Source organism: Capricornis sumatraensis, chromosome 18 (genome assembly GCF_032405125.1).
Source record: "Capricornis sumatraensis isolate serow.1 chromosome 18, serow.2, whole genome shotgun sequence".
Taxonomy (NCBI): Eukaryota; Metazoa; Chordata; class Mammalia; order Artiodactyla; family Bovidae; genus Capricornis; species Capricornis sumatraensis.
In genome coordinates, this window is record NC_091086.1 from 44,674,531 (window position 1) to 44,735,478 (window position 60,948).

The 60,948-nt window shown below is 40.0% G+C and overlaps 2 protein-coding genes across 6 annotated transcripts in view; one reads left to right on the forward strand and one right to left on the reverse strand.

Moving 5' to 3' along the window:
- The window catches only part of NADK2 (NAD kinase 2, mitochondrial), a 46,018-nt gene extending 26,783 nt beyond the window's left edge, over positions 1 to 19,235 (forward strand). For 3 of the 4 annotated variants that reach the window (XM_068990404.1, XM_068990405.1, XM_068990407.1), the window contains 7 exons: positions 1,762 to 1,840; positions 4,812 to 4,877; positions 6,175 to 6,270; positions 11,806 to 11,861; positions 11,998 to 12,051; positions 14,042 to 14,165; positions 17,155 to 19,235. In XM_068990404.1, coding sequence (XP_068846505.1) covers positions 1,762 to 1,840; positions 4,812 to 4,877; positions 6,175 to 6,270; positions 11,806 to 11,861; positions 11,998 to 12,051; positions 14,042 to 14,165; positions 17,155 to 17,293 — 614 coding nt within the window. In that variant the 3' untranslated portion in view covers positions 17,294 to 19,235. The remainder of the gene's footprint in view (positions 1 to 1,761; positions 1,841 to 4,811; positions 4,878 to 6,174; positions 6,271 to 11,805; positions 11,862 to 11,997; positions 12,052 to 14,041; positions 14,166 to 17,154) is intronic. The other variant, XM_068990406.1, reaches the window with a different exon arrangement.
- A 6,592-nt stretch (positions 19,236 to 25,827) lies between these two features.
- Positions 25,828 to 60,478, reverse strand: SKP2 (S-phase kinase associated protein 2). 2 transcript variants are annotated; one of them, XM_068990661.1, is made up of 10 exons: positions 60,471 to 60,478; positions 59,702 to 59,973; positions 47,419 to 47,530; positions 44,836 to 44,979; positions 42,529 to 42,663; positions 40,914 to 41,012; positions 39,574 to 39,704; positions 33,089 to 33,140; positions 32,808 to 32,915; positions 25,828 to 26,157 (listed from the first exon to the last, which is right to left on the reverse strand). In XM_068990661.1, exons 1-10 carry the CDS (start codon positions 60,476 to 60,478, stop codon positions 25,944 to 25,946), a joined length of 1,275 nt encoding a protein of 424 aa, XP_068846762.1. In that variant the 3' UTR covers positions 25,828 to 25,943. The 2 variants fall into 2 exon arrangements, with proteins under 2 accessions (XP_068846762.1, XP_068846763.1); XM_068990662.1 differs by lacking the exons at positions 42,529 to 42,663; positions 47,419 to 47,530; positions 59,702 to 59,973; positions 60,471 to 60,478 and having other exon boundaries at positions 44,836 to 44,864.
- Between the last annotated feature and the right edge of the window lie 470 nt (positions 60,479 to 60,948).

Below are 60,948 nucleotides of genomic sequence, written 5' to 3' on the forward strand. Positions count from 1 at the left end.
TGTTAGTTGTAAAAATGTGAATATATTTAGTACCAAATTAAGACAATAACAAAAGTTAAGTATGCAGTCTTAAGTACAATCAAATTTGATCAAACACATCATTCTTATATACCTTTTTGTATCAGGTTCCTTCTGTATTACAAGATCTAGCTGATAATGTTAGCCCATTATATAATTTAGTCAAATAGATTTTTAAAGATTCCATGGTAGTGTAATAGCAACTTGTGGTAATTGAAAGAATAGTTGGGTCACTTTAGACAGTTAAAATCCAAAAGAAATTATACATGTAATTAACATTCAATAAGCATATAAACAAATAGGCTACAAGTCAGAGGAGAATATTAAATTGGCGGTTGTGTTGGTGACAGTGGTGGAAAGTTTTATAGAGTATTAAGTGTCTAATGTGTCTAATACACATTAACCTGAAACAGAATCTTAAAACATAGCAAATTACCCCAAAGTTTATCATCTTAATAGAAAATACCTGTGATTTCACAGAGATTATGAAAGTCAAGAATCCAAGAGAGGCTTAGCTTGTTAGTTCAGGTTTAGGGTCTCTGAGGAGGTGACAGTCAAGCTGTTGGCCGGAACACATAACTGGGCTGGAAGGTCTGCACCACAGCTCGTCACGTGGCTGCTAGCAGGCGGCTTCAGGTCCTCACTATGTTGGCCTCTCCATTGGACTGCTTATGAAATATCTTCCCCCAGAACAAGTGATCTGGGAGAGAGAGTGACCAAGGTAGAAGCCAGGGTGTCTTTTTAAGCCAAATCTCAGAAGTGACATACCATCATTTCTGCCTTATGTTGGTCACAGAGACTAATTCTGGTGTGATGTGAAAGGACGAGTTATACGAGAATGTGAATACCAGGAGGCAGGAATCATGGGGGACCATCTTAGAGGCTAGCTGCTGCCTCAGTTGAAGTTAACATTTAGCTTTGACTAAGAAAAAACAGTGGAGGAGACAGAAAAGGTAACTTGTTCCGCAGTGCATGCCCAGCAGGAGACACCTGGGTGCCACAAACCTGCTATTGATGATGCTGGGAAGAAAGGGCTGGCATCTCAGGCTGGGGGCTGGTTAAAGACAAGAACGTAAAAGCGACCATCCGAAGGTGAAAATCACACTTTGATCCAGAAAGCAGTGGGATTCTTTGGAGGATTTTGCGTGATAAAGTGCTGTTTAAGTAATCATCACGGAAGGTTACATAAGCTGTACATAGAACCGTAAAGGGTAAAATAAAGTTGACATTTTTTTAGGAGTCATATAAGGAGATGTGGCACTGTTCCTCCAGAACTGCCATTGCTGAAAAACATTCTCTATTTTCTGTTTGAAAAATAATCTGACTTTTAACATAACTGATTTGGCTTCGTACATGAGCCATCCATGTAGTTTGCTGCTTGAATCCAGAATGGCTCTGCCTTGGAAGTACTCGATCATCTCTATTTCTGAAGCAGGTTGTAGTTGGAGCAAAACTTAGCCAAGTGTGACAACTTGAATCTTATGCTGTGAATAAATATCAATATATTTCATCAGTCTTGAAAAATTGTTTCAAAGAAGAACTAAGGTTTATTTACTCATTGTAGCTATAATGTTTAGATGATTTTGTGGTTCTATATTATGAATACTTTAAGATTTAATTCATATGTTAATGTTAAGCTATAGATGCTATTAAGACAAATATTTTAATATTTTATAAAATTTATATGGTAATATTTCTGAAGTTTTAAGGCGCTCTCTTGGATTTTTCTTTCATTCTCTGCAGAGTTTGAGGCTTCTGGACCCCAGCTTTTGCCAGTGAGAGCACTAAATGAAGTCTTCATTGGGGAGAGTTTATCATCCAGGTACTTTTAAACTTGTCATCTTGAGGTTAATATTTTAGTAATTTTAAACTATTTATTAAATTTCTACCACCTAAGATTTGTGAATAATTAATACTATATAAGTAAGAAAAATGAATTATTAAATGAAATATTTCCACACCTTTGTACACATTAATACATGTTAAGAAGAAAGAAAGTTTCATTACCAAAAATGTTTTTGAAGCCCTACATTAAACAAAGTTACTCAGATTTCTTTACTGCAGTATTTCCCTGAGCCTTTCATCTGTTATATAGGTACTTTATAAATGTTTAAGAGAATGCTATATAGACATATATTTGCAGTTGATATAAAACTTTGATCTTATAGATTGTTCATATTAAAATGTCCCTACTGATTGTCTTAATGTTTCATAAAGCTGATTTATTTATTTGCTTGTTTTGATCCAGGGTCCAGTTAAGGAGAACACAGAAATATTACTTTTGAATAAATCTTGTTTATTTGGCTATCATAGCCCTTTAGATTGAATTAAGAATAGTTTTTAGTCCCATCCCTGTTTTGTCATTTATGACTTTTACATTTTTGAATGGTCTAAGCCAATTGCAGAATATTGGCAGAATATTCCTTATTTTAGATTTGTATGATTTTTTTTCTCTGCATGATAAAATTCAGACTAAGCATTTTTGACAAGAATACTGCAGAAGTAATGTTGATCCTTTTCAGTGCAACATCATAAGGCAAGAGTATTGACAGCTTAAGATTTGTAACCATTATTACCGAAAATTAAGGTTAGTGAAGTTCTTCAGTAGGAATATAAAAGCATAGTGTATGTTTTATTACTGATAAAATCTATTTTGTGAGTGTTGAATATAACTTAGATTTAAATTGTCAGCAGAATTTTTTGCAGAAAATTTATTGTGTGACACTAGTTACTAGTTGTAAAATGACTGCCATAATGTAAAGTTAATTTAACTCTTGGTGGTACATTTAGAACTTTCTTTCTCATTTTTGTTGTTGTAAGGGAGTTAGGGATAGACGATTAGAGATAAATCTATATTCTACTCTCCTGCTACCAGAACCAGGTGACCTTTTGAAGGTCATGTAATTGATTCCCGGAGAGTTTCAAATTTTCCGAAATTCTCTCCATTATAAGTCATATTCTTTTATAGTAAGTTTAATTATGATGAGAAAAATTTGTCTTAAAAAAACCACATTTTAGCCATTAACTTACTACTGGAGGTAGTATTGAAGAGAACAAAGTTTGATTCAACAGAATGATTTGAATTATCTTTTTGAGTTGTAATTATTTTGATTAATATAATTTTAAATTTATGCAATAATATATATTGCACACCTGCTGTATGAACTAGAAATATAAAAACGAATAAGATAAAAGTAGTTGTGTCTTAATGTTTAGGAAGCTTGTAAAATATACAGTTAAAAAATTATTAAAAGTAAAGTGTATTCTTCAAGAAATCAAATAAAAATATATACTTTAAAGAACTTAAAAATATGGTAAAGTGTAAAGATGGACTTATTTTAATATAGTAAGACTTATGCAGTAACAGAAAAAACTATAGCATATCAAGTTTGAAGCAATATGGAAATAAGTAATGGACACATTTATGTCATAAGAGAGAAGGAAGAGAATATAACAGTGATATAATCTCATCACTATTGCTAAAGACAGGCAGAAGAGAACAGCCTTAAAATGAGATTGGAGAAAGTCTCCATTAAAATAAATAGATGACAAAGGTAAAGATGTTTTGTGAGTTTATGCTTATTCGAGGGAAGCCATTTAAGGGCTTATTACATTATTCTGTGTGTATATTTTGAAGGTCATAACTTCTGAGAGCTTCTACTAGCGTTGCTTTATGATTTGTACTTACTAAAAATAACTTACAAAAGGAGGAAAATTGGGATCAATGATTGACTTATGGAAATTCAGTGAAGGCCCATTAGGAGGTGTTAGATCGAATGCTTCTGTTTTCTGTGGTGGCAGTGCTTTGGTTGGTTTACCCCTGATGTCTGATGCTGGTTCTTTTTGTGGTCTTTGATGCCTCCCCTGATATCTTTACTAAGATTAAGGATAGCAGTGGGTGGGCTTCTGATGCTATTGAGAAAGCCTTAACTACGGGAGATATTAGAGATTACTCTGAAAGATTCTATGACACAGACCCTTAGGCAGAAAGGAAAGGAACACGTACTGAAGGCCTGCTGCGTGTCAGGCGCTGTGCATGTTGTATGTTGCCACGTGTATGCTCATAGCGACTCTGTGAGAAAAGTGGTTGTATTTCTCAGTGAAAAAACTGAGATTTGGAGAATTCAAATCACTTGGCCAAGCTCATATATTTTAATTTAGCATCAGAACCATCATGTAAACCCAGCATTTCTAATTCCAGATCCAGTATTGAGTTGTCATGAGAACTTATTACTTATTTTTTAAACTGCCCTGCCTGTACACGCCTTCCTCCTGGCAGTGCTGTTCCAAGGCTATCTTGTATTATTTCTTATATAGTGTCTTGTTTGTTGCTTAAAGCAGTAAACAGCACTCTAAATAGTTGGTAATTATTACTGTAAAATTTCTGACCTGCATACTAGAATATAAACTTCTAGAAGATTGTGTCTATTACATTTACTATTAAATCCCTAGTACCTTGCACAGTGCTTATTAAAACATTAGGCACGTAATAAATATTTGTAGATGGAATAAAATACTGATGCTATCATTATCCCCATTTTATAGGGCAGTCTATGACTCAGAGAGGTGAAGTAAATTGCCCCGAGTCACACAATTAATAAATAACAGAGCCGGGCTAAGCCTGTGCTTTTCTTTAGTGTGTGTGATAGAATTGTCTTCCTGAAAACTGAAGTGCTTTGCTTGGAAAATGTGAAGTGCGGCAATATTATTCCTGCCTCATTTATAATGTTCTTAAACTTAAGAACATTTTAAAAGCCCAATTTTTTTCTTTTCTCCTATTTGTTCTAACCTAGAATGTCTTATTCTTGGGCTGTAGCAGTGGACAATTTAAGAAGAAGTATACCCACTCTAAAGGGACTGTGAGTTTTATTGCTGCCTTAAAAAAATAATTTCCCTGAAACCAAAATTCTATGAGTTGACTAATCTTGATAAACTTGCATGTGAGAATGACACTAAATTTGCTCTTTGTTTTGGACTCAGCGTCTCTCTCCTGACTTCTCTTTCTCTTCACTTCTGCTTCTTTTCTGTCCCCACTTACCTCTAATCTCTGGTTTCTACATGATTCTGGCATAATAGATAGCAGCCATTCCAATGGATTTGGCTGACTTGTCTGTATTGTATATAATAGACTAATGTACCTAAAATTCTTAATTTTCTAGGAAGACATAACAAAGCTATGAAATAGATTAAATGTGAATATTAGACTTGCTGTCTTTTATTTTTAAAGAGAATGCTGACTTCAGAGAAAAAGACGACTTGGAGTTATATCATATGAAGCGTTCACAAACCACGAGCTTGGCAGGAGAAAATGAAAGGGTTAGAATAAGAGATAAATTATCCGATGAGTGTTAATATTTGCAGGCATGTCTAATAATTGTCATTGTTTAGAAAAGCTATATTTTGTTAAGGGTTTATTTTAGCTTTTTTATTTGCTGGATAAAAGTAACTCATTGTTGACTGTTGACACCACTGTATGTTTCAAAAGCTCTTTGAATAGTTACAAATCACTTAAACATTGATGTAGTTAAAAAGTGGTGTCATTTTTTTTTGGGGGGGCTAGTGTCAGAAAACCCAGTTGATTTCATGTTTATTAAATAATCTTAGAACTATCAATCTTTAAAAAAATTACAGTTCTTATTTTATCCCTAGTTTTGTTCACTGGTTCAGGACTGATTGAGATTTTTCTTCAGAACCTCATCTCTGCTAGCTTACTATCAATTCAAAAGGCACATTAGTACATAACTTGAGAAACAAGAGTTAAGTAGAAACGGTTGGTAACTTGAAGGGTTAGATGCAGACTTAGATGTGTCGAGGACTAGCTCCCGAGAATAAAACTCCCTTAGGAATGGCATTTTCTTTTTGAATTCTGAAATCATCTTCTGTATGTTTCCATAGCAGTGCTAGGTAAAAATTTATAAGAAGCTCTTGTTTGAAATCTTAAAGGAAGGAGGCACATATAGGTCAGAGAAGGATGTAGACACACAGATATTTTTGAATTTTTTTCACTTAATCAGTATTGGAATTAGCATCATGATATGTGTCCCTACTAAGTCAGGATGACTTGCTTAGATTTCATCAGCTCTGAAAAAGATACTTTATCTCATTTACCATGAGACATAAGTTCTGCAAATCCAGTTTTATATTCTCAATTCATAGGGCTTCCTACTACGAGATTTCAGTTGATGATGGTCCATGGGAAAAGCAGAAGAGCTCTGGGCTCAATTTGTGTACTGGAACAGGATCAAAGGCCTGGTGAGTAACTTGGAATGTTGCTTATCAACTTTTGTGAAATACTTTAAGTCATATAACTTGTGTGCTGTCTCACACTGGTGTATCTGAGGCCTCTGATACGCAGGAAAGAGCCTGGTGTTGACTTATCGGTTGGCTCAGTTTCTGTTGCACTCATCGATTGGGTCCAAGAGTCCAGCTTTGACTAATAGCCCGGCCTGGATCTGGTCATTCTTTATCTTCCTGCACTAGGTTTGTAAAGAGAAAAAAGAAAATGAGTGTTTTTAGAGAGTGTATATTTTAAAAAATGAATATTTTAAGTTATAAAGAAATGAAAACAAAGTACAGTACCAAAAAATATGCCAGAAGTTTGTGCATTCAAGGCCTAATTGGAGATAACCTGGGACATCCTGAAACCTGCCTACCCTATGGCTCCTCTCTGGGAAGCCTCTTCCACTTCTTAGCACACACGTGCCTGTGCCTCCCTGACTTTTAACTGTAGCCGTCATCTCTCTTGCGTACAGGCTCATATTGAAAAATTACCTACCAACTACATAAGGATGTTAGTAGCACTTCAGATTCAACACATTCAAAACTGAATTTATTGTCTTCTGTTGTTCTCCTGTGTTGCCTGTCTTGCTGAATAGTATCACTGTTAGCCTTGACTTCATAGTCTCAGGAAAACACATTATCCCCTAAAGGCTGGCTCATAACTCTGGGTCCCCCTGTTCTCCCTCTGTACTTAGCAGTCTCTGAATCCTGTCAGATGTACTTCAGAAATTCTGGCCCCTGCTTTTCAGTTTCTATGGCTGTTTCTTGGTGTCAACCCCCATCTCTTTAGTGAATATTCTTTGTGCCTCATCTTGCTTCTTCAGGCTGTTATTCATAACTCCTACCACAGAGTAATATTTCCGTAATGTAGATAGATCTCACTATTTCCCTTCTGTGCTTTAAAACTTTCTTAACTCCTGACTGTTCATGTTAGTCTGTCATATGAAGCCCTTTAAACGTGAGCTAAGGTTCCTTGCCAGCCTACTCCTGCCTGACCCTAACCCATTACGCTGGAGGCTCTGCAGGCTACTTGCAATTCTTAGCACAAGCCATGTTCTCTCTGGGCTTTTTGTTTTTGCTCAATGTACCTTCTTCCTGCATTGACTGCCTGAACATTTTCCACTTTCCATCTACTGGCTAAAAATTCCAGTCTTCAAATGTCACTTAAATGTCAAAATCTTTGCTTAAGACCTTGTTCTTTTCATAAGCCTAATTAATCAATCCCTTTTTTTTTTGCCCTTACCCAGCGCTTTTTCCTCATAGCACTGTCATAGCTGCTGCTGCTGCTAAGTCACTTCAGTCGTGTCTGACTCTGTGCGACCCCATAGATGGCAGCCCACCAGGCTCCCCCATCCCTGGGATTCTCCAGGCAAGAACACTGGAGTGGGTTGCCATTTTCTTCTCCAACGCATGAAAGTGAAAAGTGAAAGTGAAGTCGCTCAGTCGTGTCTGACTCTTCACGACCCCATGGACTGCAGCCTACCAGGCTCCTCTGTCCATGGGATTTTCCAGGCAAGAGTGCTGGAGTGGGGTGTCATCGCCTTCTCCGATGTTATAGCACTTAGCACATAATTGGTTTCTAGTAAGTTCATACCCAGTTAGTTTGAGCAACTTGAGGCTCATGGGGTGGTGACTAGTGACTTTTTTTCTGCTTAATTTTTTCTTTGCTAAGCACAGTACTTCACACTTATTCACTTAAAATGCTTTTTTAAATAAATGACTACACACTCACAAATACAGCTAAAGCAGTGCGTATCAAACTGACTTAAGTTTGAGTTCTTTAAAATTGAGTTTTATTTCCCCTACCACTCACCGTATGCTTGAGTCCTGTGTTGATATTGCATTTAAGTATGGCTTAGATTAGAAGTTCTGTCTTTTCTGTGTGGCTTATTAAAGTGCTTTGTGCTCAGTGCTCTAGTACAGAGCCTGGTCTCTGGTATAGGGACCAGGATATGGTCTCTAACCGTATCCTGTCCCTGCCACCTTGGTTACTTAGTCCCTTTTCTTTCCTACTCAGCCTTATGCAGCTTGCTTGCTTCTGACATGATCTGCTCTCCTGTTATCACCGATAATTATTTCATTATGATTGGATTTCCCATTTATCATTTGATCCTTGAGAAAAGAGAAGCATTGGGGGAGAAGAGAGAAGGCTAGGGATCAGAGATACTGAGGGAAAGTTTATACGTTCTATATATTACATTAATAATTTCAACTTACTGCAGTACCATCTTTGAGCACTTTGTTTGTCCCAAGTAAGTATATTATCTTACTTAAATTCTTAAGAATACTCTGAGATCAGTTAATTTTATTTTCACTGATAGACTATAACAAGTCTCAGAAGTTAACTGACTTGCCCAAAGCCATGTGGCTGATAAATGGAGGAGGTAGGATTTAATTTCGGGGCTTAACTCTAAACCATAGACTTCCTGTGCTACAGAAGGAGGAAAAGCTTGGAGGGTCCCCTGTGGGAGGTTATGGGAAGTGTTGCCCATGATAGTCACTCTTATTCCTTTAGGGGAACATAGTTACATGCTGTGTGGCTAGAGGGGTGGGAAATACAGCCTAATCATGTGTCTGGGAGGGTGGGGGGAAGAGCTCAGGGATTAGCTGTCCCATCTTTGCATTTCCAGAAATTCTTGCACAAGATGTAGGATGTGGTGGTTATGTTGCATAACAAGCATCTGTGCATCATCGCGGTGTCACTCACCTCAGTCCTTTTCCCGGGTGGATTGCGTTTGCAGCACACAGTAGAGAAGTACCACAGAGCAGGATCGTTTGTTTCCATGAGTTCTTAAGCCTCTTCCCAGTCCTCCTCCTTTGTACATTCTGTCCCAGCAGACCTAATTAACGATGAGGAGGTGTTCTTAAGTAAAGAGAAAGTTTTCCTAGCTGATGAAGATACGAGACTCTTTGCCTTTCAATTCGGTTGTCTTTAGTAGAAGTTATGTCCGATTTCACATCAGAACTCTTACAGTGGTGAAGGTTGTAGATCTAAGGAAAAAGCTGTTGTTTGCTAGCTCACACCTGCTTTGGCATATAGTTTGTTTTTGATGTAGAATGTAAACCACTCCTAAGGGTAGATTGAATTGGCTGAGATTTAGATTACACCCGCAGGAAATTAGTTTTAATTTAACCCTAACTCAGAGAACTTAGTTTGTATTGACTTGTGGTATTCCTAATAAGTCATAGTTCTAGGAATGTTAGAACATGTCTTGTAAGACTTCTGCTCTCTTAAACTAAGTCTTAATTATAGTAAAGATACATGAGTCACTATTATCTTTTGCCCTTTACATATTTTATTTCAGTGGAACCCTATTAACAGCTTATTTTTATGTGACTTTAAAATAGAATTCTAAAGCAGTAACGAGGAATTAAGAGTGTAACTCATACAGATTTCCTTGCACTTGACATTTTCGTTGAGTTCTTGCCAAGAGCCAGAAACTGCCCTCAGTGCCTTATGGCTTGTAGTGTGTGACAGTAGTAATGCTAACGAGATAGGTTTTATGAACCTCATACTAAACAAGAAGAAAGTCACAACACTTGAAGTATTTTGGTTTCTCCACGTAGTAAGTGTGAGCAAGAGGCGAGAATGGAGCTTGGGATGTTTGGAATGTGAAGTTAGAGGGTGAGTAGTGGTGAAAAATAGGCTAGGCAAGGGCATTTTAGATTTTTTTTTTTTTTTTTAGCATAAGGATATGGTCTGTGAATGACTTCAGTTTTTTAATGTAAAAATTTGTATATCTGTATTTTTCTTAAGAGAATGTCCAAAATGTTTTCACGTTTCTCAAAATATAGAGTATAGGATTAGAGTGGGTATATGGAGCATCTCTTATTCTTCTTCCCTCAAAATGTTAAGAGCCCCTGAATTAGGTTTAGAGTTGTGTGACTATGAAGTGCTGTTCCTTTTCTAAGGAGCATCTACTGCGAAGAGGTAGAGGCAGGAGGAGAATTCTAAATTAGCTGGAAGAATTGTGTTTTTTTTTAAAAAAAAACACCTTTTCCTAACCACCTTTTTAGTCCTTAGGTGGTTAAGGGTGTAACCATCTTTTAAAAGTTGCTGCTTTTAAAAGTTACTCCTGTTTGTGGTAATGTTTGTTCTTAAGTGGTTACGTGTGGCATCTTGCTAAAGGTTTCTCCCCTTCAGAAATGATCTTATAATTTAGAGAAATACCTGTTTAAAACTGTGGTAGGACTTCCCTGGCAGTCCAGTGGTTAAGAATCCGCCTGCCAGTACAGGGGACGCAGGTTTGATCGCTCACCTGGGAGGATTACACATGCTGTGGAGCAGCACGCCCGGGTGCCACAGCTACTGAGCCTGTCCTCCAGAGCCCCGGGTGCTGCAACTACCGAAGCCCACATGCCCCAGAAACCCGTGCCCTGCAACGGGAGAAGTCACCGCAGTGAGAAGCCCACGCACCACAACAGAGTGGTCCCCGCTTGGCGTAAAGAGAGAAAAGCCCCCAAGCAGCAATGAAGACTCAGCGCAGCCAAGAAGTAAAAAATAAATAAAACTTAAAAAAAATAAAAAGTATGTTAAATAATACAAAGGGGATACAACGAAAAGCTGGTTTCTTTCATTTTATATTCTAGTACTAATCTCCAGATATAACCACTCTATATATTTTTTAATATAAGTAACACAAGGAAATTCTATATAAATATCTAGAATAGCTGACTCATTGGAAAAGTCCCTGATGCTGGGAAAGATTGAGGGCAGAAGGAGAAAAGGGTGTCAGAGGATGAGATGCCTGGACAGCATCACCGATGCAATGGACGTGGACTTGGGCGAACCTCGAGAGATGGTGAGGGACAGAGAGACTTGGTGTGCTGCAGTCCATGGGGTTGCAAAGAGTCGAACACAACTGAGTGACTGAACACACATATACACATACGTACACTGTTTAATGCTTTTGGTTTTTTAACTTAACATGTTGATATCTTTCCACATTGGTATACATATGGTTGTAGTATAGTCTTTTTAATATTTATGTAGTATTCTACTGAGTAGCTATATTTACCCAGCTTTCTGCGGTTTTGCTATTATAAACAATGCTTCTGTAAATATCCTTATACTTGTCTTTGTGTATTAGATGTGTAAGTATATTTTAGGATAAACTACTAGATTGAAGAATATGTTCATTTTAAATCTTAACAGAATTGTCTAATCGCAGTTTTTATAATTCCATTAGTATATGGGCATACTTCTCTTCCCATACCCATGTCAATACATTATCATTTTTTAATCTTTAAAATCTGAGAAGAATCTTGTTTTAATATCTCCTCAGGTATGAATGAGATTGAACATATTTTCATATGACCCCTGGACTGTTAACCCATGTACTTTGCCTACTTTTAAAAACTATATGAGATGGCTATTGTTTTTTGGGTATTTTTTTTGCCTGATAATTTCTAAGAGTTCTTTGTATATTAAGTAGATTATTCCTTTTTCATTTTTAGTGTGTTTTTAGAACCAAAATAAGAAAAAATGTTTGTGGTATTTATTTCTAGGTCATTCAATATTAACAGAGTGGCACCTCAGGCTGTGGAAGATGTTCTAAATATTGGTGAGTACTAAATAGCTCTTATGTTACAATTATAATATGCTATAGAATGTGTAGATTTTATTGTATGTTAGCTATACAGTATGTTACAAAATATTTTATTTAATCAAGATATTTTCCCCCTTTCTTTTTCCAATAGCAAACCGACAAGGAAATTTAAGTCTTCCGTTGAACAGAGAATTGGTAGAGAAAGGTCAGTGACAAATGATCATAATCACTGACATTTTCAGTTAAGTTCTGTGTATATTTTGAGGATGTTATCATGAAATGTACTTGTCTAATTAAGCTAAGCATAGTACTTTTTTTACTCCAACAATATAATACTCCTTAAAATATATTGAATCAGTAGGAAGTTTAAGTTGAAATTTTATGATTTTTGTCAACCATGGAAATCTAACTTCTGTGTCAAAACAGTGTGATTGCAGACTTTTCCTGGGGAATGGGAAAATGTAGAAAATACACATCTGGCAAATAGGAGACGCATAACCTAAATTTGGTATGCCGTTAGTATCCTCTGAATGAGAAGGAATTCATTGAGCTGTGAATGTTTACCGTCACATTCACTAAAATGTTATCTTATCCTTTTCCTACATACTCCTGCCCAGTTATTTCAGTGTTCCTTTAAGAGAACCAGCACTGGTGGAGAAAGGATACTTATCAGGGAATTTGAAGACCTGAGTTCCAACCCCAGACCAACCAGTCACTGAAACAATGGGCAAGACTGTTTTCTTTGCTCCTCTGCTTCCTCAACAGTGGAATGAGGGAGTGGACATAGATTGCTGGGGAAGTCTTCAAATTCGTTAAAAAAAATTATTTTAAAAAATATTTAAATTCATAAACTGAAAACCACATTCATTTGATTTGCATATGAAATTTTAACACACTAAAGTCTATTTATCGACCAGGATCATTTTTGAAAGTACAGACGCTCAAACTAAAGCTAAATAGTGTTGTCTTTGTTTAGTTGAAGAGTATCCTAAGATTTAAAAGTATATTATTTTTAGAAAAAAAAGCAAAAATCCAAATGTTTTATAGTTGCCTTTACTTACCTATGCTGCAGTTGCCATCCGTAAACATTTGAATTTGAGAGTTATCATAACAGATTCACATTGGTTGCCTTTAAAGTGATATAGCAATACATGGTAAAGTATATTAACAGAGTCAATTCATTTTATTTGTGTGTTTTGGATTCCCGAAAGACTTTCTTTGTTGAAATGGTTTGCCTTTAAAATGGTTTGTAAACAGAACTAAATCTCTGTGGTTCCTTTCAGTTCTCTAAAATGGATTGTTTTCTCCCTCTGATTTTGAGACCTAAAATATTATTTTAATCATGGCTTTGAGTTGGAATTAGTGTTAAATCTGTACTGAAGGAAGGAAAGTGAGGCATTTATAGTAATTGATTCTTCATTAGATAATTTAACTTAAAACAGTATATATAAAACAACTGAAATTTATATCACTTATGTAATTTAAGGGTATATATAAAATACAGTGATTTTTCTTTTAATAAACATACTGCTTTACTGAATGAATATTATTCCTTTGAAGATTTGACTTATCTTCAGAAGCAATAGTGAATGCCAATGGTGCAGTCACTGTTAACAGACGCTTCCTTTAATTCAAATGAAATATTGGTATATAAGGTAGATTATCTGATAGTCTTGTGATGTCTTTTAGTGTGCTTTTCAACTAAATGCTTTTTTCAAGCCCAGTTTCTTTGTACAGTTGTCTTTAACCAGTTTGTGCTCTGCATGCCAACTCTGTGTGCCTCTTGGTTAGGGAGAAAGTAGATCCCAAAGGCTTGTGGAAATACCTCATGAACCTTTTGGCATGATGTTTTGGAAAGGAACTTACTAGCAAGGGATTATATCAACTCAAGTTCCATTTTTGAGTGCTTCAAACTAGTTTCTCTTTGTTTACTGACTTTACAGTCCTCCCTTCCCCCACCAAAGGTACCTATTTCTGCTATCCTGTGGGTGATGTAGGCTTCTGTGGGCTAATCTGGGAACATACTCCTTGTTTATAACCATTTTTTTAAAATGGAGTTTGTCATGAGTTCAAAGAAACTTGCTGCCAAACAGACTTTTGGAATAGAACTGCCTTTAAATTGGGGATAGCATCCATTCTCATTTTGCACTTCTCAGAAGTGACTGTGCTAATATTTGGCTTTTTTTCCTTTATAGTAACAAACGAATATAATGAATCACTGCTCTACAGTCCAGAAGAACCAAAAATACTTTTCAGTATTCGAGAACCAATAGCAAACAGAATTTTCTCAAGCAGTCGTCAGCGTTGTTTCACCTCAAAGTAAGCTTCCACAGTCTTCTTGTAGCTGTTTTCCTCCCTTGTAATTAATTACAAAGCACATTTGGCTGTGAAAGTATTGTTTCATTAAATCACTCCTTCAGACTTAATCATGCAGGAAAAGTAGACGCTGTGGAGCTAAAGTGGTATCACGCTAATAACCTGGCTAAAGTGATATTTTCTCTAAAACGTTCTGTTTCATTTTAGAGAAACTAAAATTTAACTGAATGGAAAGGACATGGTTATTTAATTGGGTAATGCGTACTTGTTTGTTTTTACTTTATTAAGTAAGACACAGTAAGATCAGATTGTCAACTTCAAAAGAAACTGACTGGAAAGCAACTTTTTTTTCATATGCTATGGAATAAAAGTAGGACATACATTCATATAAAGTCTAAATTGTGTAGCAACATAAAGGACTCATTTCTTTCAGCTTTTTCCTACAAGTGAATCTCCCACCCATGCCCACATCTGTTAAATTTGCCACAGATTTTTTGTTTTGAGTGGAAGATACACAAAAATGTTTATAATTTTTATAAAGGTTGCCCAGTCTTCCAGACTAATAAGAAATCTTAACTATAGTTAGGGCTTCCCTGATACTTCAGCTGGTAGAGAATCCTTCTGCAATGCAGGAGACCCTGCTTTGATTCTTGGATCAGGAAGATTCCATGGAGAAGGGGTAGTCTACCCATTCCAGTATTCTTGGGCTTCCCTGGTGGCTCAGACGAAAAAGGATCCACCTGTAATGTGGGAGACCTGGGTTCAATCCCTGGGTTGGGAAGATCCCCTTGGAGAAGGGAATGGCTACCTACTCCAGCGTTCTTGCCTGGATAATTCCATGGACAAAGGAGCCTGGCAGGCTACAGTCCCTGGGGTCACAAAGAGTCAGACACAACTAAGCGACTTTCACTTTCACTTTTTATCTCATGGCAAGCACAGAATAGTTGTTACCAATTGCTTCTTAATAGTGTGCATATACTTTTTTGAAAATGCATAATTGATTTTTTCCAGGAAAGACACTAAAAAGGATAGTGATCATATTTAAAAATCACTTAATCATTTGAGAATTAATTTTGATTAATCAACAAATCTGTACTCAGATTGGGTAGGACTGAAAGATTCATTTAAATGTTTGCTCATGTAAGTAGGAGAACAGCTTTATGACTTTGGCTGGAAAATATTTCTTAGCAACAGAGTGACAAGTTGAACTAAATTAGAGTTACTGACTTTTGTTAATCAAGACACCATCAAGAAAATAAAGAGGCGAGCCACAGAGTGAAATAGTATCTATGTCCAGCAATGGACTCATATCCAGAATATATTATAAAAATTCTTACCAGTCAGTAAGAAAGAAGGCAGGCAACCCCTTAGAAAAATGGCCGAAAGTCTTGGACAGACATTTTGCAAAAGAGAATATCCAAATGGCTGATAAGTGTATGGAGAAACATCCTTGACCCTATTCATCTGAGAAATGTAAATTAAAACTATATCATATAAACTATAGTCATGTAAGGATGTGAGAGTTGGACCTTAAAAATGGCTGAGTGCCGAAAAATTGATGCTTTTGAATTGTGGTGCTGGAGAAGACTCTTGAGAGTCCCTTGGACTGCAAGGAGATCAAACCAGTCAATCCTAAAGGAGATCAGTCCTGACTATTCATTGGAGGGACTGAAGCTGAAGTTGAAGCTCCAATACTTTGGCCACCTGATGTGAAGAGCTGACTCATTGGAAAACACTTTGATGTTGGGAAAGATTGAGGGCAGGAGGAGAAGGGGGTGACAGAGAATGAGATGGTTGAATGGCATCATAGACTCAATGTCATGAGTTTGGGCAAACTCCAGGAGATAGTGAAGGACAGAGGAACCTGGCATGCTGCAGTTCATGGGGTTGCTTAGAGTCAGATATGATGGAGCGATTGAACAAATACAATACTACACACACTCACCAGCCTAGCTAAAATACCAGTTGTTGATAAGGTGGAGCAACTAAAACTTTTATATAAAAGTGGAGCAACTAGAAATTTTATATAAAACTTTTATACTGTTAGGAATAATATGGAAAATTGTTTGGCAGTTACCTACCAAAGCTGAATACAGGACATGCAGTGACTCAGTGATTCTGCTCCAAGATATATATCCAGCAGAAGAGTATACACTTGACAGATATGTATGTACCTAAAGACATACTCAAGAATATTCATAGTAGCAATGTTCCCAATAGATCAAAACCCTAATGTCCATGAGTAGTATAAGAGATACTTAAATTTTGGTATTTTCGTACTGTGCAGGTGTTTTCAGACAGCAATGAAAATGAACCCAGTGCTGCTACATGTGATAATATGGATGATTTCACAAGCATACTGTTGAGCAAAAGAAGCCAGATATAGGCATATCCATTGTATTCTTCCATTTATATAGAACTTCAAGAATAGACAAAGCTAGTATTACTGTGTGATTGAAATTAGGATAGTGGATATGCTTGGGAAGGAGGGGCTGGGAGTAGAGACTCGGAGATGGGATAAGAGCAGTGAGGGAACTTCCCGGGAACTGAGTGTAACATTCAGTTACTAATTTGGGTGATGATTACACAAGTGTGCTCATTGAGCTGTACCCTGATAATCTGTGCCTTTTCTGTATGTTGTATATAAGTAAAAATTTTACATGACAGTAGTTACATTCTTGATCAATACTTAAAATACTTGTAATAATGTTCAAAAAGCTCCTATGAGTTCCATCAAGTCTGAACTTGTTCACTTTTAAGTGTTTGGGTAAATGGAGCTATCCTGAACATTTCAGTTTTGAGATTTTTGGGGGGTAATGTACTCATATTGACATAGTCACTAATTCTCTCATAACTAAGGGCAGGGCAACTTGATTTTTAAAATCAAGGCCAAATGATCTACCTGCCAGTTTAGATTAAAAACTCAGTGTTTTAAAGAAACTGCAGTTTAAGAAAAGTGTTGATATTTAACAAGATGTCTCTCTCTGCCTAGGGTGTGTGTGCGTTCTCGGTGTTGGGATGCATGCATGGTTGTGGATGGAGGAACTTCCTTTGAGTTTAATGACGGAGCCATTGCTTCAATGTTGATCGAGAAAGAAGACGAGCTTCGAACTGTGCTTCTAGAGCAGTGAAGGATTGCCTCAGATGACAATTTTGATTGCCAGAGAAATAGTTTTACTGCAGAAAACAGCCTACCAGTCACAAAGCTAGTTTTTGGTTGTTGTTGAGACTGATTGGCCTTGGGCCGAAAGGTGACCAAGAAAGTGAGATTTGCATTATTCTTCTGATGGATTCTGATGGAAAAGATGTTCACTATGTAAGAAAATGGAGGACTAAACTGATTAGAATTCAAAACAGTGAAATTTTGATACTGCTTACAATTGGTTTCCAAGAGTGTTGGTATCTTTATAAATTTAGAGAGGTAGGCTCAAATAAAAGATTTAATGTTTAGGATTTGAAATTTAACTGTACAAGTTTTTTTTTTTTTTTTCCCTTTTCCTCCTCACTTTGTGGAATTGGTCAGACCAAACACATCTCATTTGATTAGTATTTTTTTATAGTACGTAAAGATCAAGATTTTTTTAAAAACTTTGGAGAATTTTGATAAATCCTGATATTGACCTAATTGAAATAGGTAAATGTGTTTTTATATATCTGCCAAGAGTTTTCTATTTCAGAACACAATAATATTGTTATAACTATTGATTTAAAAAGTTCAATCATTTTTGAAATTATTTATAGATGTTTTCATTTAATTGACTATCAGGTTAATTTTGACAATGCTGGGTGAAATATACATGAACAAAATCATGGCACTATTACAAATGTATTAATTAGACAATAATTATTTTAGGTCTTTGGTAATTTCTTTTTAATGATTTGAGGCTGATAAAGTTCTTCCATATTTAAAACTCTCTAACATGGATTTAAAGACTAAAAGGATGAACTGATGAGGCACATTCTATTATGAGTTTGGTAAAACCTATACAGATTTTCATCTAGTGTTAGGAGTATTGTCAGAAAGAAAATGGATTGTTTAATAAATATGCAAAACATTTTAGTTTTGTAATTGCCTTACTTATTATCATGGTAGTTTTCACCTAGCTTATATTCCAAGTTTTACACATTAGGTTTGGAGGATAAAATGTTGTGGCTTTTCTTTTTTTCCCATTATGATAGTTTCTTTACCTAATGCCCAATTTACTTATAAATAATCCTAGAATTATCACAAAAAGTTCCTCTTGCTGCATCATGAGACAATTGGTATTCTTATTCCAATTATTCAAAGTTGTATTTTTTTTCCACTTGCTGTTAAAAATTTGTCTTCAATCACTGAAGTATTTACTGAACACCGACTCTGCCATGTACTGTGTCAGGCGCTGGATGTACACTGGTGATCTGAACAGCCGCTATCCTGATAGAACTGAATCTGGTGAGCTCAGTAGATTCTGGGAAAACTAGGATATGTAATCAAACCCAGTGCTCTTAGGTTTGGCAACATTTATCATGTTCTTGTCAGATTTTTAAAGTAATATTATTATACAAAGATAACCTTAGGTTTTGATGTATATCCAGAACAAGAATTTGTTTTTCTTAGTTGAGAGTAACTGCATAGATACTACTCGCAAGGAGTTTACATGATGCATACAATAAAAATTGGTGTTTTCCCAGAGATGGATGTAGTTTCTGATTTGATTTAATAATGATATACTTAAGATACCACTTTATAAAGAAGTGAAATTCCACACTATAGAAACTCCCTAACAGATTTAAAATACCTTTTTGATAAAAATACCAACGCCATCTTTAATATCAAGGAAATCTGATTGTCCAAAATGGTACACAGATCTGTTTAATATGTAACATATTAATAGGTAACCTGCTATGTAAAATTGTTTATAAGCCATATTTTAGAGGTTTAAAAACTACTTAATGTGTTCCATTGGTGATATAACCTCTAACATTTCTGACCTGTTGTGGGATTTATTTCTAAGAGATGATGAGAGGCAAAGGTTGTTAGAATAGCAAAAATGTTTTTATGAATGAGTTCCTTTTAATGGCAACTACATGTGAATAAAAGTAAACCATTATCTTTTCTTTTTTAGTTCATTTATTTCTTCAGCTCTTATGGGTCATTGTTTGAAAACCTGATTGCCCCAGAATATTATATTTCATGTCTTTTTTCTACACTATCTATTACTCTTTTCCCTGCTGACTTTATTCACTGCTAACATGTGACACAGTGCTTCCTGGTAAATGTAGATTCTTCAGATATTTTTGAGTTAATGTTTTTGATGTTCCATATGTATTTATATTCATGGACCCAGTAAATCAAAATCATATTACATGAACTGCTGAACTAGAAAGAATTATTTTAAATGAAGCTTATTCCTTAACATTAAAGAAACCTTGAGGGATTAGGGTGTAAATCAATAAGAAGGCTTATATATGTTTTCTACATGAAGAAATGTATAAAAAATATTTTTTAAGTGTCACAGGCTTTATTTTATGATAGGTTTTTTAGAAAGTTACTGGCTAAATGAGCTAAAAGGAAAAAATGGAAAAGGATCGGAAAATGGAATGGAACTAATTTTGTTCTCCCATTTTTAATAATCATCAGTGGTTAAAAAAAATTCAAAACTTGGGATCCTGAAAAGACTTTGAAGAGCTCTATCTGAACAATACACACCTTTTTATACCAGAAGATTGTGAGTTCACTGGGAGTAGGGATTATGTGTTCTGATTTGTACAATGAATACTTGAAAACTTGCATAGCTAGAGAAGAAATCCATTATAATAAATGATGGTTTTACATACTGAAACACTGTTAGGGAGTCTGTGTATGTCGGGGGGTGATGTATTGACAGTTGCAGTAAGTAGGACAGTATTTGAAGAAATTTTTCTTTTTTAACCATTCTTTTAAAAATGTTTTCCCCAACTGCAACTTTTATTTTTCTCCCTACACCTGTTCTCTTTAAATGACTGAAGAGAACTTGAATGATTTGTTATGTTGTCATCATACTAGACTGGTTCTTTGCTTTCACAAGTGGCTCCCTGGTGCTCAGATGGTAAAGAATCCACCTGCAATGTGGGAGACCTGGGTTCAATCCCTGGGTTGGGAAGATCCCCTGGAGAAGGGAATGGCTACCCACTCCAATATTCTGGCCTGGAGAGTTCCATGGACTGTATAGTCCACAGGATCACAAGCAGTCAGATACGACTGAGTGACTTTCACAAGAAAATCTATTTAAAATACCTTTGGTAACTAAGCTTTGTTACACAGTTGTTTCCTCTTGCTTCAGAGCTTTCCTTCAAAGGATCATTTCATGATAAATGATTTTTCACAAACTCATTCTATTCATCTTTGAAGTATTTCCATTAGTCTTTAAAATGGGTTGTTGTGGATTATCCACTTACCATGCAGTTTTGGATTAAAATATCACCAAAGTCTTTCGGAAGGAATGATGCTGAAGCTGAAACTCCAGTACTTTGGCCACCTCATGCGACAAGTTGACTCATTGAAAAAGACTCTGATGCTGGGAGGGATTGGGGGCAGGAGGAGAAGGGGATGACAGAGGATGAGATGGCTGGATGGCATCATCGACTCAATGGATGTGAGTCTGAGTGAACTTCGGGAGATGTTGGAACTTCTTGGTGATGGACCCGGAGGCTTGGAGTGCTACAATTCATGGGGTCGCAAAGAGTCAGACATGACTGAGCGACTGAACTGAAAGTCTTAACCCCTCTATTTTCTGGTTCTTGCTGTAGTACCACTGCAAGTTAGCTTACAGTTACTATCCTGAGTAGTAAATTAATAGTTTTGAGTAAAAAGACATTTTAAAAGCCAATATAAATGACCAGGTTTTGTTTAAAACACAACATGAAATCATGGTAATGGTTGGGATATGATCAATTCCAGTGTGCCTGTTAATTTTAAAATGTGTCTATGGAAAAAAGTCTGCCTTCTAGTCTCTCATCAGTCACAGCCCCTGCCATCTGAAGACCTTAAATATAGTGATTTTACTGCTCAAATGTACAAGGTAGATACTTTGATATTTGGTTTAAGGAATACCAAAATATCAGTATCTTGATATTTAGATTCACTAAAAAGTAACTCAAACACTAGAGTAAAACAAATCCATAAAATGAGTTTAGGTTTTAGGGTTTCAACCTGTGTAAGGAGTTAGCGTCTTGGTGGAGAGAGCTTTTTGACTTTCTGGGACCTTTGGCCAGGTAGGGATGGGGAGAGGAGAGGTAACGAGAGAGAAGGTTGCCTTCTGTTTGTTCCAAGGTTAGGTTATCCAGTGGAAAGGTGTTTCCTGTTTTCCTAGATCACTTAGTGCCTTTCCTCATGTTCTAGACCTTGCCCTGTCCTCTACATTGTAGGTCATTAGTCAATGTTGGATTGTAGTTAAGTTCACCATTATAGAAGGGACACAGTCACTTTATCCAGAAATAAATATTTTGCGTTTGGCTAGAGTTTCCTAATAATCTTGGGAACTTGCAGCTAGGGTACAGAAGAGGAATCAAGAGCCACACGCAGACTGTTAACGTTGTTGTTCAGTCTCTTAGGTCGTGTCTGACTCCTTGCGACCCCATGGACTACAACACACCAGACTTCCCTGTCCTTCACTGTCTCCCGGAGCTTGCTCAAACTCATGTCCATTGAGTCAGTGATGCTATCTAGCCATCTCATCCTCTGCTTCCCTCTTCTTTTGCCTTCAGTCTTTCCCAGCATCAGGTCTTTTACAGTGAGTCAGCTCTTTGCATTAGATGGCCAAAGTATTGGAGCTTCAGCATCAGTCCGTCCAATGAATATTCAGGGCTTATTTCCTTTAGGATTGACTGGTTTGATCTCCTTGCTGTCCAAAGGGACTCTCGAGTCTTCTCCAACACCACAGTTTGAAAGCATCAGTTCTTCAATGCTCAGCCTTCTTTATAGTCCAACTCTCAAGTCCATAATGACTACTGGAAAATCCATAGCTTTGACTATATAGACCTTTGTTAGCAAAGTGATGTCTTCTTTTGAATATGCTGTCTAGGTTTGTCATAGTTTTCCTTCCAAAGAGGAAGCATCTTTTAATTTCATGGCTGCAGTCACCATCTGCAGTCATTCTGAAGCCCAAGAAAATAAAATCTGTCACTGCTTCTTTTTCCCCTTCTATTTGCCATGAAGTGATGGGAACAGATGCCATGATCTTAAGTTTGCTGAATGTTGAGTTTTAAGTCAGCCTTTTCACTCTCTTCTTTCATACTCAAGATGTTCTTTAGTTCTTCATTTTCTGCCATTAGTGATACTATCTGCATAACTGAGGTTACAGATATTTCTTCTGGCAATCTTGATTCGTAAAAAGAATGAAAGGCATATGGTGTGTGCCTCTTGAAGGAAGATAGTAATACCGCCTATCCTATCTCCTGGCTATGATGTTCAAAAAAACCTTGACAAACTAAGCCTATAGATGAGGGTCTCTCAACACTGGCACTGAGGTTTTGGATCAGATGATTCTTTATTGTGGGGAGCTGTCCTAGCTATTGTGGGATGGTTAGCGGCATCCTTGGTATGTCCCTGCTGGAGGCCAGTAGCTCCTCTCCACTTGTGACAACCAAAGCAGTTTTCAGATGTTACCAGTGTCTCTTGGGTGGCAAACTCCCTCTTGGTTAGGAGCTTTTCACTGCTAGATCTAACTACCAGTTTATGGAAACAGGGGACACATAAACCTGTTAAACATTATTCCAGGGATGGATCACATCAGTAAAATCCAGAATGGGGAACACTGGACAAGCAACCTAGTTTCTTCCATACGTAAATTGTAAGGATAATAAAGAAGAGGAACACTAAGATTAAGAGACTAAAGAAAATGTCAATGTCAACCAAATGCAAAGTATAATCCGTGTTTGGAGCCTGAGCAAAACAAATCTATGTAAGAAAACAGTTTTTAGATAGCTAGGGAACTTTCAACATCATCTTGATATTTAATGTTTTAGAATTAAATCAGAAGGAGATCTTCCAGAGGTAGATACCGAACTATTCATGAAGTCATGGGTCTCGGTTTTGCCTCAAAAATGATCTTGTGAGCATGTGATGTCCATGGGATGGGAGATAGGTGAAATGAGATTGGTCATGAGTTAATGACCTTTGAAAGCAGAAAATGAAATTCATCATCTTTACCTTTTGCATTTGGCATTTTTGATAACAAAAATGGAAGCATGGTATTGATAGTAAAAAGGAAGCAAAAAACTGGGTAATATTCAGGAAAAATCACCATTCTACTATTTGAATGTGTTCAAAAGGAGTTAATTCCTAGATCTCTGGATATAGGGTAAACTATTCAAATAATCTGCTAATGAGAATAAAATGCACAGTATAAGCTGATCAAGTCTGTATTTAAAAAGTGCTACGAGCTGATTTTTATTGATAGTACTTGATACTTTATTGATGGTACTTATCACGTAATCTCAAATGTCTTCTAAAGTACGTTAATACTTTAAGAAGCACTTTAACCATACAAAGAATTATAAACATTTTAATTTGACAACACATGAAGTAGATGGGACAAAAGGGACCATGTTACGGCTTGTTTTAAAGTGCCTTGTTAGAGGGTTGGGGCTTCCCTGGTGGCTCTGTGATAAAGAATCTGCCTGCAATACAGGAGATACAGGTTTGATCCCTGGGTCAGGAAGATCTCCTGCAGAAGGAAATGGCAGCCCTCTCCAATATTTTTACCTGGGAAATCCCAAGGACAGAGGAACCTGGTGGGCTACAGTCCATGGGGTTGCAAGAGTAGGACATGACTTAGCACACACATTCAGGGGGCTGAGAGAAATCTCACACCATACCTGATGCTTGTTTTAACCAGAGTGCTTAAGAAAAAGAGAAAGAAAAAAGGAATACAACTTAGCTGAAGTATTCATTTTTATAAAAATGTGTTTTATTTTAAAACAAATCTATAAAAGTAGAAATCACATACAAAAATACAGATTACTCTGACGTGTTAGCAAAATAGCTTATGGCTGGACTTGAGTTTGGAAGTACTGTGTGTGTGAGGGCATCCGGAAATCAGAGGCCAACCGGATCCTCCCTCCAGCCTGTGTCACTAATCTGTAAACAATAATTTCAAGTAGTATGTAGCACTTTTAAACTACTACAAAATTGAAACCTAATCATTTCCCGTGTAACACTACTTAATAAAAATGTTCTTCCTTAGGTTTGAGCAGATAAGGGCACTTCATACATTGTTTCTAACATTTCAGAGATCTGATTTTTAAAAAAGGCAATGTTAATAGAAATGATGAGTTTGGGATTTTTGCTCCATTTTGAATATACGGGAAGGTCATCGATTTAAACAAGAAGTTAATGTTTTGTGTTTTTTTTAAAGTAGAATTTAGTCCTTTTGCTTCTATGTATCATTTAAAAAAAAACAAAACACTATTCTATCAAAAGATTCAGCACCCAAGTCTTAACTTTTATGCATGTGCCAGCTGTGCTTATTGCTCTGAAACTGCACAGAACATTCACCTTCTTCTAGGGTATATTCCTAATTGAAAGGAACATGCAGTTCTTGGGGAACTCCAGGTCCAGAACTTTATAAAACAAGTTGCTAGAAACAATCATTGTGGGAGGCCATTAAAATAATAAAATAAAAAAAAGACAATTTAAAATACTTGATTCCAGAGTAAAAGTAACTTTGAGAACCTTAGCGAAAAGGAAAATGCAGGCATCTGTGGTTCAGGATTCCATCCAACATTTCAGGAATCAAAGAATGACTGGTTCCTACCTCTCTAAAACAAAGTGAGTCATTTTAAAAGCTAAAGAACCCACATCAACATAATTTGATCATAAAGTCAGAAGTCCACAATTCAATTTCCTCAGCTAATTCAGAACGCTGCAAACACAGTACATAAAGGAGATAAAATATTAGTCGCTCAGTCGTGTCTGACTTTTTGCGACCCCGTGGACTGTAGCCCGCCAGGCTCCTCTGTCCATGGGATTCTCTAGGCAAAAATACTGGAGTGGGTTGCCATTTCCTCCTCCAGGGGACCTTCCCAACTGTACATAAAGGAGACTTCATTAATGTGCATTAGAGGATACCCCAGGTTAACTGTCATAGAAAACTGTCTCTTGAGCCTTTAAATTCTATACCAGTTCTACATCTCTGGTTGGCCGACTGTTTCTTTACTTAGGTTTCAAGGTGAATGACCTGGGGCAATTTGTTTCCATCAACTTGATTGTGAATCTAAAGGTGCAGTTGAAATGTCTAATTTTTCTTGCCATCCTCAGAAGATTGCTGCAGATCTACTCTATGATTCTCATTCTTTTCAGCTTACAATACAAATAGCTTATTATTTTTTGCAACCTATGTCTTATAATAAAGCAGTGCTGAAAAATTAAATAGAATGTTCAGTTGACATATAGGCTACAAAAATGATTTGCTGGTGGTGATTTTTAAGCTTGATTCTAAATAGATTTATGAAGAATGGCACTTGGAAGACGTGGTTCAAATTTTGCTATTTAAGGTATCTTGAAATTATAGGCTCACTCTCCCTAAAATTTCAAAAAGCGTAGAGCTGAGGCTCTTAAAGGTATAGCAGTGATAAAAGCTTTCATAGTCATTTCTGAAAAGCAACACTTCGTAGTTTTCTGTCTTCAATGGTTCTCGAATATACTTGTAGAAGGAAGGCAACAGAAAACCAAGAATAAAAATAGCTGAGCTCTCCACAACTGGGCTTCCTGCTTACTTTCCCTGTTCAAAGAAAAGAGGAGACACCACCTTGCAAGAGGCTTCATAGACAACTGGGCTTCTCCAGTGACAGCCGGCATTTGATGCCCCATATCTCTTGGTTCTTCTTGTTGCCAATGGTCGGCCTGGCGATGGTGGTGAAATGGGAGCAATTAATCTGCAGATGAGGGAGGGCTTCCTTTAACAGCTGAAGGGTACCGTCCGGTACGATTCCAAAGACCTGTAGTGTTTTTAATGTGGGAATTTCTCCAAGTTCACTGGAAAGGAAGAGAGAGACTTTCAGAGTAGCAGTATCTATGGTAACTGTGCCACTAGAGTTACACGATCCAATTTTTACACACTGTATTTTATACAATACAAACTGAAGACATAATTTGCAATCAGTGATTTGAGGGAATAGCAAAGGTGAATCGAACCACAAAGCAGAGGCCACAGCTTGGGCAATATGGCCTCAGGAAACACACAAGTGCATTTCATTGAATTTCTAATAACCAAAAAACTCCTAGGTTTATTTAAAATCCAAACATATCTTCTTCCTTTCTCTATTCCTGGTTTATATTCCACCCCCTGCCCCCACCAACTCTTGGTTTATACTGAAAAATGTCACTGTGTTGGGAGGGGAAGCCAGCAAGCTAGTGATGGGAAAAGTAAATGTTTTACTATGGCATAAGCCGGAGTCACAAAAGGTTACCTGCAACTTAAGGATATGACTTGATCTTTATTTGAACGAGGCTTGCCCTCTTGCAAGGAGATGTGAGCAGAGTCAGTAACTTCCAAGTAATGGTTAATAGTCAACAAGTCCATTACATATGATGAAGCCTAACGGTGACTTCATGATACTATTTTAAGGTCGTGTGTCAGGTGCAGATAGACACAATAAACATTTTACTTCTCTACATATTACCTTTTTTTCTTTCTGTCACATGGAAGCCAGTCATTTTCCTAGGTATTTCACATTAAGTGAAACCTAACTATGTCAACAGTGAAATTCTGGTCCACAAAAAAGCCTGTTTTCCCAAAGCAAATATGCTTTGGTAATGATTCTTTTTTCTTAACCTAGGTCTACAGGGTTAGAAATTCGTCTCTCTGATCTATATTTACTCCAGGTTGGGACATATAGTCCAAAGTCTCAGGAAAGGGAATATTTAGTTTGGAGTTTCAACAAAATCCCATGGCAGATCAATGAGAAAATCAATTCCCTAAAATAAGAAGCATCCTTTATATTTTCATACTGCCAATAATTACTTAAACCTTCCTTATAGTAATTGTCAGCTTGCCTCTAATCTTTCCTCCTTTCAGCTTAGTGTATATACCAATGACCAAGGACATCCTCATAAAGCCTAGCTCAGATTAAGTCCTTCCCCTGTTTGAAATCGTTGATGCCTCCCTCATGTTTACAGAACTCAAACCATCTTTTGGCCTTAAGACTTTCCATGCTAATCCTGCTCCCACTTTTCCCACTCCCCATCAAAGTGTATTTATTCTACATTTAGGAGAGTTTAAACACCACAGATGTTAACATATACTGGTTGAATACAAGATGAAGGGTAATTTAGATAATGAAAGTACTAACCAAATGAAATAAACATGCTTGGTGTTCCTAAGGGGGCAGTCAGATCTGGATGTAAAAGAAAATCAGCAAGAACAAATTGCTATTGTTCATAAAGTAAGCTAATCTCTGAAATGGAAACAAGAGTATAAGGAGAAGTCAGCATACACAGATGTTTATACTTACCATCACTGAAGATGATAGCAATCTGGCCCAATCTTAAATTTCTCTTATATAAAATCTGAGCAATGGCACCCCACTCTACTCTTGCCTGGAAAATCCCATGGATGGAGGAGACTGGTAGGCTGCAGTCCATGGGGTCGCTACTAGTTGGACACGACTGAGTGACTTCACTTTCACTTTTCACTTTCATGCATTGGAGAGGGCAATGGCAACCCATTCCAGTGTTCTTGCCTGGAGAATCTCAGGGACGGGGGAGCCTGGTGGGCTGCCGTCTATGGGGTCGCACAGAGTCGGACACGACTGAAGCGACTTAGCAGCAATTAGCAGCAGCAGCATATGAGAACTTTGTAATATCCATGAGAATCCAGATTCTGGGATCTCTAGATTAGCCTAGTTGTAAGACATTCCGCAGTGGAGAGTATTTAAAAGAAACTAGAGCGGGGAGTGCGGAGAAGGCAATGGCACCCCACTCCAGTACTCTTGCCTGGAAAATCCCATGGGTGGAGGAGCCTGGTAGGCTGCAGTCCATGGGGTCGCGAAGAGTCGGACTCGACTGAGCGACCTCACTTTCGTTTCTCACTTTCATACACTGGAGAAGGAAATGGCAACCCACTCCAGTGTTCTTGCCTGGAGAATCCCAGGGTTGGGCGAGCCTGGTGGGCTTCCGTCTATGGGGTCACACAGAGTCGGACACGACTGAAGTGACTTAGCAGCAGCAGAGGTGGGAGTGGAGAGGGATGGCAGACAACAGAAGAGGAAATGTTCTTGCAACAGCACTTTGTAAGAGCCTTGGTGAGGAAGGAAATTATACTAGATACGTGGAAGACACTCAGGGGTTACACGTGAGAAAGGAGTGACCAGAGTATGATGAGATGGTGGATGAATGATCATTCCCAAGCCAATAAAACCAGGAAGTCTTTAAGATTTTAAAGAGACCCCCCACACCCCCCAAAACAAGCCTCTTGTATGTGTATCACCTACAACACAGCAGAGATAGTCCCCAAGTATCTCTGAAAACTTCAATGGAGGAGACTGAAAAGCAAACGAAAGGAGAGTAAATAGAAATGAATAGTCTGAGAGCTATTACCTCTAACTTCAGTATAAAATGACTCTGATGTCTTGAGTGTCTCTATTTAGCTTTAGTAAACAAAAGGTATCTATAAACTGTGTCACCAGGTTCACTCCTTTGTTGTCCACTGTTCAGTCGCTAAGCCATGTTCCACTCTTTGAGACCCCATGAGCCTGGAAGCATGCCAGGCTTCCCTTCCTTCACCGTCTCCCAGAGTCTACTCAAACTCATGTCCACTGAGTCAGGGGATACCATCCAACCATCTCGTTCTCTGTCACCCCTTTCTCCTCCTCCCTCAATCCTTCCCAGCATCAGTCTTTTCCAGTGAGTTGACCCTTCGCACCAGGTGACCAAAGTATTGGAGTTTCAGCTTCGGCATAAGTCCTTCCAATATTCAGGGTCGATTTCATTTTGGATGGACTGGTTTGATCTCCTTGCTGTCCAAAGGACTCTCAAGAGTCTTCTTCAGCACCACAGTTCAAAAGCATCAATACTTCAGCACTCAGCTTTCTTTATGGTCCAACTCTCTTATTCATACATGACTACTGGAAAAACCATAGCTTTGACTAGACGGACCTTTGTTGGCAAAGTGATGTCTCTGCTTTTTAATACTCTGTCTAGGTTTGTCATAGCTTTTCTTCTAAGGAGCAAGCGTCTTAATTTCACGGCTGCAGTCACCATCTGCAGTGATTTGGGGGCCCAAGAAAATAAAATCTGTCACTGTTTTCATCGTTTCCCCGTCTATCTGCCATGAAATGATGGGACTGGATGCCGTGATCTTTTGAATGTTGTTGAGTTTTAAGCCACTCTCCTCTTTTACACTCTCCTCTTCCACCCTCATTGGAGGCTCTTCTGTTCCTCTTCACTTTCTGCCATTACAGAGATATCATCTGCTTATCTATTGTTGATATTTCTCCCAGCAATCTTATTCTCCTTATAAAACCTTAAATTCCTCAACTTAAAATTCTCCTGCAAGTATTATTTCTTTAGTTTCTCTTAATCTCAGATTACTATCTCCAGCTTCAGTTTTTTCCATTAGTGAGAAATACAAGAGAAATGAGACCAATTAATAAGGAAGGGAATAAATACAAGGAGGATGTGTCCTGAGGATAAAATATCTAGTTTCCCAAGTATTTCAAAGCATTATCAGTACAAAAGAAAGACACTCAAATTTTATGTTCCTACTTCTGAGATAAGAAATGAAAATTTTTTAGCATAAATAGCTTTCTGGAAACTATCGTTGAAGATCCCAGAATTCTTACTATGCATTTCATATACATTTTACCTGGAGAAATGTTTAAGGATAGGGTACCACCAACTCATCTTAATGAATTCACAAGGTAAACCAGTGTATTGTTCACTTTATGTCTTAAGAAACATACTCTTTTACCTTAAGGTTCAAAGATAGCATCTTTCTTCTGTCTGTTCTCACTTATTCTGATGGTCTGACTTGTTACTAAACTGATACCTCTGCTTCCCTTATTTCAAGATAATATTTAGACAAACTGGTTACAGTGCAGTCAGGGTTCGCACCTAGGTCTGTGACTTTAGACCCATGCTTTGACCCATCAAGTCAAACTGCCTGCAGATGACTGCAAGGATTATCATCCCACTGGATATAAATATAAAAATATGAAGGCTCACAGCCTCCCCTTAGCCTCTGCTCAAGTGAATAGGTATTTCCTGCTTAAATTCTTACTCTTTTGGAGAGAAGGAACAAAAGTAAGACACATAAATAGATTCTCTTGAGAAAAACAAGCAGAGAAGAAAGATCAGTGTACTCCCAAGGGAGCTGCACAGACAATGCAGCTAAAGCTCAAATGGCAAGGGTGGGGAACAACTGTTAACACAGAAACCTTTTCGGGTTAGACACTCTAGGCTCCTAGGAGTTCTGCATGCTAGAAAATTCAAGTGGCAGGAGATTTTAATAAGAGTTGCATGTATATGAATTTAGGCCCCAACATCTGAGAGCCCTGCAACTAAATATTGGCATCCCTTCTAGGCAATGCTTTTCCAAATGAGACACCAGCTGAGACCCTGAGCCCTAAGGATTAACTACAGTGCTTTATTAAAGATGTTCATTACTGGATTCCCTAATTCTACAAGTTAACTCTATATAGCTGAAGTGTCTGATCTATTCATTCTTTTTAATTCTTTTTCTTTAAATTGCAACATAGTTGATTTTTAATGTTGTGTTAGTTTTTGGTGTACAGCAAACTAATTCAGCTATATATACATGTATATGTACATATATATATACACACACACACACATACATATTTCATTCAGATTCTTTTCCATTACAGGTTATTATAAGAAACTGAATACAGTTCCCCATGCTATAGTTAAGTCCTTGTTGTTGATCTATTTTATATATGTAGTGTATATCTGTCAATCTCAAACTCCTGATTTATCCCTCTCCCTCCAGCCTTTCCCCTTTGATGGCCATAAGCTTGTTTTCAATGTCTGTGAGTCTGTTCCTATTCTGTAGATAAGTTGAGTTGTATTACTTTTTTAGATTCTACATACATGTGATATGATATTTGTCTTTGTCTGTCTGATTTACTTAGTATGATAATCTCTATGTCCATCCATGTTGTTGCAAATGGCACTATTTCAAATTCTTTTTTATGGCTGGGTAATATCCCATTGTATATATGTATCACATCTTTATCCATTCATCTGCTGATGGACATTTAAGTCACTTCCATGTCCTGGCTGCTGCTATATTCATTAATTCTTTTTTGTTCCAAACTTTAAACTTTTTATTTTGTATTGAGGTATAGCTGATTAACAATATTGTGGTATAAGTTTCAGGTGAACAGCAAAGGGACTTAGCCACACATATACATGTAGCCATTCTCCCCCAAACACTCCTGCCATCCAGCCTGGCACATAACACTGAGCAGAGATCCCTGTGCTATACAAAAGGTCTTTGTTGGCTATCCATTTTAAATATAGTAGTGTGCACATGACCTTCCCAAAGTCCCTAACTATCCCTTACCCCTGGCACCCATAAGTTTGTTTTCTGTATTCATTAATACTTGAAACTAACTTATGAGACCCAAACTAATTTGAGGACTACATAAATTCTGTGCTCAAATTCACCACCTTTCTTTGGTAGGAATCAGCTTGATTACCTTCATGTGGATAGTAAGCTTTAACAAGGTCAGCAGCCTCATTTAGGGGATGAGGAAGGACACCAGGCCAAATCCAAGATACTAACTTCTTGTGGTTTTTAGTAAAATTGCTATACACTTATGTTTGACATGAGGAAGAACTCTGCAGCCCTTTGAAATATAGAAGAACTTCTTAAAGCTAAAGAGATGATATTCCCAGGATGACTTGGGTATGGTACTTCTTAAAAGCAAGATGGATCCGATTCCTCTTTTGTTAGCATTTGATTTTGTGGAAGCTGCTGAACAGTACAAAATCAATCCCTAAAAGAGCTACCAGATTAGATATAGACTATTCTGCCCGTGTCCAGGAGACCTGGGATGTACAGCCAGTTCAGTCAGTAACTCACTATTCAGCTTTGGGTAAGTTACTTCACTCTTCAGGATCTTAATCTCCTTCCTTCTCAAAGAGAACATCACTCTTACAATATTTACTACTTAAATATTCTTATTTTTCCCCATTCCTTGGCCATCTGGGACAGACACCACTAGGAGACTATAGAACTTTCCCTCTAAGCTCAGATGAAGGTTTTTGGACTTAACTAGTTGATCTGAAAAATTTCAGAAACACATACACACACGGTCTGCCTCCTCCCCTTATACTCTGAGCTTCCTGGAACTAAAGGCTGTCTTCTCCTGCTTTTGTACGTTCTCTGCAAGTACTAGAACAGTATTCTAATATTTAGACCGGTTCACAGCCAAATTAATGTTTAGTAAACTACCTCAATCAACTCAACTTTACCAGACGTTTTAAGCAAAACATTTTGCCTTGGTCTTTCTATTTTGTTAGTCCTTCCTAACTAGTTTGTGATACATTAATTTGATGTTTAAGCTTTAAACATCTGCTGTTAATAATAACGGATTTTAACACCAAGTGACATCTCTTTTGGCCCCTGCTCTCTGCTCATTTTAAGAAACAAGAGTACTCACAGTAAAGTTTCAGGTATTATGTCATAGCACCGACTGAGTGATAGGTGTTGGAGGTAGTTGAGTTGGTAAAATTCTGGAAAGCAGTCATTTTTCAGCATGACACTATCGCTATAACAGAACAGAAGAAAAAATTAAAAATCTATCCATCAATCCCAGACGAAGATAGGAACAGCTTATCATTCAGTTCCTTCAATTCAACAATTTAAGATTCTTTCCTCATTCAATAAAAGTCATGAATTTTCATTAAAATTTATTTTATTTTAAAATAAATAAAAACATACCTTAAGTCTAGGTGGACAAGATTGGGACATCTTCCAACTAAGGTAGAGACATCTAGCGAAAAAAAAAAAAAAAAAGATGGCCACTATCAAATGAGGAATCACACAAGGATACTTGCTGTCCATATATATCACAATGTGCTGGATATTCAGAGTAGTGCAATTAGTCATTCACTATTAGAAAAAAAAAATAATCATCTTGCCATGTAAGACTTTCTACCCAGGAAACACAAGAAATCATCTGAAAAACTACTAGAAATAGTAAGAGAACTACTTATGTAAAATGACTGGATAAGAAACTCCATAGCTTATTTATGTGCCAGCAATAGCTGGATGGAAAGAGGGGGGGAAAGTCCTGTTCACATTAGCAAAAAGCAAAATCAAATAGCACACTATATAAACAAATATCAAAAAGTAGTACTCCAAACCAGTGGAGGACCATCATAGATTGTTAAAAAATAATATGGCTACTGCAACTAGAGAAAATTTACTTCAACTCAAATAAAATATCCAAATTAATTCCACATGTTATTAAAAACTTCCAAATGCAAAAATGAATAATTATTCACTGGATCTTGGGATCAGTAAGGAGTTTCTAAGCATTAAAAAAAAAAAACATAAAGGAGACAGTGATAATTTACTACATTATTAAATCTTTAAAAACTCTACCATGTTAAAACAAAACAGAATACAAGCAGAAATAAAGTGGTATCAGAAAACTGGGAATAAATGTTTCCAATAGAGTTAATGCTCTTATTGTATTAACAGTATAAAAAATAGTATATTAAGAGTATAAAAAAATAGAACATGGGTAAAAAAATATAAAGATACTGCATAAAATATAGACATAATAAAAATGGAGCAACAAATGCAGAATAAAATATATTTTTTTGTGCTTTCACATGGAAAAAAATCCTATTTACAATACCCAGAATTGATGAAATATCATAAAGCAGGTGCCCCTATGCATATTTAATTTTATGCAGCCTTTCAGAAGACCTCACTTTTTGAGAGTGAACTGATCTTCCTTTTAAAAAAAAGTTTTCAGGGCATAACACACTTTGCTCTTTGGCTCAGTAATTCCACTTTAGAAAAGTAATCAGAGATCCCAGGTGGCATAGTGGTAAAGAATCTGCCTACTAAGGCAGGAGACAAGACACACAAGTACATCCCTGGTTGGAAGATTCCCCTGGAGGAGGGCAAAGCAACCAACCCCAGTATTCTTGCCTGGAGAATCCCAAGGACCCTACAGTCCATAGGGTGGCAAAGAGTCAGACATGAATGAAGCAACTCAGCATGCATGCATACATGCACTAAGATATTCACTGTAGTGACAGTTATAACAGTCCCCTTCCCTCATTAGTTTAATAGGTCAACCTTCATCCATTCTATGGAACACAATGCTAATAACAGCCATTAGAAACCTATTTAATAACATTTTACGAAATGAAAAAATAACTCAGGATACACTATATACTGAAAACAAAATATATATAATGCATGATAATCTCAATTTAAACACACAAACATATATATTTACACACAGATTTACACATAGAAAGGAAGGGGGTTAGGGGTTGGAAGGCTGGAAGAAAATACATCCAAATGTTAAGTGCAATTACCAAGGGTGGTGGGATCACAAATGCCGTTTCAGAATTTGGAAGAAAGTTCCATGTGATACTTTGCAATCAGAAAACGCATCAGTGAGTGTTATTTACTTTAAAAAAATAGGCAAATTTTATTTATGTTTGAGGGTTCTTCTTTTCCTTCTCACAGCTACATCTCCAGCTGCATCCCCTCGTTTGAATCCTAGACTTGCATTTTCAACTGCCTCCTCAACACACTCACTGGGCTATGTGATAAGCATCTCACATTTATGCCTAAAACCAAATGCTTGATTTCTCCCCTCAATCTGCGCCTTCCCCAAAATCTTCCCCGTCTTAGTAAGTGTGAACTTCATCGACTGCTGGGGCCAAAACCCTGGGAGTCCTACTCAAACTGTTTCCTCACATCCCACACCCCATCTGTTACCCAGTCCTGTTGGGTTAGCTTTCAAAATGCGTCAGAAATCAATCACTTTTTACTTCCTCAAATGTGACCACCAAGTCTCCAGCGGCCTTTCCCCGGCACAGCTCCGCAAGGGGACTTTTCAAAGGTGAGTCACATCATTTCATTCCTGTTCAAAATACTTCAGTGGCTTCCCATCTTACCTAGGAAAACAAGGGAAACAGAGCTTCTGCCTTGGCCAAGAAAGCCCCCGGCTATCTCATCTCCTAACACTGGGCTCCTCGCTCCCTCTCCCACACTGGCCTCCATACTGAGAAGAAAAAAAAAATCTCAAACATTAATAAAGTTTGTCTATTTTAAAAAATAAACAACATTTATTGATTCATTTTCTGATTATAAAGTAGCATACGTGGCTTTCCTCCAAAGGCACTTGCTGGTCCTTGGTTCTAGAATGTTCTTTCCTTACATATCTACATATCACTCCTTCAGGTCTGTGGTTAAATCTCACTTCCTCAGGGAGCTCTTCTCTTTGGCCATTCCATCTGAAAACCCCCTTCCTGCTACACTCTACCCAAGCACCCTGCTTTAAACCTTTCCTCCTTGTGTTTCCACCTCCTTTCACATTTAGTTCCTTGTTGATTGTCTGGATTCCCCACCAGAATGGAAGCTTCACAAGAATGACTTTCTCTGTTTTGTTCAAGGCTACACGTCCCAAGTTTAGAACTGGGTTTTGGGCATTATAGGGGCTCAACAGACATTTGTCTCCTAAGTCACTAAAAAAGGAAGAACTGCACAACGTAATTCTGAGTGACCCATCATCTCACTAGCCAATCACAAAATCCACAATCAGATACAGTCTTCCTTTGCCACCACCTGGGAAAGAATTAAACCTTGGGGGATGAAACTGGTTAGTCTGTCTCCAGCCCTTGTTTAAGTCCCGTCTTTCTTTGGTGGGTAGAGTTAGGAACCACTAGTGACTGCCAAGATTCCTCTTCACTGTCTCCTTCATTTCACTTGAGTTAGAAAGGATCTTAGAAACTATCTAACTTGTCATTTTAGAAGAGAGACCTTTTTTGCTAGAGAAGTCCAAGTAAATCTAAGACCCAAAGCTAGGTCCTCCAAACCTCATTCCACGTGCATCCACTGTTCTACACAGAGGTACTGATGGGTGAGGAATACAAACACCAGGAGCCAACAATTACTGAGCTCTCACTATGGGCCGAGAATGATTAAATGCCTTGTACACGTATTACATCATTTATTGCTTACTCTAATGCTAAGAGGTAAGGTACTACTATTATCTCCATTTTATTGAGAAATGGAGGAAGAGCACGGTTAAGCAAATTGCTCAAAGCTACCCAGTGAGTGACAGAGTGGGTACTTGAATCCAGATGGTCTGCCACTGGTCTTGGAGGTAAAACACAAAATCTGTATTGTCTTCTACACAGCGAAATAGCGTGCACCGTTGTTAAAGATATCCATTTAAAAATTCTTGAATTCCCATTGCATACTTAAGGAAACTAACACTTCAACTCCTACTCTGCGTCCTATCCTCGCCCTGAATGTGTCCGGCAAGTGGGATTTTACCACCTATCATTCCTGCCAAAACTTAGTAGAAAGGTGATTTGTTCTTTTTCAGAGGAACACAGAAAAGAGTTTTAAGCCAAACGTGGAAACAATTTACAGTAGTTTGCCTACAGCTGAGTTTCTCGACCTTATACCCAGAACCTTGGTTCATTACAGAAAAACTCTGAATAAAGAAGTGGGAAGTTCAGGTATGGGCAGAAATGTACACAAGGCCCTGTCTTCCCTTGGGGATAAAGAGGGAAGAACCACGGGTGGGATTCAATGCAAAGAGGATGCTCCCTGGTGGGAATTTAAAGTCCTTAGAAGGCCACTTGGCAAGAACTATCCAAAGCTTGATAATGAAGCCTAATCCTTGACTTGGCAACTCCACGTAGAAATGCACTCAACAGTTTGCTTCTGTCCATAAGATGGTTGCTTATAAAGGGAGAAACTGTAAAGACTCTAAACATTCGTTACAAGGAGATCAACTGAGTAAGTTATGAATGAATCAATAAATTATTCCAAATATATCTGATGGAATATCACATAGCCACTGAAAATGCTGTGTGCTGTAGCTACTGAAATGGAGTTACTTGAAATAAAACCATAGTATAAAGTACTCCATACACTATGTTCCTTTTTTTTAAAAAAAGCCACTTTTTAATAGGAAAAAAGACTAGCAAAATGTTAGTAGGATTATTGATTTTTGTGTTTTTACATGTTTTAGGCACATTTGAGAATGACTATGTAATACTTTGACTAGATATTTTTGAATTTTTATTTTTAATTGGAGGATAACTAATTTACAGTATTGTATTGATTTCTGCCCTACATCAACATGAATCAGCCATAGGCATACACATGTCCCCTTCCTCTTGAACCTCCCTCCCAAACAGCTTTAAAATTGTGTTTAAAGGGGAAAAAATGCAGACTAGAAATACTGTGTGTGGAGGGGAGTGGTTAGGAAAAACACTGCGATGCTTTCGCAGATCTCTAAAGAAAGCCTTCACTTTTGTTATCTGGGTTCAAGCAACTGCAGAGGATTCCAACCCCTGAGCACTTAGGAGAATCTGCTCCTATCTTCTACAGCCTCGGATATGTGACTCACAGAGGACAGGTCATGTCCTGAAGGAGTAATTTTCAAATACTGCTTAGATTTTAAGAAGATACATTCTGCAAATATTTGGCTCAAATCTTTTAGAGTATGTTAAAAATGATAAGAAAAACACTTATACTCAGAGGGGCTCATACCACCATCTAGACATGAGGTTAGGGCTGAGGTGTGCACTGGCTTGAGGAGGCTTTGTGTAGGCCGCCTGAGATCATGAGGGCAAGCTGTTAAAATGCTAAGTGAAATAAGTCAGGGGACTTCCCTGGTGGTCCAGTGTCTATGACTCCATGCTCCCAATGCAGGTGGCCTGGGTTTGATCCCTGGTTAGGGAACTAGACCCCACATGCCACAAGTTAAGAGTTGGCACACTGCAACTAAAGATCTTGCATGCTTGCCTACTAAGACCTGGCACAGCCAAATAAGTAAATAAAAATAAATATTAAAAAAAAGAGACAAAAACAACGACTATATGATATCGCTTATACAGGGACTCTAAAAACTACAACACACTAATGCATGGTGTTGGTTTAGTTGCTAAGCCGTGTCCGACTCTTGCGACCCCATGGGCTGTAGCCTTCCAGGCTCCTCTGTTCATGGGATTCTCCAGGCAAGAATACTGGAGTGGGGCGCCATTCCCTTCTCTAGGGGATCTTCCCGACCCAGGAATCCTGCATTGCAGGCAAACTAATGGATGTAACAATAAAGAAGCAGATTCACAGATACAGAGGACAAACAAGTGGGTACCAGTGGGGAGAAGGAACAGGAGAGGGGTTAAGGCAATAAAGGGGAAGGTGATTAAGAGATACAAACTACTAAGCATAAAATAAGCTACAAGGATTGTACAACACGAGGAATACAGCCAATATTTTATAACAACTCTAAGTGGCATATAACCTTTAAAAATTGTAAATCACTCTTCTACACCTGTAACATATTACTGTACAACAACTACACTTCAATAACAAAGAAAACCTTTGCCGTTGGTACTTACCTTTGCAAATCAAGATTCTGTCAATATTAGACAAATAAAACAAAGCACACATAACTGAAAGTTCAGGCTTTTAAAGACTTTAACTGTCACACATCACCCTTGATTTTAAATGCCCGTATTCATCTGAAAAACCCCAATGTCCTCTTAGACTGAACTGAAAAAAGTTATAAATATGAACTCAGAGGGTTTCTTGCAGGGTTTTTCAACCTTGGCAGTATTGACATTTAGGACCAGATTCTTTTTTATGTGTTATTCTGCCGTCCTGTGCGTTGTTCACCAGCATTCCTGGCTTCTACCCACTAGAGGCCAGTGTGTAGATGGCATCTAGTGGGCAGATGCTTCTACCCACTAGATGCCAGTAACCCCACAGCTGTGACAATCAAAAATGTTTCCAGACCTTGCCAAATGTCCTCTTGCAGGCAAAACTGTCCCCAGTTGAGAACCACTGCTTAATACTAATCAAACACTGCATCCCTCAATTTTTATGTTTGGGTTTTAACCTAAATAATTTAGTTAAATAAAAGAAGCTCTTCTGCTTAAACATAAATTGTTTTAAAGTATAAAGGGTTTCACTCATGCATTCTGGATTCAAATCTTGCCACTAACCCACTAGCTGTCTGCATTTACCTCACTGACCCTTCTGATCAGCTAGCTGTTAGCTCATCTGAAAAACAGGAATAGGAACATACACACACACTGGATTAAATGAGACAGTTTATGGAGGATCACGCCTAGGAGATGCTCGAGAAATCAAACCTGCTGTTATTGTTGGGACTGCTGTTGTTAAGGGCCCAACAGCCCAGAGGGTCTTACCTGATCTCTGCAGATTCTTTCGGTACCCACTGAGATTCAGCTGGGTGATAGTCTCTGACACATGTGCAACAGCCACCTGTACATGCTTTTCAGTGAAATCATAGCACCAAGAGAGGTTCAGTTCATCCAATCTGCACATAAGAGGGATGACAAGGAAAGCATGAAACCATTACCCACAATGAATTTTCTATGAAACCCTGCCTAAAGCTGCAAATCAAGAAAATACAGGGCCACTGATTCCTTACCATTTTCTGCACAGAACCTCAGCTTCTCTAAGCAGCTACATTTGCTCACCTGAAACTGCTTTCTCCATCTCGGTCCAGTTTGTTCCAGAAAGTTGCCAGGGGATATGAGCCAAGGGCTTAGTGAATGCTGCCCTCTTCTGGAAGACAAGGGAAGTGCTCTCCTCTCCTGCTCATACCTCATTCCAGGAATAGGAGAAATTCTAGCTTCTATGCTTTCTTTCTCAACCACTTGGGTTGTAGGAAAACAACTAACAGTATGAGCTTGAGATGTTTTAAAAAACTGATACGTTGTACCAGGAATTCCCAGTAAAGAGATGCCGACATCACAAAAATTCACTTTATCTTACTGGGCCTCTGCTAACTAAGTAAATGAGGGCTTCAAAGGAAAAGTCCAACCACTACATTATACATCCCATTCCTGGCATTGCTGAGAAAATGTAGGGCTACCATTTTATCTCATTGGTAACATTCTTACACAAAAACAATCTTTTCTATAAGATCATTAAGGAGAAATAAGTACAAAGCTATTAGCACAGAGACCAAGGGATATTAAAAAAGACACACACAATACTGGGTATTCTGTGAATCATGTCCCCACTCATTATTCATTTCTGTAACTCTGTGACCTTTATATTCTGACATTAGACATTAATTACTACCTAGTATAAAAGATGTTTTAAATGGAATCACCCAGATTCATGGTGTATTTTGCAATAACAAACTTTTGATAAATAAATAGTCAAAACTGTTATGTTAGGTCTACAGACATTACAAGGAAAAAAGCCTGACAGTATAGTCAGGTATAAATAGATACTCTTTGTACATACTGTTGATAAACACATTACCACATTATCCTTATTTTAATAAGCCAAAGGAAAAAAAAAAGGATCACAACACAAGCAATCTTTGCAAACTTCATTGATTTGGCTCCTGAGTTTGGACAGAAAGTTTGGATGATAAAGGGTACTGAGTTTTCCAAATCAAGAGCTCAAAGAGTTAGGAAAGCTTAAAAATGTTACCTGACTCTATCTTGATGTGAAAGATACTGTATATTTGAAATCACAGTTCTAAAATCAAATCTCTAATCTCTCCTACCTGGAACAGCTGCTCAGCAAAGTCTTCAGGGCAGATTCAGAGAATCCAGAACACCCAGAAAGGTTTAGTCGCAGTAAATTTGTGTTCTGAGCAAGATTACTGGAAAAAGAGGACAAAGTTGTAACAGTACTAACCAGATCCTCTTAGTTAATAAATAAGAATGAAGCTAAGGGAGGCAGTTACAAGCACACAGGCCTTTGAGTCAGAAGTGAGTTTAAATTCACATCTTACCATCTAGATGACACCAAGTAGGATGCTTTGCCTTAGTTTACTCATCTGTGAAATGGCAAGTATCAGTATCTTCTTGGTAGTGTTGTTAAAATTAAATGATATAATGTAATAAAGGCCTCAGCACAGTGTCCAGCACAGAGAGTAACTACACAAAACACTTACCAATGTACTTTTAAAAACTGAAAAACAAAGAACCCACCAATGACCTAAACATATTTCTATTTCACCCACAATTGTAATTAGTTTGTAAGTAAATGTCTACTTATAAAGCCACCAGGTTCTTTCAATTAAATGTCTCCCAAATGCCTCATGTTAGCCAAACAGTGATTTAAGAGCGAGAGTTCTGGAATCACACTATATGGCCAGGTTCAAATCTTGGTTTTGCTATCTAGCTACTGTGTGACCTTGGACAAGTTATTCAGCCTCTCTGTTCCTTAGTTTTCACATCTGTTAAAAAGGGAATAATGAGAACGTATTTCACGGGGTTGCTATGAGGATTTACTCAGAATATCTTACCTAGTATCTGGCATATGGTATGTGCTCAACAAATATTAAGCAGATATTATCATTATTCTTTCCTCTTCCCCATCAAGTTTCATCACTTCTTACCTGAATGTATACAACAGTATCTTAACTAATCTACTGAATAGTTTCTTTAATGTGTAATTGATTTTCTGAGATGCCCAGCGGGTTAATTTTCTAAACATGTTTGTTCCATTCTCAGAACCATGCTCCTCTCTTTACCACGCTTCCCTCTTTACAGCCCACAACAAAGTCCAGAGTTCTTCCAGCATGGCAGGCACCCACGAGACGTGGTCCCTGCGGACCCTCACCTGTCATCTCCCTCACACACTCCATCACTTCCTGACCACTTCAGAATCCACAGTCACAAAGGCGGCTTCATCCGGACTGCTTCCTTCGCCATATCACCTGGAGAACTCCTACCCACATACTTTCAATACTCAGCTTCAGAGTCACTTCCTCTTGAGAAGAGATGGCTGCCTTCTCGAAATGTAATTAGGTCTCTGTGCATTGCCACAGATTCACCAACGCATCTAGCAAACACACTGCACTGTAATTATCTGTCTCTCCCTTGAATGAGGGAGCAACCATGCCTCAATTCTTCCTTGCGTGTCTAGAACCTAGCATGAGACCCAGCAACATATCGAGAGTTAGTACACAAACTTTGGTTGTCTAGGTGAGCAACCAAACCTCCTCGAAGGAGGAACCAAACCTCCTGGAGGTTCTGCAGAGGCTGGAACACCATATCGGGTATTTCCTGAGTCCACCTGCACGTGGACAGAACACCCCACATCTACTTGAGAAACAAAATTAACAGACACAAAACGAGTGCCCTTGAAACATGCTCCTAGGTGTCACTCACTCAACAACGGGATCTGAAAGTCGGAGGCCTTCGAGGCTGAGATTCTGCAACTTGGAGCAGTGAGACAGAAGGCCTTGCAGGGTAGACACATCGATCACAGAGTTCGACAGGTCCAGGTGCTGTAGACGAAAAGGGCTGAACACAGAGGGGATAAAAAGAGGTTCCACAAGATGGCTCACACCAGTATGTCCAGATTAGATCTGACCCCTTCTCCTCCCCACGTGGGCAGTCCATCACAAACAAGACCCTAAACACACATTTCAAGTATTAGCTATAGCTGTAGTCATAAAATAAACTGCTACTGGCCACCTTTGTTTGTTTTAAAACTCAAAAGCTTTTTTTTTTTTGGCCAAGTCCAGACGTTGTGTCAGCACAGTCCAACTTAGAAAATGAATTAATGAGCATCAGAGGAATGAGTTGGATGTGGGTGACAAGGAGGTCACACCTACAATGACTCCTGGCAAGGGTGAGTGGGTGGATGACCAAACCAGGGAAGACTGTGGAAAGGCAAGTTGTAAAGGGAGGTTAATACCAAGGTTCTTGGGCTGGACGTGCTAATACTAAGGTACTTGTACTGTGGTAGTTTTTAGGTAATCAGAAATAAGAGTTTGTTTGAAAGAGAGGGCTGGGCTAGAGATGAGGATGGGAAAGTCTTGGCATAGATGTGGGTGTACAAGACATAGCTTGTCTGAAGACAGAGTGTGGGTCGGGAGAGAAGGTAGCCAGGGACAGACCCTCGAGTAACTGAGCAAAGCGTGCACTTGAAGGAGATTGAGAAGGAAGAGCCGCCGGAGAAACACAAAACACCCAGGGGAGAGGAGTGTTGTCATATGACCACGGCGGGAAGGTGAAGAGGCCTCGAGTCGGGACGCGTGTTGTATCCCAGCTCTGCCGTCTTTAGCTTATTTTTCTGCTCAGCATCTATTCACTCCACTCTAGCATGAGATGACACTGAACCACACTGCAAAACTATCAGTAGGAAATACATTTTCAGCAAGCCTAAAAAACACCCAAACAGAACATCTTTTCCAGGATGTAAATGTCTGTGATAGATCAGAAACCCAGGGCGACAAAATCTGCAAAGACCTCTCACGTTTTTTTCCTTATCAGAAATAGGCAGTGGGGGTACAGACATGTCAATCAAAACTACAATGAGGTATCATCTCACACCGTTCAGAACGGTCATCATCAAAAAACTCTACAAACAATAAATGCTGGAGAGGATGTGGAAAAAAGGGAATCCTCTCTTGCACTGTTGGTGGGAATGTAAGTTGATAAAGCCACTGTGGAGAACAGTTAAGGAGATTCCTTAAGAACCAGGAATAAAACTACCATAAAGCCCAGCAATCCCATTGCTGAGAAAACCATAATTCAAAAAGAAACATGTATCCCCATGTTCACTGCAGCACTATTTACAATAGCCTGAACATGGAAACAGTCTAGATGTCCATCAGCAGATGAATGGATAAAGAAGTTGTGGTGTGTAAATATATACACACACAATGGTCCTAAAAAGGAACAAATCAGTTCTAGTGAGGTGGATAAACCTAGAGCCTGTCATACAGAGTGAAGTAAGTCAGAAAGAGCAAACAAACATCATATATTAACACATATGTGCGGAATCTAGAAAAATGGCATTGCTCAATCTATTTGCAGGGCAGGAACAGCGATGCAGACACAGAGAACAGATTTGTGGATACGGTGGAGGACAGAGAGTGTGGGACGAGTTGAGACAGTAGTGTTGAAACATATATATATTACCATATGTAAAACAGATAGCCAGTGAGAAGTTGCTGTATAATACAGGAAGCTCAACCCAGTGCCCTGTGACAACCTAGAGGGGTGGGATGGAAGGGAGAGTATGGGAGGCTCAAGAGGGGACGGGACATATGTATACTTATTACTGGTTCATGTTCTTATATGGCAAAAACCATCAAAATATTGTAAAGCAATTATCCTCCAAATAAAAATACATAAAAAATAAATAAATAAAAAGAAACAGGCATTGGGGGAATAGCTTGGCTGCATGGCATCTGCGAGCGAGGGCTCTGCTTGGCTCCTGCCTCATAGGATACTCAGGACACCCTTAGACTCTGGGAAGAGCCCAAGTGCAGGCCTATGCTAAAACGGGAATGATGTCACTGAAACCTGTGCCGTGTTTCAACACAAAGGCCACATGGCAACAATCACAACTAACGTCCCATGCTGCACAGATGACCTGTCCTAGGGCATATAGCTGGAGAGAGACAAAAAGACATTTCGCTCTGTTTTCTTCCCCAGGATTTTCCAGGGACTTTTCTTTCTTACCTGAAATGTTCAACTAACGGTTGGTCCATAAATGATCGTGGACAGCGGAAGGCAACCACCCCTCGGGACAAAAGCCGACCAACCACATCTGGGTAGAGATTTCTGCCCGCGAGGTCTACAGTCTGCCAGAGAGACTCGTCAAACCTGGAAAAGAGGTGCTCTGTTTGGTGAGTCAGGGCACCAGTTTCTGGAGGCCCTTGACGCTGCTACCAACAACAGGGCACGGCCACTCAATTGCCCTGAAGCAAATTCTAAAGGCATGTTTGTTTCTGACTATACAATTACCTATATTTTTAAGGGACTACTGAATATTTCTTGGTCCCATTATGGATAAGCTTTCATCTTCCTCTTTACATGGATTTCATAGCTAGCTCAATGCTACCATGAGCCCTGCAATGATCTGGAACAGGAGAATAAAATTTCAACATTCAATTCAATTCAATAACTTAAGACTGCTCAAATCACTCAACTGATTACTGAACAAGTAAGTAGGTTCACAATGACCTCACTTGCCATTTTTGTGAAGCACGGGCACACTACCACAATTACCCTAAAAAACATGTCCCTAAAAGAAGGAAAGTTTGTATGACTTTATTATGAGATACGGTTAGCAAATATCTATTAGGAAAAGTCATAGTTCAGCTCCACTTTACAAAAGCTTGAAATCAATGCACAGAAATACAGGAATACCTATGAACTAATGTGAAGAAAAGAGGTAAAAACGTTTAGACTTGTGTTTTGAAAGCAAAAAAGCAGTAACAAATATAGTAAACAACATAACGAAGTTCGAATACCCATAGATTAATCCAATTTAACATGAAAGAAAACATAAGATCAAGCCCGTGAGGGAACATTTTAAATGTTTACAAGAATTTTACTTTTTAATCCTACTTGAGATAAGCAGACCACTGGCTGGAGCTTTGAAATAATCCTGCATAAACAAACTGTCAACCTCTATTCTTAAGAAGACAGGACCTGCCGTGCCTGGCATATAACAAGTGCTTAATGAATGTCAGTTATAACTTTTATGACAGTTGAGATGAAGATGAACAGAATTGCATAGAGAGCACAGCTGGTGGAGAAAGAAAATCAAAATGGGGTTTCTTGAGCAGGGATAAGTGAGTCAACCACCATGTACCTGCTCTGGCATTCTAGGTATGCTGACCTCTCTGTGGCTCTTCTAAGCAAATATAGTCAGCCCTCCCTATGCACAAGGCTTCCCAGGTGGCACAGATGATAAAGAATCCATCTGCCAATGTAGAAGACATGGGTTCGATCCCTGGGTGGGGAAGATCCCCTGGAGGAAAAAATGGCAACCCACTCCAGTATTCTTGCCTGGAGAATCCCATCGACAGAGGAGCCTGGTGGGCTACAGTCCGTGGGGTTGCCAAGAGTTAGACAAGACTGAGCAAGCACTCCCTATCCACGGGTTCCACATCCACAGATCTGCAGATCCTGAGCCAGACTGTCCTACCCCATTTTATACAAGGGACTCGAGAATCCACGGATTTTGGTATCCACAGGGGGTTCTGGAACCAATACCCAGTGGGTACCAAGGGATGACTGTAGTGCAGTCTTGTAAATACCTGGAGTGTCTTATTCCCAGCACACCTGTGAATGGAAGGGCAGGGGCTCCTGCGTTCTCACAGTGAGAGTCCTAGACGCGTGGAGGCAGGAGATAGATGGCCTTAAGCACAGACAAAGGCTGGCCAGAGGCTGATGAGCAGGAGAAAAGGTGAAGATGGAAAAGCCCGTTACTGCCTTCCCAGCTCACCAAGATGTCCCACGTGCAGCTCACTGTTCGCACCTCAGAAGTGTGGCCCCAAACCCAACAAAACCTGAACAATTAGCTGGGCACCACTTGAGAAATCTTTGTAGTTCATGCTCACAACGGCCATCGTGTGACCCACTGGAAGTGACTTACCCCATTTGGAAAACTTCTTTTCCCTGTATTCAGCAGAGCTCATGTTTATTGGATGCTGGGCCAGGCAGTGTACCAGGAGTGACAGGGATACATGAAGGCACAGCTGGTTCTCATACACTCAGTGGGCTGGGTATGAGTGGTGGGAAGAGAACTCGGGGCTCTGTGTGGGACCCAAGTGGGAAACCAGCCTCTCCTACTTAGGCTTTATGGGACCTGAGTGAAGTTCTGAGTCCCAGTTCCCCCATATATAAAACAGGATGATGGTGTCTTCCCAGGTGGTGCTAATGGTAAAGAATCCGCCTGCCAATGCAGAAGATGCGCAATCGATCCCTGGGCTGAGAAGACCCTCTGGAGGAGGAAATAGCAACCTACTCCTTTATTCCTGCCTGGAAAATTCCATGGACAGAGGAGCCTGGCGGGCTACAGTCCATGGGGTTGCAAAGAGTCAGACACAACTGAGCACACACACACACCTCCAGTAGATTCCTCCCTTATCTGTGAAATAAGACGCTAATTATTATAATGAATAAGAAAATACCTAGTGTGCTTTGTGCTACTATAGTCTTCTTGGTTTTCAGTGTCAGCAGACCCAAACGAATAAAAACCCTTCTTTTTTCCTCCCTCCTCCACATACACTAAATGGGGTGAAAAATACTTACGCTAGATGATACCATCTCTTACAAACACTGGAGACTTTCAAGAGTTCGGGGAGGCACAGACAGGAGAAGATTCCTAAGAGCAGCTCGTCTGGAAGGGAGTCCCAAGAAACACCTTGGAGGGGAAAAAAAAAAAAAGGAATTGTTTTTCTTTTACTATTCTTTCCCCCTATCAAGTGTACTGAGCTTTTTCCTGCACTTAAAGATATACAACATGTAACTTAAAAAGGGGAATTTTATGCTAAATGAATTCCTCATCCTCATAATTCTTTTTCTGGTCACCCATGGTCTATGTTTCCTAAAGTGGATACTGTATACTTTCTCAGCAAAGGAGAAAAGAGAATATCAAGAATACTTTTCATGATATTCTTCTCTTTAGTACCCACCAGCCAGTCTCAGGCTCAGAACCATACTGATCGGGGTTCAAAGCCAGTCCCAGGCCTCTCACATCTTAGACGACAATGTCTAAGATACAAGATGCTTCTGGGTTGCTAAGGAACACCTCACTCCTCTCTGAAGTGGATTCAGTGGTGGATTTCTCAAGTAGTGACCTTATTTAAAAGGCAAACCAATCTTTCTCCTTCTTCCAAGCTTACAGAGGGTGGACTCAGAAGTCCATTTACCTAAAAGTGCAATATCAAAAGGCTCTTCTCATCTCTTAATTCAACACACATGTCCTGAGTGCTTAGTTTGATGCCAGGGATGGGTTAAGGTGTTGGGAGAAAGCAGGTAACACATGAGACAAAACACTTTTTCATGGAGCTTATGTTATTGGGGGAGCAATCACATGATATTAGAAGACGTTAAAAATTGTTCAATATTAAAAAAAAATTAAGTGATATGTTAAAATTGCTTTTACTTTGATGTATTAAAAATGAAGAAAATGAAGGTGTTAGAAAGTTTAAACACACAGCATACACACACACACACACACTCCCTCAACCATCAATAGCAACTAACCTCTTTGTTTTGTTTTTCATATGTTTGGGGTTAATAATAAATTATGATAAGGGTTGTATTCAGCTCTTTGATTAAAACAACTATTTTCATTTCATTTTGACTCAACTCTATTTGTTAGCCTACTAAAACTCATCATTCATAGTTAAGGAGACTGTCTGTATTAGTAAAGATTTGGTCAAAATATCTCCTTCCACATTTTAAAATAAATGCCTAATACAAAATTCTGTAATAGTGAGTAATTGTGACATGAATGTCACCACAATAGTGGTTCCTCTAGTAACTGTCAAGTTTTATAGCTGGAGTTCCCCCCCAAACTTTTTAATACATTTGCTGTGTTTTCTTATATTAAAAAAAGTACTGTATTCTTATTGAAAAAAATTCTTGAAGTTGAGTTACTTAAAAGTATAAAACAGTTCCATTTATCAGAGATATTTTTAAGTTATCTGGTGTACTTACATCCATTTCGTAAACATACTGTTTCCCAAACTGGTATTTAAAGAACATTCTTCTGGGAGATGTTAATGTCTGGTCCATGACAAACAGTGTTTTGTGGTGTAAAATGGTATCAAACAATGGGGAAGGCCTTACTGAGCTGGTGATCATGGAGCAAAGGCTGAACACAGAGAAGGGGGCGGCCCTGAGTCCCTGGGGTGTGTTCCACGTGCTGGAGCAGCAGGCCTGTTTTGAGGAACAGCAAGGAGGCCAGCAAGTTTCGGGCAGTGGGGAAGAGGTCAGAGGGGTAGGAGGGGGCCGGGCCAGCCCACTCTGACTCTGAAGGTGATGAGGGGCCGCCGAGAGTTCTGAGCACAGGAATGACAGGATCTCACGTAGGTTTTAAAAGGATCACTCTGACTAGGTGTTCAGAATAAACCGGAGGGAGAAAAAGGTGGATGCAGGAAAACCAGTTTTCTTGGTTTTTAGAAAAGCAAACTCTAATTGCTATTCAACAAGTATTAAACGCTTACATATGAATAGAATAACCCACACGATCAGGATAATATGACCACAGCCTAGAAGGAAACAAGCACACACCAAAGAAACAGTGAGTGTTTTAGATTAGAATTCAGAGTGGTTAGCTGAGTTCAATAACTTGCCTTCTTGGTCTCTAACACCAACCCACCTGCTACACCAATGCTACCGCTATCCTCTCTTCCCCGTGACGGCTAATTTTAGTGTCATCTTGACTGGGCTGTCCCCAGTGTGTGCCTGCCTCATCCAATCCAAAGTTGGGTTGGAATAAAAGGCGGATGAAGGGAGACCTGGCTGTTTCTCCCACCTTTGAGCTGGAACCTGGGTGTCCTCCTGCCTTCAGGCCTGGACTGAAACTAACATGATCTACTCTCTGGAATCTCGGGTCTTTGGGACCAAAGATGATGGGACTCTTCAGCTTCCAGGACTGCGTAAGCCAATGTCTTATTAATAAGCCTCCCTGTATCTCTTATTTGTTTAGTGGCTCTGACAGTATTCTTGGGCTTCCGTTGTGGCTCAGCTGGTAAAGAATCCACCAGCAATGCGGAAGACCTGGGCTCGATCCCTGGGTTGGGAAGATCCCCTAGAGGAGGGCATGGCAATGCACTCCAGTATTCTTGGCTGGAGAATCTCCACGAACAGAAGAACCTGGTGGGCTACAATCCATGGGGTCGCAAAGAGTCAGACACGACTGAGCAACTAAACACAGAACACATACCCCATTTAAAAGGTGTCAGTATTTACTGAACGCGGACATTGCAACAGGCTCAGGCAGAGGATGATGGGGAGCTGGAGACAGCATGGAGGTGAGTGATAAACGTAACAGTCTGGGACCCTGTGGACTCTTCCCCGCTACTCCTGGGCAATCTTTTGAAAACACCCCTCAATCAGATCCCTTCAATGGTGTCCCTTGAATATTCAGTCTAAAGTCTATACTACTGAGCAATGACATTCAAAGCTTTCTTATCAGGGCCCCACTTGGTTTTCTAGATTCATTATCTAGAAATATGTTCCAGCCATTTGGAGCTACTTGGAATTTTCAGAATGAGTCATTCTGTGTCATATCTCAATGCCTCCGTACATGCTGTGCCCGCCCCCGACGGCTATTAATTTAACATCAAGTGGCCATTAACACCCCAACTCCTATGGATGGCCTCCCAGAACATCACCAAAAACAGGCTGTTTTTTTTAACCACAATTTTGCTATTTCCTTACTTGCCTGTGTAGGCCCCCACAAGGCCATGAGATCTTGAGAAGGAGAACCTGATTCTTCTTTTAACAATCTTTATATTCTAAGGAACTAGCACACTGTCCGATACATGCAACCATTCATATATTTACTTAACATGTGCTATATGCTGAGGACTGTTCTACAGACAGAGATGAACAAGGTATGGCCTGCTCAGAGTTTGAGACACAGACAAACAGGAAATTTCAATTCAGGGTCACGAAGGGCTCAGGATGCTGTGCTACACCAGGGACTGAACTGGCACAGTGCTTAGGGAAGGAGGCTCCCTGGGGAAAAAAGGACATGTAGTTGCTCCATGAACACCTGCCCGTCCCTCTCTAGAGAATCACATAAAGGACTGAGGCTCTGAAGCGTAGGGGTAGAGGGATGAAGGCAGACCATCCGCAGGGACCCTAGACATGTTCCGGGCAGCAGCTCCTCAGTGTGGCAACTCCATCACACCACAAAGCTCCTGGGCCAAGGTCAGTGGGGGCAGAGGGTCTCCAGCATGACTCCTGCTCCACAAATTGGAACAAGGTTTTCCTTCCACTAATTCTTAACTCCCTGACCTCTGCTGTCTCTTGCGTATACAGATCAGATGCTAGCATTTCATTCGGCAAAAAAAAAAGAAAAAAAAAAAATTACACTTAGCCACTTTCAATCTAGTCTGTTGAGATTTTTACTATGATCTGCAATGACTACACTGACACCAGGTGCCTGCCCTCCATCCCTGCCAAGTGTGAGAACTACTGGATCGAGGAAGGAGCGCAGCTCCCACTGGAATTTGACTGCATTGTCTCCATGTCAGCAAACCTTAAGCAAGCTACTTAATTCTTTGGGGGCTCAGTTGCATCTGCAGGAAAGGGAATAAAAAGGTTTATCCTGCAAAGTTATTCACTATGAAGATTAAATAGCTCATGTCAAAAGGTTACAAAGCAGAGAGTTAAACTGCCTTTTTTTTTGCTTCTATTCCTCTCCTTTCTCCAAAAACTCTATATGTTTTACTTTCATGACCTTTTCCTTACAGTGCTGCTTAGAACCTTCACCTATGTGAAAACATCCGTCTCTGAGTAGGGGTTGGACAAGGGCTGCCTGGTATCATTTACTGAGACCTCCAAACTGCCTTCTATCTAGGTTTAATTAAAGAATTAAATTAAAAGGTGCTTGCTCCTTCGAAGAGCAATGACAAACCTAGACAGCACATTAAAAAGCACAAAGGTCTGTATAGTCAAAGCTATGGTTTTTTCAGGAGTCATGTATGGATGTGAGAGTTGGACCAAAAAGACGGCTGAGTGCCAAAGAATTGATGCTTTCGAACGGTGGTACTGGAGCAGACTCTTGAGAGTCCCCTGGACAGCAAGGAGATCAAACCAGTCAATCCTAAAGGAAATAAATCCTGAATATTCATTGGAAGGACTCACGCTGAAGCTCTAATACTTTGGTCACCTGATGTGAAGAGCTGACTCACTGGAAAAGACCCTGACGCTGGGAAAGATTGAGGGCAGGAGAAGAGGGCAACAGAGGATGAGATGGTTGGATGGCACCATCGACTCAATGGACATGAGCTTGAACAAACTCCAGGAGATAGTGAAAGACAAGGAAGCCTGCCGGAGTGCTGCAGCCCATGGGATCACAAAGGGTTGGACATGACTCAGCGACTGATCAACTTATCAACAACAATCTAGGTCTGGGATCCTGGAAATACTGGAAAGAATAGAGAGACATACAAGGGCAGGAGGCCAACATGGGCATGTGAGTAAGCAGATTATCACTATGGGCTTGGGGCATTTAATCCATCATCTGCTGTCAGTCATTGGTTGGGAGCTTCTGAGACGGGGTAGGAATGCTGACTCCCCAGCATGCCTGCCCAGGGAAAGCCCTCAAACACAGATTGTCATCGATGTGGAGGAGAAAGCCCTTGGCATAAAAGGGAATGGTGACCTTCATGGAGCTATGGATGGGGCACCCAAGTGTCAGGTAAAATAGTGGGGAAAGGAGATAGGGAGGCTTGTTGCAAAGTAAAGGGCAGGAGAAATCAATAAACTAATGAATGTGGTGCTTCCCATTTTAATGGGAAGACATAAGAAATCAGCAACCTAGACTAAGAGATCAGTAATTCAAATACTTCCCAGGTGGCACACTAGTGTTAAACAACCCGCCTGCCAATGCAGGAGATATAAGAGACAGGAGTCTGTCCCATTGGTTGAGAAGATATCCTGGCGGAGGACAGTGCAACCCACTCCAGTATTCTTGCCTGGAGAATCCCACGGACAGAGGAGCCTGTCCATAGGGTCACAAAGAGTCGGACATGACTGAAGTCACTCAGCACACAATTCAAATGCTAGAAGGAAAATCTGGCACTGTGATGAATGTAGGTGTTTGTTGAGGACAGCAAAGCCAGGCATTGAAGCCACACAAGGAAGCTAAGTGAGTCTAGAACTAGGAAGGCTTTGCATTGCAACGTCCATCTTCACCTGCACAACTCCTACTCATCCCTCAGACCTCAGCTGAACTGTCTCTCCCTCGGAGGAGCATTCCCAGGTGACCAGCACAGCCCCCACATCTAGACAGGCACATGGAGACCCAGCACGATGCCTGGCACACTACAGACCTTCTCAAAATCATTGCTCAATGCAGTATACCTTTTACTGCCCCTTCACGCAAACCGTGTATCCAATTGACTGATTAACCTTCCTTAACCGATTAACCGCCATGCCTGGTGCCTAAGACAAACTTGGCGACAAACACTGGAAAGTGTTCAATATTTCACAAAGGAATGACTGACACCTAAGAGAAGAATGCTGGCTCTATTTCACAGACAGGTAAGAGTGTGGGCCTCTCAGGACCAGTTTCCTCATTTATCAAATGACAAGGCTGGCCTAGGGCTCCACTTCAACAAACATTCCTGGCTGTCTGACTAATGCCAGAGAGCGTAAGCACAGTCCCTGTCTGTTGGCCTCACTGGGAGGCAAACTAATAAACAGAAACACAACCCCACATTTACAACTGCCATTTACTGGAAGCCCTAAAGAGTCTCATACATTTATTAATGCATGTGATTCTAATGCTTGCCTTGTGTCCTAGGATGTAGTGTCCCATTTCACAGATGAGGACACTTGTCTTAGTAGGTTTATTTATTAACCTCACTGAGGTGCTAGTAACTAGCAGGTGGCAGAGCCACGAAGTTAACGTGGGACTCTTCTGTCCATTTCCAAACTCCACAACCTGAGGTGAAGGCACGGAGCCACAGAGGAGAGTGTCTGAAGGCTGGCCAGGTGGCTCAGGGCCTGCCAAGGAATGGCATGGCCCTGGAGGTGTTCAGGGGCATGAGGCCGAAGACTGAAACCCAGAAACAAAAGCAGTGTCCTCTGTAAGTCAGGGGAGGGGCTTCAAGAGATGATGTAACTCCGACGAAAGGGATAAGGTCACACAACTAGCAAACGGCCCAGTGGGAATTCAAGCACAGATCTGACTCCAAATCCTGTCCTATGTCTACCCTAGGATTCTCTCCCCTGTTCTGACTTAATTTTCTAAAATGAAGAAAAATTAAAAAAAAAAATCACTCTTTTTAAAAAGGTGAGAATTAAACCTGACTTGCTCTGGGAAAAGGAATCCTTCAGGGCTTGGGAGGGAGGGCAGAGGGGAGAGGGAGTGAAACAGAGACGCTGAGAGTTCTCAATGGGTCAGTGAGCATAAGGATGGGGCAATGGCTGGGAAAAACACACAGCCTCTCTGAGCAGCCAAGTACCCGCGTCTTCACGGAGCTGATCACAGGACAGCAATGATTCTAGGGCCCTGGTGGGAGTGAAGGTGGGGGAGGGGTGTCATAGCCTGAAACTGGATGCTGTTTCAACAGATGAGACAGAAGTCTGTCTTCATACAGCTGCCCCAGTGGCTAGTATCCAGGCTTGGGATATGCTCAATCTAATTTTACTTGCCATAGTTAATTCTCAAAACATCGACCATCTGTTTCCTGGATTCCTGACTGCATTGCTGCCTGGTCTGTCTGCTCAGAAAGGATGACAAAGTCCAGAGCAAGTCTTTCCTCTACTCACCTCTTCTAAAACCCCCAAGGCTGCACACCAGACCTGCACAGTAAGCAAAATAATTAAGCCCATGGACTCTAATCTTCAACAACATGAAAGCAATTAAACACACTTTGGAGCCATGAAAGGTGAAAACTGGCCAGATTCACAAACTTGCTAGTCACCAGCCATAGTCACCAGCATTTCCATTCATTCCTCTGGTGCAAAGTCAGCTGTCCACTTCTGTAACCTCATCACCTCCCATGCCTCTTAAAGTCCTTCGGAAATAATAATGCTTGCTTAAGAGTTTTTGACACATGAGGTCTTTACAGTATAGGTAACGTCGTCTTACTTGACATGTTTATTTCTTGAAACATCACCTATACTCAGATTCAAACTCCACAGTACTCAATTTTTGACTCTTAAAATTGCCCTTTTCTTTAAGCACAGATAATTGTATCTGAAGGATAAGCAGGCACTGTTGTTCAAATCTACTCCTTTTTTTAAGAGTGGAGGTTCACCTCCTGTTTGCTTCTGCTTGCTTGTTTTAAGTGTTAACGACCCATGCTTCCTTTCTGGGAGACTACAGATTCTGCCATCTGGGATGAGGTTTCCTTCCTCTTCTATAAATCATTAAGAGACCAACACTAGACCATGCTAGCTGTTGGTATTTTGGCTTTTTTATTTTTTGCCTGGTTGGACAAAACTGAAAAAAGCAAAACAGGAAAAAGCTAAAATAGAGGTCCTCAATGACCCCTTCAACCCCACACTTCAATGAGAGACTTGCTCAACCCTGGGATGTGAGAAGACTAAGAAACCATGGAAATTGGGATTCAGGGAATTAGGTACAGGATACAAGGTCAAGAAAAGCAGGATCTTTGGTTTGCTATGTTCACTGCTGGATCCCACATCTCTAGAATGATGCTCCATCAACACTGCTGAACCAATGAAAGGAAGCTACAGGGTATACACAGGTGACTGGGAAGGGCCTGTAAAGGCTCTTACAGAGCTGAGTTTTGGAGCTGCAGGATAAGATTCAGTGGTGAGTCATGAAATCAATTTAGTCTGATTAGCATTGTTTTGAAAGAATGGAAGAGAATAGGAAATACCTTGGTAAGGAAAAAACTAATTTTGTGCATTTTCAGTTTAAGATACACACCCAAGATTGCAATGGAAAATATATTTGTTATTGGTTATGTAAAAAAAAAAAAAGAGGAAAAGCATTTGCCTAGAGACACTGAAAAAGCAGATTCCCAGGCTCCAGGCAGCACTTCTGGGATGAGAATCTCTGGAATTTTGCACTTTGAACACGTTCCCTTGGGGATATCAGCAGACTCTTAACTTTAGAGTTTCTAGTCTGAAAACCACTGTGGGGCCTGGAATTTCAAGCAGTTTAACAGCCACAGGAAAACTGATCAACAAATTAGTTTGACAGGATTTCCACAGCTATCTTCTGTTTGGGAGGTCGGAGTGGGGGTGTGGGTGGGCAGAAGACAGGGGACCAGGGCAGGCATTTAACAACCATGAATAAAACACAGTTGTTCTCTTCCTGTTCATTACTGACCTCATCACCAGGCCATTTCCTCCCAACTCCTTCCACACACTCACTCCAAGGGCCACTCAGACCTGTCCTGGTACCAGCTGGCCACAAAGTTTCCATCTTCGAAACTGAACAGATGAAGAGGATTTAGTCACCAGACGTGAGCCTGGCTTGGGGCCGGCAGAAAAGAGAGACTGTTGAGTGAGGAATCAAGAAAAACTCACACAGCCCAGGGCCACTGTCATCAGATCGCTATGGAAAGCAGGTGTGGTCCGTTCCAGCCTAATCCTGCAGAGCTCTCAGCCACCTGTCCTGACAACTGCAGACAAACTCGCTACAATGATGATCCAGCGCTGCCAGAGGCCCAGGCTCCTGATGGCCCACTGGGAACGCTCTACACCAGCTGTTCCTCACCCTGCAACCCCCCTGCCCCATACCAATTTACCAATCACTATGGTGCGTAATTCCACGCACCCACACAGCATACCAGTGGTTTCCCTCCCTGCATCTCTCTGAGGTCACAACAAACAGAAAAGTCGTGATTATTTTTTTTCTCTCACTTCCCGTAAATAGTCATTTTTAACAATCTTGATGCAGTGACTGAATCCTTTCCAGGTCCTTCCCTTTCTTTTAGAGCCTCTGCTTTGCTGAAGGGCAGGAGGAAGCGTGCCCACATGCAGTGAGGATCACCATGAGAAGCTTTGGTATAAGGGGCTCCTTCCCTCTGGCCTCCTACAGCACTTGAGCCACTACAGCCTCAGCCACTCAGCAGCTGCTAGAGTATGAGCTGCCATCTTTTGCTGTGAGCTTCTCTTACCGTCTATCCTCTTCTCCCAACTTGAACTGCAGTTTCCTAGAGACAGCAGCCATGCCTGAATCTTCCATCTTGTTTCCTTAGTGCCTTGCTTTAAAAACGTCATTTGTATTTCTGTCTGTGTGTGTGAATGTGGAAGGACATGTAGGACATACAGCAATCACACTCCACGTCAGATGCTATCAGCACTGGACAAAGTTGTCAAAAGCCACTCATTTTAGCAGGAAACGTCTTTCACCACATTTGGTTGGTCAAGCACCAAATTGCTCCTGCTGCATTCCTGACACTAAAAATAGCAGGGACATTCAATTTTGAAGAAAAAAGATCTACACGAACAGGGCCAGACTAACACGATTAAGGACAAAAGATAAAGTGAAGTAGCCTCTCCGCTAGGTATCTTTTGTCCACCAAATTAACTGGGTTTACTTACTGTTCTACACAGGGAGCATGCTGGCAGCTTTACGCCTACTCTTTCATTTAATCTTACAGTATCCCATGACGCCAGCATTACTATCCCATTGCACAAAGAAACTAAGGAACAGAGGGCTCAAATAGCTTCCCGAGGTCGGTAAACAGCAGGGTTTGGATTCAAAGCCATTTCTGTCTGACTTCACCACAATCCTTACTGCCTTTCTGATAAATCCAATACCTAACATAGATCCTCAGACCATAATTTAGAAGTTCTCTTTTCTAAAGAAAGGGTCAAAAGCCAAAAAATCTTTTTTTTTCTTTTTTTAAAAATTTTGTTCAAGCAAGCAAGCAATCAACCAAGCTTTCTCTAAGAAAGCCAGATGGGGGAATTCAGGAATATACTTAATTTACCCTGGCTCTGCAAGACTTCATCTTTATTTCTCGACTGTCTCTTCTTCTCCATAATGTCCCACGCAATTTCAGTTTAGAGTATGATCACTTCTACAATTTCAAAACCTTTCTCTGTCCACTCTAATATTAAAATCTATCCAGAAGCTGCTTAGCACCTCTCTCACACCTCTCAACAAGTCTCTAAGTTTTTATCCTCAAGCCCTCAAAGTTTAGTCTCAAGACACCAGTGTATCCTTTTCAAAGGTTACACAGCAACTCTGCTCAACTGTACCTCTAGCCCAGTTCTCACTATTCTCCCCTCTGTTCTTCTACTCTTGGAATATGACTTCCTTGCTGTTCCTTGAACAAATACAACATTCTCCTGCTCCAGGGCCTTTGCACTACCTGCTCCTTCTGCTTGGGGCTCTTTTCTCCAAGATATTTGCATGGCACATTCCTTCATCTCCTTTATGCCTTTGCTTACAGCTCACTGTCCAAGTGAGGCTTCCTCAATATCCTGCAAACCAGCTTCCCATCCCAGGACCTCTTGTCCCTCTAGGCTTGTTCTATTTTTGTTTTTAGCCATAGCACTTATTCTAACATACTACACACCAGATTTGTGCATAATGCATCCTCTTTCTAGAAGAGAAGCTCCATGAGGGTAGAAATGCTTTTATTGTGCTTACTGCTGTATCCCCAGTACTTAGAACAATGCCTAGGAGACACAATGTGCTCAGCAAATATTTGCTGAATTAATGTTTTACATGGCTTGCCAGTAAGAAAAACTGATAACCCCAGGTCAACGCACTATGTTTACCCTATGGTTCTGAGTATTCCTGGAGCTCTGATCCACGGTGGGAGGCAGTTATAAATCAGCTTGAGAAGCCTGGAAACAGAGAGCTATTTAGAGGGGAATGACGTAGTGGAGTTCTACATTTCAATCAGTCCACTCTAGCTCTGGGGGATGGATCTGGGGAGGATAAGGCTCTGAATTATGAGTCCCTTCCTAAATATGAGAAATATTTAGGAGACAAGAGGGAAAGATTCAATGATTGGTTGGATTTTGGGGGGATGGTGGGAATCTGACTGACCTTTAGGTTATAGGGTTGGGGAAACTGAACAGATAACACAGTAAGTGATGGAGACAGCATAAAGAAGAATTCCTCTTGGGAATGGATCTGTAAGGATGAGTCTCTTCCCCTTAGCTCAACATTCACTTCAGCAGTCCTTTGATAAATAACTAAAGTGATTATGGTAAAAGGCTCAACCGCGGCTACAGAGCAGCCAAATATAAACAAAAAGAATTCTATGGATCATTGCTTTGTTTCTATTTGTCAGAGGTATTGAGCTGGCCCTTAACCAGGCAGAGTCCCTCCTAAAGAAAAAGGAAGGAATGTCTTTTCACGGGTTACAAGTCAGTTCTGTCTCTGAAGACACACACATACCACTATTTCTGTAAGCACAACCAGTGGTCTGGTTTCTTTGGAAAATAACTTAGGAATTGGGCAATTTAAAAGGACCCTATCTGGCCTTCCCTGGTGGCTCAGAGGTAAAGAATCTGCCTACCAATGCAGCAGTCACCGGTTCGATCCCTGATCTGGGAAGAGATCCCGCACGCAGCAGAGCAACTGAGCCCCCAGCGCCACAGTAATTGAGGCTGTGTTCTAGAGCCTGGAACCCGCAACTGCTGAGTCCACGTGCTCCAACTACCGAAGCCCCTGCGTCCTAGAGCCCATGCTCCCCCAAAGAGAAGTTTCTGCAACTGGAGAAAAGCCGGGGCAACAAGGAAGACCCAGCACGGACAAAAATAAATAAATAAATTTAAATAACAATTTCTTTAGAAGGGCCCCACCCCATGCTAAATACCCCTAAACAAAGGTCTACCGACAAAATAACCGGTCAATTTAATCCACCATTGACTGGGCTTGTATTTTACCCTCAAACCTTACCTGGAAAGTTCTCTCGGTTTAGCTTAGGTCTGCGGACAATCACAAAGTCCTTGTCATTTCCTTTGCTTTTCAGCCGTTTTCGTGGGGGACTCTGTGGGTGGCCCAGGTTTGAAAGCAGTTCCTGGGGGATGTTCTCACTGTCCACCTCCTCCTTCTCCAGGGCGGAGACCCCCATGCCTGAAAGCAGTTCAGAAGTCTTGCTAGAATCCCATCCCCACGTGAAACTGGTGGTAACGTTGCTACTCTGGTCGGGTATCTCCTGGAGGTGTTTCCTGCAGAAACGCACAATAGCCCAACGTTCCTTTCAAAAACACGCCCGTAAATAATTCCCAGACAGGCCTAAAGGAAGCTGCAAGCTGTGCACCGCAGAAAGCTTTCACAGCAGTTAACTGAACTGCATTTTTACGTGCCGGCGGCGAGTCCCCAAGAATAAAAGAGAAAATAACCGAACACATCGAAAAGGCTTTTCGATTTCCGATCATGCAGAAGGCCTCAAGAATTTCTTAAAAGTGGAGGGAACATACAAGGAAAGAGGCAGGGCAATCACACACTGATTGAAAACAGCAGCAGGAAAGCCCAAAAAGGGAAGACAAATAACATCCACGCTGACCACCGCACTAAAGCATCCACCCATCCACGTTTTCCCAAAGAGGCTAAGCAGCCATTCACATTACAGCATTACTAACAATATTAGCAAGTAGCAAAACACGCGGCCTAAAAGAATTAAGACGGTCCATTCATGTTCTGTCTCCTTCTGCAATCGGTTTACCTGTGCATGGCGTCCGCAGGTTCGGGAGTTTTAAATGCGTGCATTAATTGCAGAGGTGCCCGCCCCCCGGATTCCCGCTTTGGCGCGCGGCGGCGCACTGCGTGCGGCCCCGGCTAGCTGCAGCGAAACCCGCGAACTCTATCAACGTTCCATCCCAGCAGCGCGCGCAGAATTCTCCAGCCAGCAGGCTCTCCTCCGCAGCCGTCGTCTGCGGCCCCGCTGCCTGCTGGGAATTGTAGTTTCTGCCCAGCCTGGTAGTCCGGCTGCCTCGCCACTACTTCCTTTCCTTGCAGCTTTGCCGCCTTCGAGATACCCACAACCCCGCGCGGCTGCGGGACCGGACGACCCACAGGGTAGGCGGGGAAGCGGAAGTGGGCGGTGCTCCGGCTGACTGGGGAAATGTCAGCTGCTTGACTGGGGTCCGGGTTTCCTTTCTCGGGACCCCCCGACCTTTTGGTGACTGCCACCGCTGTCGCCA

Bases quoted from the DNA above. Each gene is read 5' to 3' on its own strand.
- SKP2 (XM_068990661.1), bottom strand. The intron at 33,141-39,573 runs GTAAGACCCTCT...TTTTTTCGCTAG, and splicing joins AAAGAATCTGCAGAGATCAG to ATGTCTCTACCTTAGTTGGA. The intron at 32,916-33,088 runs GTATGTTTTTAT...GTTCTGTTATAG, and splicing joins CTTGTCCACCTAGACTTAAG to CGATAGTGTCATGCTGAAAA.